This window comes from Rosa rugosa, chromosome 4 (genome assembly GCF_958449725.1).
Source record: "Rosa rugosa chromosome 4, drRosRugo1.1, whole genome shotgun sequence".
In the NCBI taxonomy this organism is placed as follows: domain Eukaryota; kingdom Viridiplantae; phylum Streptophyta; class Magnoliopsida; order Rosales; family Rosaceae; genus Rosa; species Rosa rugosa.
The window spans coordinates 49,385,473-49,446,420 of NC_084823.1; the positions used below are offsets into that span (position 1 = coordinate 49,385,473).

Below are 60,948 nucleotides of genomic sequence, written 5' to 3' on the forward strand. Positions count from 1 at the left end.
CTCAGACAACTGAACCACTAATAACGAAGCTATTAAAGGAGGCGGCTGAGGAAGGCATTATTAGTTCCAGTCAGATGGCAAAGGGCTTTTCTCGTTTGGCAGAGAGCCTCGATGACCTTTCTCTTGACATTCCATCAGCAAAAACCTTGTTCCAGTCGCTGGTCCCCAAGGCAATATCTGAAGGTTGGCTTGATGATTCGTTTGTGGAATCCTTAGGTGAAGACGGTGAGGTGCAAGATGGAGATGAAAAGGTGAGGCAGTACAAGAAAGAGATTGTGTCCATAATTCACGAATACTTTCTCTCGGATGATATTCCCGAGCTCATTCAAAGCCTTGAAGATCTTGCGGTACCTGAGTATAATCCCATATTCTTGAAGAAGCTGATCACACTTGCAATGGATAGAAAGAACCGGGAAAAGGAAATGGCATCTGTTCTGCTTTCTGCCCTTCATATTGAGATCTTCTCGACTGAGGACATAGTTAATGGATTTGTCTTGCTTCTGGAATCTGCAGAGGACACGGAATTGGACATCTTGGATGCTTCAAATGAGCTTGCTCTCTTTCTGGCCAGGGCTGTGATCGATGATGTGTTGGCTCCGCTGAATTTGGAAGAAATTGGCAGCAGGTTGCCACCGCAATGCAGCGCAACTGAGACTGTGCGAATGGCTCAGTCACTGGTTTCTGCTCGTCATGCTGGTGAGAGGCTCCTGAGATGTTGGGGAGGTGGGACTGGCTGGATTGTGGAGGATGCAAAGGACAAGATCACAAAGCTCTTAGAGGAGTATGAAAGTGGGGGTGTCGTGGCTGAAGCCTGCCAGTGCATTCGTGATATCGGAATGCCTTTCTTTAACCATGAGGTGGTGAAGAAGGCGCTGGTTATGGCAATGGAGAAGAAGAATGACAGTATGCTGGATCTGCTTCAGGAGTGCTTCAGCGAAGGACTGATCACAATCAACCAGCTGACCAAAGGCTTCACCCGGATCAAGGAAGGGCTAGATGACTTGGCTCTCGACATTCCAAATGCAAGGGAGAAGTTTAGCTTCTACGTGGAGCACGCACAAGAGAAGGGTTGGCTTTTGCCGACCTTTGGTTCATCTGCCGCGGATGGTTGTCACTGACCATAGGCTGCAAACTCTTGAGGAGAACATGTATTTTCAATTGCTTCTCTCATGTATGTTGTTGCCCATCTCTATATTTGTACTGTTTAAATGTTGCTCTTGCACACCCTTAAAAAGGTGGATCAATAGTTATTATGGGTATGGGATATTTAGATTGATTTTATTCTGATGCTTCCTTTTTCTTAGTGGTAGTTGTACAATCTGATCGATTTAGCATGATCCCCATCCCATGAAAATCTTGGTTGTTTTTGTTTTGCTTTTGTACTCTCTCTCTCGGGTAAAATACTGAAGCGTGTTGCTGTGGAGGTAGTGAATGCTGCTGTTTTTATTCTAAACTGCCACTCTTTTTTTTTTCTTTTTTTTTCTCTGGTTGAACAATCGTGAATGCTTATGTTTTCTCCATTCCCGCGCCCCCAACCTAGGGCCTCCATTCCCCATGGGGAGATTTTCAAATAACGAATGTCCTCTCCCCGCTCCCACGTGTAAACGAGCTCCCCGCTCTCGCCCCCGCTTGGGCTCTCTTGTTTTTCTATTTTTCTCTATTCACCTCCAAATTTATTGTCTCTTCTTTGTTTTAATTTTTTTTTTTATCATTGCATGTGTTTTTTAAGTTTTATTTTTGCAGTAATCTAGTTTTAGAGTAGAGTTACTCAATTCTTTGGGTACGATACTCTTACTTTTCCCTTTATTAAAACTTGACCTCTTATACTTGAGAGCATGCACATTTTTTTTTTTTTGTTATTTTTCACTTTGGTGATAAATAGTTAAGGGTGATTTGATATGTTCTTGTATTTTGCCCGAATAACATTTTTTTTTTGTAGCTCGTAATATAATTACAGAACCCCCTGTTCGTATTTTTTTTATTTTTTTTAAATCAATCATTCATAATTAGTTAGCACAAAATTAGTCGCATGCTAAGATAAGGCTCTTTGAAAGTTGGTGATCCAAAGAAAATAGAGAGTTATAAGAAACTACTTTACTTCGGGTCATATAAGATAGTTATAAATCCTACATAAATTTATCAATTATTCATCGAAATTCTACATTAATCAAGAATTGCCTCTTCTTCCGATGAATCATAAAGAGTGATGTTCTCCTTCATGGCCTCGGCCAAGTCAAAATCCTTATCAAATGTGCAATCTCCCCTGAGAACGGCTAGATTTATACTCTAATCAAACGAGATATGAGTCACTTAAGATGCTCATTTGAGTCGCTGTCCTAGCTCTTAACATGGTATAGTAAATGATTTGGCCATGAGGTGATTTGCCCTCAATCTACATGCCACAAATTTGAGTAACAGCGCAAGGACTAGGCGTAAAGCTGCATAAACTGTATATCCGAAAATAGAATGATCATTTGAGTTATCATTTCTTTCGTGCAGAACTTTCGTGCATATATTTCATATAATAAATAAATTTTCATCTGATACTGTAGTTAGGGTAAAGTGGTATAACTCTGCAAATGAAATATTACTCACAGATAAATATATGTCACAGCAACAGAGCTGAAGCCAAACCAGAAAAATCTAATTACAAGTCTTGAGATAGCCATGCCTCTGGCTGTGGTATAAGCCCCAAACATGACCAACACATCCAAACTACCTGCACATCATCCAATGCATTAAAGCAAAACCAGAATTGAGTTTTTGCGACTTCATTTCAAGTAACTTGCAACTAGCAGTCCAAAGACTATGGAACACAGAAAAAAAAAATGAAAATAATAAAAGAGTTTACAAAGTTCATGATAGCGAATGCTGGCCCAATCCTGAGTATACTTTTCAATGCAACCGAATTGATCTTCCCATCATTAAAGGCAATAACAAAAGAGATCTACATGTCAAAAAGATCAAGACGAATTGAGCCATCACAGTGAAAGTTTTAGATTTTTATCATCTAAAGAAGGATAAAGAATAAAGAATGGAGAGATCATAGAGAAGTAGGATTATAATATTTATTTTTTAGAAACAATAAGATTGAAATTCGTAGGTATGAGAGTCAAATTTATTTTATTTTCAAGAAGAAACAATGATTTTATTTATTAAAAGTTTAAAACCTAGGCTAAAAACCATAAGAGACAAAGGTAAGAAACTGTAGTGGACGAGGTCATCTATCCCTTTAAAGTTTCAAATGACTCTTAGTCCACTGCACTAGTTTCATACTCTATGCGAAAATACTCGCAAGACTTTTTTACGACAGAAAGGAAGATTGAACCCCTGACCTAGCTTGATCCTAACCCAATCCCCCACCCTCCCTCACCACTTGAGCAAACAAAAAATCTGAACTTTCAAATCCAAGAAACACTTTAGATGGATAAAAAAATACAATGTGTATTAATTCTGCGAGAAATAATCAAAACAACTAACCCTTTTCCTCTTTTAAGGCTTCAGCAAAAATGCTGAATCCCTCCTCATAGGTCAGCTCAACTAAACAAGCAGGTGACCTGCATATTCCACAGATGCTTCACACACCAAAAAGAAGGAATCACATTGTTCATCCATAATTGAATGACAAGCAAACAAAGCAACAGTATTCATTTAAGTCGTCATAATTCCACCATGCTGAATGCGCAGCTTTCCCGTTATTGTTTCTAGCAGCTTCCTACATGCAAGGTTAAAGCAAAGCAGAAGTTATTCTCAAGATCAAATGGAGTACACATCAGGTAGACTACACGACAAGATAGCTTTCTCAAAAATGAAAGAAGCATCAGAAAGAAGCCACCATATTAGTAATGCCCACAAAGCAACCACCTTAATTTACTCCCTTTCCCACATTGGAGTATATATCAGCCAGACTATGCGACTACTTAACAATAATAAGTGATACCATAATGCCGAAAATACCACCCATGCGTTCAACATTTCAGATCTATAGGTACCGCACAAATAGACACTCCTAATATTTCCAGCAATGTTCAACAGCAAAGGACCACAGAAGTTGAGATATTGAATTGTTACCTCAATGGCTTGAAGAGCAACCTAAAAAAGTAAGACTTACTTTCTTGTTTCTTCTTTCTCTTTTATTTATTTTGGGTGAAAATGAAAATCATGCTGATTTGATCAGGAAGCCATAAATTCATATAATCTCCAGAACCAGTCAACTTAAGATAACCAAGGTGTAGTAGAATCTTATGCAATGACACCACTATGATCTCCAGAATCGCACCCATAAAAAAAATATAAATAAATAAAGCAAGATCTAGTAAGCTTTTATCACACCTTTTCAGAGAAGTGTGATCTTGTTCAAGATATAAAAAAACAAGTAAGTAACAGACCAAACAATACCACTGAGAAGGCATCCAATAAAGTTGGCACACTTGAAAATTTAGTTTATACTTGGACAGAAAGTACAACTAGATGCATAAAATGTGCAAACACTAAAAATAAAATGGAGATACACTGACCGCTGCCAATGTTTCATATATAGGATAAACAATCTGCTTGAGGAAGGACACATAATCATTTTCTATTGTGCAGCTAGCAGCAGGAATAGCATCTAACTCCTTCGCCATCTGCAGAACCATAAGTGATGATGTTAAATCTCTTGAGTAATGATATGAAAAGTTTGAATAAATGTACTGCTAATATCTCTCAGAAAAGTCTCTGCACAATCACAAAAATACAAACAATTGACAGTAAAGAAGCAACGGTATCATGATGCGTATCCAGCAATTTCCCACTTGCCGTAAAAAATCTAAACAAATCATGTAGATATCATCCTCAACAGCGAAATGTTGTTAAATATTGACAAAATAGAGTTTTCTAAGAGTACCATCTTCAGTACAAAGATCATTCCACTATAACTTGCAAAATTACTTTGGATATAAACCAAAAATCCTATATTTAAATTTCTTCAATGTTGCAGACAAATGATTTTGTGATGAAGTTGGATTTATGATCCCAGGCATTTGTTAGTATAGTAGACAATCAAAAATTATAAGGAGCTAGTTTGCAGTTAGCTCAGTTCAGTCTCCATAACAGAAAATGTTAAGGAGGCTATTTAGCAGACAAATAAATAACCAGATATCTAAAGCTACTATGAAAGAACTGAACAGATCAAACTGCAAGCAAAGTTAACTAGAAATGTCGGAGCCTTACATGGTCAAACATGTAGCAAATGCATTCAGGAAGAAAGTGGACATTTGCAGCCTCACCCCATATCAGAAAGTACAATGCCACCAGAAAAAGTTTATGTCCCGATTAATTGCTTGTGCTGTGGAAATACATATCAATTAGCAGGGTGCAAAGGCATTTAGGCATCAATTAATTTAGGAAATCATTAGGTTACTGAAATGACATATTCCATACAAGCCAGATCCACAGGTATTTGCACCATTTGATCTAATTATCCAGGACTTTCAGAAATACCTCATTGATTGCCTTCTCGTCTATTTTCTGGGAATGCAAAAATATATAGCGTATCAGTGAGCTTCATAGCTAGAATTTCCTTGTCTATGCCAAGAAGGAGTGCATGATGAAACCATGCAAAGAAAGAATAATGAGCAACATCTTAAAATCACATACATGATGTTACAAGACAAAAGAGAGAATAACAAGCACAGCTCACACAGACAGCTGAATATGCATGGGAATCCAGCCATTGCAGAGCCTAGAGACTGTTGACCCCATCTGGGAGAGGCTATCTCCCCCTTCAAACCTGGGACCTTCAGGTTGCAATGGAGCAACCTACCAAAGTGCCAAGCTTACACTTCAGACCATTGTATGGTCTGCAAAGGATTAAGCATCTACAACACAAATAGTTGAACCACTTGTTAAATGATATTTTCCTTCATATGTGCTTTTATTTTGGTACCTATCAAAAATGCTTGATATTAAATTTTCAAATTTCTAGAAGCACAACAAGAAATCTAACAGGTTAATTTTTACTCAAAGACAACAAAGCAAGACAACTTGAATTTTATCAACATTAACTTCAATAAAAATAGCAAGGTAACATGCTTCAGAAACTCAACAAGTCAACAATGCTTCATGGTTTGAAATGACCTTTTTTTATAAGAAAGGAATACAAAGACCTTGAAAGAGCTACTCTGCTTTAGCTAAATAAAATTAAAAAAAGAAAAACAGCAAAGACAGCACTAGAACCAAACTAAAACATTGCTTTCTTTAGAAATAATTATGTCATAAGCAATATAGAACAAGTGGTAAACACCTTGTACGTAGGCGGAAAATTTTTCACTCAGCCTCTTGATTAATTTTGTTTTTTTCCTTTTCTTTTGCAGAAATATAACATTTTCAGACAATGAACAAATGCAACTTCATAATCGTGCTTCTATGGCAGAAAGGTCCATTGCAAAAATTTAGATATAAATCAAATAGGAAGATGAATCAGCATAAAAAATAGGAATAATAGTTTCCATTCACATGAACAGGAGGAGGACAACTAGTTAGGCCAATGAAGCACTCACTGGATCAGCCTGAGCAGGTATACCAAGGTGAGATTGTGCATTTGCAATTGTAAGGACAAAATTCTCTCTCTGGTTCCTTACATTGTCTTTCTGAAAAATTATATATTACAGATACATAAGAACAGAACTTGACATTGAAATTCTGTGCATAGAGTCATATTTATCAGACAAGATTTTAACACAGATATAACTAGGCTCGAGGAAAATGTAGGGAAACACAAAACTGAAAACTGAACACATAATCCAGAAGATCATACTTATCTGCATCCCATTGTCCAGATATCTCAAACTTAGCTGGCAGCCTAGGGAATTGTTCAGTATATCTAATTGCCAATATCGCACCTCTAACCTGGAAGGATCACCAAATAAGCATGTCTAAAAATATAGTAACAAACAATTTGCATATATTTAAAGTACACTAGTTATTTATACTATGAATGCTAATAAAAAGTACTTTTTGATCATTCATAACCAAAGACAAAAACAAAGTGCATGCAACAGAACTGTTGGAAGGCATGAAGAATGGATAGACCTCTAAAATTTAGGCTCTACTTACTTCCGGAAATACTCCAATTGCATTGGTTAGTAATGGTGCTTCCAGTGGGACGATATTGTAGGCTGTGAGCTCCCCAGATAATGTTGCATCAGTGCTTTTAATTCTGCGCAACTAGTAACCGAAGAAAAAAAAAAAAACAATTAATTAATATGTGGCAAGCTAACAAACTGAAGCTTAAAGGATAATGCTCAGAATATCTGGAAAAGGTATTCCATACAAAAAATAAATGGTGTAGTTATGTGATCAAACTTGGGACAACGTAAAGCCTAAAAAACATGCATTTGGGAATAACTGGATCCAGAAGACGCAAACGGGATTTTCATAGGAAATGTTGGCCTAATCTAAATGGCATGTACCTCTGTAATTTGCCTTCCAACTCCATAAGGATCTGCATCTTTGCTAAGCGACTCCAACTCCTCAACTAATGCCCTCAAGATAGCAATTGTCTTTTTCATCTCTATATAGCTGAGCTCCAAAGAAACAACAAATGAATGAAAAAACATAAGAGGCAAATTACAGCCACAGAAGAGTGAAGGGAAGGTCTTCCTCACAATCTATAAGTTGAAACAACCAGTTATTTTGGAGGAAACCCATAGGATCCGTTTTTTCCAACCTTTTACTATTCTTTGTTTTGTTAATTACTATTATGTAATCATCATTGAAAAAGATTCCAGACTTTACTGCTAAAAAAGGGAGAGAATTCACACAAGAAAAAGACAGACAGCTTAGGAGAAAGTAAAACCGTCGCCCAAAACAAGCTTAGATTACCAATTTAACCCTCAAACAGAGTAAAGACTGCAGGACATGAATTAGGCCGAAGATAAACACCGTTATAGCATACAATTAGTTCTGGTTTGCATTCCAGCATAGTCAAGTTAATCGTCAAGGCAATAGGTTATAAACAAGGAGGCTACAATTTACATAAAACAAAAATTCACTCCCCCCGGCCGGTAATTGTTTATTTCATTTCCAACCTATCAGACTTGTACAAAAAAATATGTTTTGACATCAAAAGAAAACATGATCTTTCAACCGGATCCAAGCACCACATTCTAAACTATGAAACATCCTCAATGCTTGCCCATCAAACAAAATATATGATACTTTACCAAAGTAATTAGTTCCAGCACTAGTCATCTCGATAAAAATCATTTCAACTCAATATTGGAGATCTTGCACTCATAGAAGCTAGAGAGAGTGGTGTGGGTGCTATTCAAAAAGCATCAGACACTAATCTGGGACCTTAATTAATTACAGACATCAAACCAGTCTTAAACTGAAGAAGTCCTCTTCCATCACTAGTAGGATCAAGATTCTGCTCACACACTGAAATCAAAACGATACAACTCGATCTTGTGAATACATCAGCGCAATAAAACTACTATCACCATCAACTTGAACTCAAAATTCAACTCAAAACTCAGAAGAATGAAGGAAGAGCCTTACGAATTCGTTTTGCATCCTCCGATCGGCAGCCTGCAAGATCAAATCGATTTGAGCGGGAGCCTTACCCGTCCGTATTTAAACGAGAAACTTGGGGCCTTTCATTTCTTTTTCTTGGCTCGCTTAATTAATTGTGAAACACCGCTTAAAGTGACAATAAAAAAATTTCAGTTCCAAGTTTATTTTGAAAATTTACCATTTAAATTTGGCGAAAATTGTCAATTTAAATTAAAATTAAAAATTATTATTATTTATACATTAAGATCAAAAATAATTTTTAAAAATTAAGATTTATGATCTTCCACCTACATATTAGCATACACAGAAATTTTTTTTTTTAAATAAATTACACTATTATCTCAATAAGGAAAAAAAAAATTAAGAATTAACAGCTTGATGTTTTCATTCACCAATGACCAATCCGGTTATGGTTTAATTTTTCTTCTTATCTGGAAAATATAATGTAATTCAATAAAAGTGCGGAATGTGTGGATTAATAGGTAGGAGCAAGGCCATATATTTCCACTCTGAAAGAAAGTAATAATAATACAATATAAAATGACTATACTTCCCCTCATGTGTCTTGCCTCACATTTGAAATGAAAAAATTACATATAACGAACAGAGTGTAAATTGCACTTTTTGTCAAGGTCAGGAAGCAAATTTCTAGTACTACTGCAAATTTAGAGTGCAAATTTTGCCAATTATGCATTTTTCTTTAGATCCATTATGTTGGTACTGTTTGGCCATCTCCAATCGTCAATGTCTATGATTAAATTTTTGAAGTCTTTGAAATATATTATTAATCTAAATAGTAAGGTCCATAATTTCTTCAACTCTAATAATTTTGATGTCTATAATTTATATACTCCAATAGTCTAATACAAATCATCCATGTAAGCCAACTGTTGGTCTTCATGTTCTAAACCAAGGTCCATAATTAGGACCAACTAATAGACTTTAGACCCCATATTTAATTTTTAAAATAGACCCACCTCTTATTGAAGATAAATTTTGGAAATCAAAAATTTATAATTTAGACTATAAACTCACCATTGGAGAAGACTTTAAGGTAGTGATTAGATATACAGCCTGAGAGATAGAGAAGAATACAAAAGCAAAACAATGAAGGTGGCATGGGAATAAAACAATGAAGGTGGCATGTGATCATGCAAACCTCAATCTCAGGTTTTACCACTAAGAAAAGAAAACATCAGAATAAAACAAATTTAAAGTTCCCTTGCCCAAAGAAACAAATTATCAGCCTTCTTAGAAGTGCATGAAAAACCATTTAAACATTAGGTAGGCAATAGCATACATGAGGGAAGCAATCAAACACCTTGCGTCAGCAGAGAAACATCAACAGCAAATGAAGAAAAGGTAGGCAAGAACCATCTAAAATTCTAAATATCCCATACCATAGTAATATAAATCCACCTTTTTTAACAGTGCAAACAACAATTTAAACAGTACAAAACATGGGCAACAACATATATGAGAGAAGCAATTGAAAATACATTTGCAGCCTATGGTCAGTGAGAACAATCCGCAGCAGATGAACCAAAAGTAGGCAAGACCCAACCCTCTCCACATAGAAGCTGAATTTCTCACTTGCAGTTGGAATGTCGAGAGCCAAGTCATCTAGCTTGTCCTTAATCCGGCTAAAGCCTTTTGTCATCTGGTTGACTGTTATCAGTCCTTCGCTGAAGCACTCCTGAAGCAGATCCAGCATAGTGCCATTCTTCTCCATGGCCAAAACCAGTGCCTTCTTCACCACCTCGTGATTGAATAAAGGCATTCCAATATCACGAATGCTCTGGCAGGCTTCAGCCACGACATCCCCACTTTCATACTGATCTAAGAGCTTTGTAATCTTGTCCTTCGTATCCTCCACAGCCCAGCCAGTCCCAACTCCCCAACAATTCAAAAGCCTGTCACCAGCATGACGCGCAGAAACCAGTGACTGAGCCATTCGCACAGTCACAGTTGCACTGCAATTCGGTGGCAACCTGCTGCCAATTTCTTCCAACTTCAGCGGAGAGCACACTCATTTGAAGCATCCAAGATGCCCAATTCTGAATCCTCAGGAGTCGACAAATCCATTAATGAAGGGGAGAAAGTAGCTAGAACGGAAGCCATTTCCTTTTCACGGTTCTTTCCATCCATTGCAAGTATGATCAGCTTCTTCACACAAATGGGATTACGCTCGGGTACTGCAAGATCTTTAAGGCTTTGAATGAGCACAGGAATATCATCCGAGAAAAAGTATTCCTGAATTATGGACTTGTACTGCCCCACATATTCACCAGCATGATGCACAGAAACCAGTGACTGAGCCATTTGCACCGTCTCAGTTGCGCTGCAATTTGGCGGTAACCTGCTGCCAATTTCTTCCAAATTCAGCGGAGCCAACACATCATCAATCACGGCCCTGGCCAGGAAGAAAGCAAGCTCATTTGAAGCATCCAAGATGTCCAATTCTGTATCCTCTGCAGATTCCCGAAGCAAGACAAATCTATTGGCGTGAGTCATACTTACCTTATTTATGTAGATATTCTGTAATATTATGTGATTTGTAATATTCTGTAATATATGTAGTATTATTAGATTTACTACTTGCCTTAGGAGTAGTACTTGTCTTATTAGGCACAATTGTAATTTGTATATAATTCCTTCTTGTAAGGTGAATGAGATATCAAAAAAGTAATTCAGCCAAAATTTTCTCTTGTTTCTTGTTATATTTTGACTTGGTATCAGAGCAGATATCCGATCCTGGACTCTGACTCATTGTCCTTTGATCCTTGACTCTTGTTCTTTGTGCTTGGATTTGTTCGTTGTCCTTTGATCCTTTCATCACCGTTGCCTTCTTATATTTCCAAGTAATTTGTTGTTTTTCCTTCCGCTGCATATTCACCATGGTGAAAGCTCCTTCTTCCCCCGTATTCTCCTCAAGTCTGACTTGTAACTACTGCAAGAATCCAGGCCACATCAAAGCAAACTGTTACAGGTTGGTTGGTTTTCCAGCAGGCTACTTTGATAGGCCACAACCTCAGGACAACAAACCTAAGGGAAAGGCTGCTGGTCGTCTTGTTCAAGACCAAGATTACTATGCGGTGACAAAATCAGATCACACCAACTTTGCTGGTAAGGATACCGCATCCGTAAGTTGCGGTGGTAATGGTAAGATTGGAGTTGCTTTAAAAATTTCTGGCTTTACTGGTGGCAATACTTGGATAATTGATTCTGGAGCATCTGACCATATGACCTATGATCGTAGTTTCTTTCTTTTTCTCAATCCACCCTCTATTTCCTTTGTTGTCAATGCCAATGGTGATTCTTTTCCTGTTTTAGGAATAGAGTCTGTTCGTCTCACCCCTTCTTTGACACTACATGATGTTCTTTATGTCCCTGATCTCTCTCATCATCTTATATCTATGCCTCAGCTTAATACTCAATCTCGGTGTTCTGTAACATTTTTTCCTTTGTATGTGATTTTTCAGGACCTCCTCACCAGGGAAATAATCGGCAGGGGTTATCTGAGGGGTTGACTATTCCATCTGGATTGCATGTTTGCCGGAATGAAGCCGGAGAAGGCAGTCCAAGCAGCTTTGATTTCGACTGGGGTTACTAATCAAGTTGAAGAATTATGGTTATGGCATCGGAGATTGGGACATCCTTCCTTTAGTGTCATGAAGAAATCTATGCAATCCTTGTTTCTGGGCATTGATGAGTCTAAGTTGCATTGTGAGTCATGTGTCTTAGCTAAAAGTCATCGTACTAGTTATCCTTTGAGTACTACTAGGAGTTCTTTTCCTTTTGAGCTTATTCATTCTGATGTCTGGGGACCTTCCCGTGAGTCAACCTTGTCTGGCAAACATTGGTTTGTTTTGTTTATTGATGATTATACCCGTCTTACTTGGGTTGCTTTGTTGAAACACAAATATGAAGTCTTCTCTGCTTTCCAAGAATTTTTTGCTCTTGTTCAAAATCAATTTGGAGCCAATATTAAAGTCTTTCGTTCTGATAATGGGGGGGAGTTTGTCAATTCTCAGTTTCACCAATTCTTTCATTCTCATGGGATTATTCATCAAACTACTTGCCCTCAAACCCCTGAACAAAATGGGGTGTCAGAAAGAAAGAATCGTCATGTTCTTGACATAGCTCGGTCTTTTCTATTTAGTGCTCATATGCCTAAGTATCTTTGGGGAGATGCAATTCTTACTGCTTGTCATCTCATCAATAGGCTACCTTCCTCTGTTCTCAATGGTCAAACCCCCTATGCTGCCCTTTCAAATCATGTGTCTGTCCCTTCGTTTTCTAATCTCTCTGCTCGTGTCTTTGGGTGTGTTGTGTTCGTCCATGTTCCTAAGAATCAACGGTCCAAACTCGATGTCAGGGCATTAAAGTGTGTATTTGTGGGCTATGGTGTTCATCAGAAGGGCTACAAGTGTTTTCATCCTCCTACACAGAAAGTTTTTGTTACCATGGATGTCACCTTTTATGAGGATGCATGTTATTTTTCTCCCATCAATCCTTCACTTCAGGGGGAGAAACACACTTTTTTGGAAGAGAAGTCTTGTGGGATTAAAATTCAGCCAATTGAAGCCAATGACACTCCTGCAGAAACAGAAAAGGCAATTACTGAATCGTCTACCCTTCATCATGCAACTGCCGAACAGAGCGTTGCAAGTTCCGAACCAAAAAATACAATTGTCGAATCGTCTACCCTTCAAGAAGAAGCTCTTAATCACTCAGTCTCTCCCTCTCCATCAGTGGTCTCCCCTGTTCAATCTTCATCTGAGAATGCCAGCGAACACGACGTCCAAAATTTAGCAGTTCAAGAAGGCCAAGCTCCTCCACCCCTCTTAGATACAGATAACCCTTGTCAACCAATCCCTGAGGAGCGTCCCAATCTTGAGGTTAGTGGTGTTTCTTCTAACTCTGATAATTGTGATAGTGTGTATGTTTTGCCTCCTAGGTCCACCCGTGGTAAATCACCTCGTCAATATGAGCCAAGTTTAGATGTTAAGTCTAAGTATGCCATAGCTAACTTTGTATCCACCCACCGGTTATCCAAATCCCATGCTTCTTTTGTGAATCAAATATCCTCTGTATGTGTTCCCAGTAAAGTGCAGGATGCTCTCAAGGATCCCAAATGGTCTCAAGCGATGAATGAAGAGATGGAGGCATTGGAGAAGAATAATACTTGGGAGTTGGTGCCACCTCCACAAGGAAAGAGAGTTGTTGGATGTAGATGGGTGTTTACTATCAAACACAATGCAGATGGTTCAGTGAACAGGTATAAGGCAAGACTTGTTGCAAAGGGATATACTCAAACATATGGCGTGGATTATGAGGAGACCATTGCTCCAGTAGCAAAGATTAATACTGTTCGAGTGTTGATGTCTCTAGCAGCTAATCTAGATTGGCCTTTGCAACAGTTTGATGTAAAGAATGCCTTTCTTCATGGAGAGCTATCTGAAGAAGTCTATATGGATCTACCACCAGGATATGAGGCAAGCACAAGAGGTAGATTTGTGTGTAAGTTAAATAAGTCCTTGTATGGACTCAAACAATCACCACGAGCTTGGTTTGGAAGATTCTCTCAAGCTATGTGTCGGTTTGGGTACAAGCAGAGCAACTCTGACCATACATTGTTTCTGAAATGCAGTGAAGGTAAATTAACTGCCTTGATTATTTATGTTGATGATATGATAATTACTGGTGATAATTCAGAGGAGGTTGAAAGATTAAAAGATCTGCTTGCATAAGAGTTTGAGATGAAAGATCTTGGTTCTCTTAAATATTTTTTGAGGATTGAGGTCGCCAGGGGGAGTTCAGGAATTTTCTTGTGCTAGAGAAAATATGTGCTTGATTTGTTGACAGAGACAGGAATGCTAGGGTGTAGACCTGCTGATACTCCTATTGAGCAGAATCATAAACTGGCTGAGTACCCTAATCAAACTCTTACAGAGAAAGCTCGCTATCAAAGATTAGTTGGCAGATTAATTTATCTCTCACATACTCGGCCAGACATTGCATATGCAGTTAGTGTTGTGAGTCATTTCATGCATAATCCAAGTGAAACTCATATGGAAGCTGTGATCCGTATTCTGAGGTATTTAAAGTCTGCGCCTGGAAAAGGCTTGATGTTTTCAAAGCATAATCATCTGGATGTTAGTGGTTATACAAATGTAGATTGGGCAGGTTGTGTTACAGATAGAAAATCCACTTCTGGTTACTTCACTTTTGTAGGTGGTAATCTTGTTACTTGGAGAAGTAAGAAACAAAAGGTTGTGGCAAGGTCAAGTGCTGAAGCAGAGTATAGAGGTATGGCTCATGGAGTTTGTGAATTACTTTGGTTGAGAAATTTACTTCGTGATTTGGGATTTAAACCCAAACGAGCCATGGATTTGTATTGTGATAATAAGGCAGCGGTGGATATTGCTCACAACCCAGTTCAACATGACAGAACTAAGCATGTTGAGGTTGACAGACATTTCATTAAAGAGAAGCTTGATGCTAAGCTTATCTCTTTTCCGTTTGTCCACTCAAAAGAACAGTTAGCTGATGTTCTCACGAAAGCAGTATCGAGCAAGGCATTTCATGACTCACTTGGCAAGTTGGGCATTCGTGATCTGTATGCGCCAACTTGAGGGGGAGTATTGGCGTGAGTCATACTTACCTTATTTATGTAGATATTCTGTAATATTATGTAATCTGTAATATATGTAGTATTATTAGATTTACTACTTGCCTTAGGAGTAGTACTTGTCTTATTAGGCACAATTGTAATTTGTATATAATTCCTTCTTGTAAGGTGAATGAGATATCAAAAAAGTAATTCAGCCAAAATTTTCTCTTGTTTCTTGTTATGTTTTGACTAAATCCATTAACAATGTCCTCAGTCGGGAAGATCTCAATATGAAGCGCAGAAAGCAGAACAGATGCCATTTCCTTTCCAAAGTTCTTTCCATCTACTGCAAGTGTGATAAGCTTCTTCAAAAATATGGGATTATACTCAGGTACCGCAAGATCTTCAAGGCTCTGAATAAGCTTGAATATCATCCAAGAGTAAGTATCTGTGTATAATGTGATAGAATTAATGCTTTCCTACTCCATCCGCGAATGCACTTTAGCGTGCGTGCGCGAGATAAAGTCACTGCGGAGAAAAGTTCGCAAAGTGAGTTCGCCGCGAATGTTCGTTAAGAGTGCGTTCGCGAGATAACGTCACTGCGGGGAAAAGTAAGTCGCGAGTTCGCGAATAATAGTTCGCGGAATAACTAAATCTGTTCGGGAAGGTTGAGCCTTTTCGCTGTCGCGAAACATGCTGCGGTGAAAGATATTTTACAGCCACTTGCATTACTGTTTGCTCCACTCAAATTAAGCTAGATATTTTGTATCTAAAGTATCTTTAATCTAGTTTAATATGCTTTCATCTTAGATATTTTGTAGGTTAATCTTGTACCGTACCCTATATAAGGGAAGTGTTAATTGATGTAAAAGTGTGAACAAGTTCAGAAACTCTAGTACAGAAGTTTGCTGGGTTAAGTTGATCTGTTCATGCTTCATTTGCTACTGCAAATTAATCAAATCAACAAGTTTTGGTTTCGATTATATTTTGTTCAAATACAAAGTAGAAGCAATCAAAATTTTGCATATATATTTAACATAATGGACACAATCTCATTCTGGTACTGCCTCAGCTTTTCATCTACATCTGATACCTTAACAGCTTCAAGTTGAACCTCACCACCATGTGCACCAGTAAGTAGGTATTTCTCCTTGTTAACGTTAGTGATCCGTAGGGATCTCTAGTTAGCTATAAATAAAGAGAGAGAGAGATTTGACACAAGATGTATAGTGGTTCGCCTCCGCATGAGCGGGAGACTACGTCCACTTGAAAGCTATACTAGTGTGTCGAGCCTTGCGGCCTAACAAGATTACAAGAGATGTAATGAATGTGTTGAGTTGTGGGAGGAGGCATTCCTTTTATAAGTGAAGGAATGCTTCTCATTTACATTGTTTTCGATGTGGGACAAGAAACCACACTATTCTAGTCTAGAAAGCCTAGTTGTGAGGGCATCTTGGCAAGGGCGGGAAGGTGGCTTCCCGGTGGCGGATTTGCGACTTCCGGATACCGCCGCGTAGCCTGAACATAGGGCTACACGATGTATGTCTCGGTTGGGCCTTGCCATGTCTTGTGGATGTCCCAAAGTGGGCGTTACTTATGCTTGGTGAGATAGCAAATACTCCATATTATTGGAGGTATGTACAAGTCCCCGAAGTCCCCGAGTAAGAGTAGCTTCTTGGTTGGGGAGTTCAAATCATGACGTTATCAAGCATAAGTAACTGGGCGGTACGGAGCCCCTACAAGTCCCCGAACTCCGTAAGCAAGAAGGGACTCGTGAACCTGCACAACAAAAACAAAAAGCAGGCATACGTAGAATGCTCGTTGCATTGAGCAACAAATGTGAATTGTATGGATATGCGTTGGCATATATAAACGTATGAGGTGCGTGATACATGTTGATGTATACACGCGAATGGCGCCGAGTACGATCGATTATGACGTACAAACTCGAGAGCGCGTATGGCCGTGTGAGCATATGGATTGCATATGATAAATGTAAGTTGTATGAGCGCTGCGAAGGTAAGCGTTTGTTTGGTTGTCGCTTGTATTAATGGAACGCGAAAAGAATTCAATTTGTCGGGAGCGACAAATGGTAGAAGAATTCCATGTTCCATTAACGTGTGGTGTGTTGAGTAGACATGAATGTGAAGATTGGGAATGCCGGGAAGGCGTGAGCGGGAAGCTCGAGGATTGCCGGGAAGGCATGAGCGGGAAGCTCAAGGGGGATGAGCGGAAGCTCAATGGGATGCCGGGAAGGCATGAGCGGGAAGCTCAATGGGGTGCCGGGAAGGCATGAGCGGAAGCTCAATGGGGTGCCGGGAAGGCGTGAGCGGGAAGCTCAATGGGGATGAGCGGAAGCTCAATGGGTGGGCCCCTGCTAGGCCCGCTAGAGAGTCCCCGACTCCCCAGCCATGTTTGTTGAGGGGGAGCTGCACGGAGCAGAGGGTGTTGGGAAGCGATCCCAATCTTTGGTACCCAAGCGTCGAGGTTAACTGCCGGATCAATGGCTGCCGTAGGCTGTGTTAACTAGTCCCTTGCTGCCGGATCAATGACTATTATGAGGCGTTGCCTGACCGCTTGGCGGTTTTGGTCGTAGACCGTGGACTTGTAAAGTTTGTATGTGCACGAAAAAATGACAAAACACACAGAGCAAGCATGTACGATGTAGTAAAGGTGTTAATAACACGCCGTAGGCATGCGTAAGGGTCATGGAAACATGTATAGACATGGCATCGGCGGTAGCTCAAAGTGCAGGAGCGTAAGAGATAAGATGTAGTTTACTTATCTTGTGCCAATGTAGAGGCTAGCAAAGTTTGGCCGGGCGTGACGCTCCATTGCATTGTGGCGGATAAAGTACTCCGATAATGTCCGTCAACTCGTAGTTGCGGTTGAATGCTCAATAGAAAAAGTTGAATTTCCTTGAATCAAAATAGATGATTAGTATGTGGATATGTAAAATCAACACTAATATTTTGTATATGTACTTTGATAAAATTGTAAGCAAAGTGTACTAGCAAATGTTGTTTCATTTGTGGGTTCGTACCATGAATTTCGAAGTTTGGAGTGAACAGCGCAATTGTATGGGAGAAATAAGCAAAAAACCCATTTGAATGTGTGGATAGTATTATGAGCATGGTAACATGTGTAGCAATTAAGCTATAATTGTGTGCAGGCGTATAGTAAACATGTAGCCAAGTGCAATTATATGTGCCCTTGTTCGATGAATAGACAAAGTGTTTTGTGTGAACAAGGCGTCCAAAGAAGAAGTTATGTATTTGTATGTGGTATACAAACATTGTAGGTGATACGTATAGTATAGACAAGAGCATATACGTGTGCATGATTTATGATGTTGTGTCATGCTATAAGATAGACATGGAAAGCTGCAGCAAGTCATTTATATGGGGAGCCACCTATAGCGTCAGAAGAACATGCAAGTATAGCGTGTTTGACGATATATGTATAGTTATATATGTAAAGGTGACACGTTTCTCAGCCCCTGCAACATGCATAATTGATAATTGAAAGGAGTTCCCATCTATAATTATGCATGTTGATAACTAGCCCAACACTAATTTGGTATGCAATCACTAGCATGTTTTGCGCATGCAATCACTAGCATAAACATATATGTGTGAAGTGTTTGTGTCGCCTAACTTATGCAGAAAGCGGAAGCACGTGGTGCTTGGTAATATGTGACAATAATGGCATGAATAAGAAAGCTTATCTTTGTACGCCCAGTGGCAGTAGGTGCTCAAATTTTTTTTCGAAGGTGCTGCACCAATTAAGAGTTGATTGTTAACCCAGCCTTTGGGTGGGTCGACGACCGTCGGATTATGCTCGGAGATCGGCAGGGCGGTGGTTATTGCTTTGTATACCGCCAGCCTGGGTGTCCGTAGTATATCTTTGGGTGGCTGAAAGCCTGAAATATTGAAGGGCCGCCCGGAAAATTGAAGCATTGAAGCTCTGCAAGGAGTCGAAGCTCCGGGAGGATTAAAGCTTCGCTGGGTACTGAAGCTTTGCTGATGGCTGGGATTGAAGGTCCGCCGCGTGCTGTGTCGCTGACCGCTGGGCCTCGTTGGCGGAAGTTGCTGGGTTACCGCTGGGTGGCCGCTGCACATACTGGAACTGCAGACATCGAGGTCGATGATGATGAGTGAACGAGAACGAGAACGAGAAGCCATCGAGCCTAGCGGGAGAGTTGCCGCTGACGGGGATTAGCGGAGGAAAGTGCCGCTGATGGTGCGTAGCCGTTGCGGAAGTTTGTCTAGCGGAGCGGAGCTATCCGGCGGTGAACTTGGAGCGGAGCTCGACGGTGAAGTTCCGGCGGTGAAGCCAAACATATTTGTAAGCTATGTACGTATGCATATCTAGGTGAGCTGCATGTTTAACTTTGGGCGGGAGATGCAACTGAGAGGACCACAAGCTCCATTTTGATCAAATGGAAGTGCAGCGGTCCCCGAAAAGTGGGCGGTGAGTGAGGTGAGAGCTCCGGGCAATGGAGTTCTCGTCAGCGGCTCTCCAGGCAGCGGAGGTTTGGTCGGCGGTGAAAAGTCTGGCGGAGCGGAGCATGGTGCCCGGCGGTGGGGGTGATGCCAGCAGTCCCCGACCTGTTGTGCAGCAGAGTGCAGCGAAGAAGAGAATGCAGCGTTGACGACCGCAGTTTGGCGGAACTTCGGAGTGTGCAGAGCAGGAGCGCTGCTTTGTGGCTGGCGGAGCTTGGTGGAGAGCTAGCTCAGCGGAGGAGCGAAGTGCAGCGGGGAGTCCGAGTTTCCTGGGTGGTTTCCCGGTCGGCGGAGTTCTTGGGCAACGTTGATGGAGGAAGTCGCCGCTGAAGAAGTGTGGCGGAGGACCATTGGGCGGAGGAGTTCCGGGGCTGCAGGTTGGGCGGAGTGATTGGGGGTCGGGCGGCGTGATACTGGGCGGAGGGATGTGCAGCGGCGTCGACCGGCGAAGTTTGTAGCTGGCGGATAAGATCTGGCGGAAGTGGCTGGGTGCCCAGAGCAAATCTCTGGGTGTCCAGAGAAGTTTGCCGCCAAATTTTTGTGTTTTTTTTTTTTTTTTTTGATGTCAGCGTTGACTTTGCTTACGGGCGTTGACCGACCCCGCCGGACGTTGACCGGCCCATATGTTGGTGTTTTGAGCAGTTTCTGCAAGTTTTGACCACTCCTTGGGCGTTGACCACGTGTTGACCAGCCCTCAAAGTGCAAATTTCTGCACATTCCTGCTATAGTTGTACCGCTGGAGTAATGTTGATCATGCCTTGGCAAAAGTTGCCGCCAAGAAACATCAATTCAAACATGCATTCACTGGGAGCCAATGATGACTCAAGAATGATGATTTAAACCAATGATTTTGAAGTAGCTCAAAGAAGGAGGGAAAACTTCTTTGAGTTCCGCTAAGCAGACTTAGCTCACGGTAGGTGACGAAGCCATTGTGTTGGCTTCCCACAGACGGCGCCAATGTTAACGTTAGTGATCCGTAGGGATCTCTAGTTAGCTATAAATAAAGAGAGAGAGAGATTTGACACAAGATGTATAGTGGTTCGCCTCCGCATGAGCGGGAGACTACGTCCACTTGAAAGCTATACTAGTGTGTCGAGCCTTGCGGCCTAACAAGATTACAAGAGATGTAATGAATGTGTTGAGTTGTGGGAGGAGGCATTCCTTTTATAAGTGAAGGAATGCTTCTCATTTACATTGTTTTCGATGTGGGACAAGAAACCACACTATTCTAGTCTAGAAAGCCTAGTTGTGAGGGCATCTTGGCAAGGGCGGGAAGGTGGCTTCCCGGTGGCGGATTTGCGACTTCCGGATACCGCCGCGTAGCCTGAACATAGGGCTACACGATGTATGTCTCGGTTGGGCCTTGCCATGTCTTGTGGATGTCCCAAAGTGGGCGTTACTTATGCTTGGTGAGATAGCAAATACTCCATATTATTGGAGGTATGTACACTCCTATTGAGACAACAGGATCCATATATTATTACAAAACGAGGAAGTCGTGTCAATCAAAACACATAAAAGTACCCCAAAAAAGTAATACAGAAAATGGTGTTTTAAAAAAAAAAAAAAAGTACCTCTCCACTGTCATGGTTAGGGTCATTACGATCAATATGGGATTCGCAATGAAAATAGCCCTGATTTGCCTGTGCGCCCTGATTTCCATGTTTGCCCTCATTACCCTGTGCGCCATGTTCACCCTCATTACCCTGTGCGCCCTCATTACCCAGTACACCTTGATTTCCCAGTACACCCTGAGCACCTAAAAAATAGAAGGCAGACAACATCAACCAGCAACAGGCACCATGCTACTTGTATCCAGTTAAAAGCTTCATAGTTTTATTCACAAATTCACGAGACTTACCATTGTTTAGTGCCACTGTAGGGGGCGGAGGCGGGGGGTGAGGTGTATCAGGAGCCACCACCCCAGGCGGCACCTCCGGAGCTGGCGGGGTGTAATGATATGCACTGTAAATGGTATAGAAGAACATACCCAAATCCACTAACAAAAGAAAATCAGACATTGACACCTCAAACTCAGGCAGTTTAGGCAGTTTAACTAGAAACTCCTGAAGTAACTCATGAAATAGCTTCTTCCTCGAATGTCGGTCAGGACGGATGATAAGAGACCTAGAAACAGATCTTCGTTTTGGTAAATCTGGAATCTGAATTTTGATAGATGGAGGAACAACTGAGGCCATCTCCAACCCAAAGGGCTAAAAATAGCCCTGGGGCTAAATTTTAGCCCTAAATTCTGTACTATTCATTGATCTGACATCAACCGTCTCCAACCCGTCAAGACTAAATTATAGCCCTAAAATATATTTTAACATTTTGGATATGTTATATATATATATATATATATATATATATATATATATATATATATATGTTCTTATTTTTTAAAGTCAATTGACTTATAGTAATTGAAATAATTTTTATGATAAAAAATATTTTTTCGGTTGTATTTTTTTTTTAAAGATAATTAAAAATATCTTTAGCTAATTTTGAAATGGAATAAAACTGGAATTATATTTTTAATATTTATTTTATTCATGAAAAAAGCATTTAAAAAGGAACACAACAAAGTAAGAAAATACAAACACTTGTCAGTGACAACCCTGACAATTATTAAAATCACAAATTGAAAGCTTTGAAAACTCAATCACATAGCAAAGATAAAATTCATGGTGCTTGACCTCGCAGACTCCAGAGGTGTTGGACAAGATCATCTTGTAAATGTCGGTTGCCAAAAGGAGAACGTATCATTCTGTATCGAGACATACATTCCGACATTGTAATTCTTCCGGATCTTGGATCCCTTTCCAAATTTTCTCTCGCTTCGTCTAAGATGCGAGCTCGAGTCCTTCTGGACCTATTTGGATCCGGTTCGTCATCATCAGACTCGCCATTATAGTAATCGGCACGTTCATCCTCAACAATCATATTATGAAGGATAATGCATGCCAGCATGATATTGGACAAATTTTCCAAACTCCACCCTCTTGCAGGTTGTCTAATGATTGCCCATCTTGCCTGGAGAACACCAAATGCCCTTTCAACATCTTTGCGGAAAGCTTCTTGTTTGGTGGTGAAATATGCTTCAGCTTCATTTTGAGGGCGTCTGATTGATTAGACAAGCGTTGCCCACTTAGGGTAGATGTCATCAGCGAGATAGTAACCCATGTTATAACAATGATTATTGATGTGGTAGTCTAATTTTTGGTTAATTTTGTGTTCTATTTTTTGTTTCAGCTTTGTATCGCTGTTAATTGATTTGAGGCTGCCAAAATGAACTCTCGATCTTCTTTTATTGTCAACACTTCTTTTACTCCATTGAGGCTGGTATCGGTAATGTTCATCCTCAGTTTACCTCTCTTCTACTGCGTTGTATATCTATGAAATTTTGTAAACCGATCTATGATTCCTGGAGGCTTGATTTTACTTTTTCTTTAACCAGAATGACAAACCTGCTGAGCCTGATCATAGAGTTGATGTAGTTGATACTGAGACTAATGATGTAGCTTTTCCCGCCTATATGAGCCGTGCATGGTTCAAGCTCTGCAGAGACCGTGTAAGTAATTAGGGCTTTACTCTGTTTTTATTACTTCAATGACAAATAATGACTTTTGTGCTAGGCATTGTTATTTCACCGATTTGATCAACTTTAGGGAGATTGTGTATTGTTCTGTATTTGAAGCAAACTGTTCTCCTTGTATGATGTGTGTGTGTGTGTGTGTGTGTGTGTGTTTTCTTTTGGAATATTGAAACTCTTCAGAATCTATTCTCTTCTGTATTGAGTAACGTGTAATGTCATTTTCTGATGCATTTCTTAGCTTTATCAGCTTATGTATCCTAAACCACTTTTAGAATATTTTTGTGGATCTTTAGTGCTGTAATTTTGATGAGTCTATAGCTTCAGGGAAAATTTATTTTACCAACTGTTCTATTTGACATTATTTTGGATTTCTTAATGTCCTGAGACATTCCCCCGAAGGATTTATTTAGTTTTCTTGTGTTAAGTAAATAACTTAGTTCTGACATTCCATCGTACAGGGTTTGTGTTCTACTGCTCATCCTTGCACAGAGGTTTTGTGTAGTGTGATGCATGTCTATAGTTTCATTAATGTCAAGTATGAGTAATATGACTGCAATTATAGCTACGATTTCAATATTACTGTTTTTCTATTTGCTTGTAATTTCAGCAACATGACCAGATCTGATGTTCGTCCGTGGATTACTGCACAACATGACAGAATTAATGCTTTCCTGTCCTGCTCCATCCGCGAATGTTCGCTAAAGTGCGTTAGCGAGATGAGGTTACTGCGGAGAAAAGTTCGCGAAGTAAGTTCGTTGCGAATGTTCGCTAAAAGTGCGTTCGCGAGATGACGTCACTGCGGGGAAAAGTAAGAAGCGAGTTCACTGAGAAGTAGTGTTTGCGAATAACAGTTCGCTGAATAACTAAGTCTGTTCGCGAAGGTTGAGTCCGTTCGCTGTCGCGAAACATGCTGCATTGAAAGTCTTAGATATGCGGTGAAAGATATTTTACAGTAACTTGCATTACAGTTTGCTCCACTCAAATTAAGCTAGATATTTTTGTATCTAAAGTACTTTTAATCTAGTTTAATATGCTTTCATCTTAGATATTTTGTAGGCTAATCTTGTACCCTATATAAGGGAAGAGATGGTTAATGTAAAAGGGTGAACAAGTTCAGAAACTCAAGTACACAAGTTTGCTGGGTTAAGTTGATCTGTTCATACTTCATTTGCTACTGCAAATTAATCAAATCAACAAGTTGTGGTTTCGATTATATTTTGTTCAAATACAAAGTAGAAGCAATCAAAAATATATATATATATTCAACACAGCAGATTCGTACGACTATTATTGAATCTATTCCACTTATTGCTCACCTTACTCCAGCTGTTCTCCTCTTAATTGAAATTGCAACAAATAAAATTTCACGACCGCCAATCACTATTCCACCTATTCCAGACCAGCTACCAGTGCAGCATCCGTATGAAGGGCCGCTTATTAGATCTCTCCCTCCCCCAGTTCATTATACTCCCCTAGCAGTGCTGCTTAAGAGATTTATTAAAGGCCTTGCACTAAAACTTCCAGTGATCAAGGATTTATCTCCGTCTTCTTTGTTTGTCCTGTATGTTGTTGATGCCTCCTTAGTTTTCTATACCCTTTGGAGGGCGTTTCACTATAAGCCACACAACTAGAGAAAACCTATTTGGAGACAAATCTTTTCGGGACGGACCAATTTTTCGTCCCCCAAACACATGATTAGAGACAAAAAAAATCATTTTGTCCCTAAAAGTTTTGTTTTTCAAAACTCTCCATTCGACGCTATTTAGAGACAAATAACCTTCAATTAGAGACAAAAAAATATTTGTTCCAAAATTTAATTGGGGACTAAATTTAATTTTGTCTCCTATGCGTTTTAGATTTTGCAAATAATTGGTAAAATTTAAACGGTTAGTTGCACCAAATTTCAAATTTTGGATGAAAAGAATTAGGAACGAAAAATTTCTTATCTAATTTTGTTAGAGGAATTTTTTTTTTTTTTTAAAACTTTTCATCTGGACGGGGTTTGGCAAAAGTAAATAGTGTATAGCAACTTATTGGAATTGAAACAATGTGGTTTTGATCTCACATATATTTAGCCACTCCATTTATCTTAGTTCTTTGAACTATTCGACGATCATTGTTTCCCCATACGAACCTCCAAACACCAATACCTTCCAGCAGTAGTGTCTCTGCATGTCATGCAACCCTTCTCATCTATGTCGCCTCTCTTAGTTTTTCTTCTCCTCATTTAGTACCCTAAATCTGAAATTAGGGTTTTCAATCTTGCAGAATTTCAATCTTTTTTTTAAATTTTAGTAATGCTAATCTTTGTTTGTTGATGTCGTAGTAAGATTAGAGGCTCGGCTAGAAGACAATTGCATTGCTGACTACTACTAAGAATCTAAGAGAACTTTTTTGAAAATCCGGATTCTAGATGATATGATTATTTTAGGGTATTATGATTATTTTATTTTAATTATTTTATCTATTAAAAACTAATGTGCTTGTTAGCCAAAACATATATTTTTACGTAAATACCCCTCATACATGTACTTTGAAAAGCACGTTAATGAAAAAGGATAAGCAAGTAAAATTACAAGTAATAAAAAATATAAAAATAAAGATATATTTTGAAGGTAATTTCTTTTTTATAAATTTTATTAAAGTTAATAAGGATAGAAGGATAAGGATGAAAACAAACAAATGGTACCACAAAGTACATGCAATAAACTACCTACCTAGCCAAGAAGAAAAACATAACAAAAAAAGCTCATCAGCTGAAGATGATGGGTTTGGCATTCATGAATAACATCATCATTTGAGTATGATGGGTTTGGCATCACTTGAATAACATCCACTTTTGGGTTTGTTTAGGACTGGAAATATAAAAGTAATAAGGAGTTTGATAAGAGGATCATCTCAGCTGAAGATTCAAGTCAGCTTGTTCCAAATTGTTAGGTTGCCTCATTGGCTCATCAGCTCAACCGCCCAACTTTACTACTTTTGACTCATAAACCCCACAGTTGGTGGCTTCAAATTGCCAAAGTTGCTTGACCTAAACATTATAGGGCTTGGTTTGATTCAGCAAAGCTCACTATCACAAGAAAAAATACATACGTTTTCAAGTATGTAGAAATCATTTCTTCAACAGGAGTCAGATTCTTCTCACAAGTTCCTGAAAGAAAAACAAGAGATTTTACTCGATCGCCGGCCACTTACTAGAATCTTTTGTAAATATGGTAATTCTCTTTTGTCAGACAAGAGATCTATACTATCTATCTATCAGATATTGACATATGCAAGGCTACATATATAGTTGCTCAGAGTTTAAATAACAATCAAGTTCCAAAAGCAGTTCATCACTGCCAGAAGACTAAATAGATAAATCATCAAGTAGCCGATCCTGAATCCTGATTCGTCACATGACTATTTTGGCAACCCGAAGCTGTTAAAGATGCTATTGATCGAGGCCATAATATGGAGAACAAAGGAGGTAATAATTACCTTCTGATGACTCTGGTTTGTATCTGGCTGTCTTATATTTCTGAAAATTAAGAAAAGAAAAGAGAGTCCAGCAAAGTTATATAGTACTACCACCATCTTGTTAGAGCTAATAGAAAACAAGTCAAGGATGGAACTATTAATATGGCCGTAATAGAAGCACTGTCAATACCCCCATTATATCTCAAACAAAAAAAACATAACCATAAGCTGAGTAAAAACCAAAATTCACCACTAATTACAATCATGCATCAGAATTCACTTACAAAACCCAGAATGACTCTGGTTTGATATATGGTGCCTGTTCTGTAAAATGATGATTCAACACTGTGAAATCCAGCACATATATATAGTAACAGCACATACATGTGATACTTGGACAAAAAAAAGACAAAGGTCCTCTCACACAATTTAATGTGTTTATCAAAGTGTAATCTGTAAAATGCAAATTCAATACCCATCTTAGTGAAATCAACAAAATACTTGAATCAACAAATTCAATACCCCAAGACTTACCCGGAGATATATATATTTCAGTATTTCACTTTCACCCGTGTCCATCTTTACCATGGCTGACGCACTTGACGCCGTCAACGCGTCAGCCAATATTTAATCAAAATGCTTGCTCCAGAGTCGTCGGACCCACTTCACTTCAAGCCGTTACTCTCCGTTTAGCTGCTAACCTACTCTCTCAAAAAAATTTCTCCCACTTTTTTGACTTGACCACAGAAAAATGTCGGGACAGGAACCCCAACTAGCTAACCACCACCCCAAGGCCGCCGCCAATCTCAACGTCGACCCACCGGAGACCGACGCCGCCGTCCCGTCCACGTGTCATCCCCCGAGGGACTCCGACACCGCCGAAGGCGAAGCTAAAAGATTGACCAAATTGGGAAAAAGCCGGTCCAGAAATTTCAAGGTGGAGTCCCCCATGGATTATGGACCTGACCCAGACGGCTACTTGCCTGGTCAACCCGTCTCTTCTTCTTCTTCCTCCCGTGAAGAAAAAGTCAGCAGCCTCAAAACTGTAAGACAGCTTCTTCAAACCAGTTAAAGCATTTAACACTGTGGTTTAACGCTGTTTTAGTGGCCATTGCTTGTAGGGTTTGGTTCATGTTGCGAGGAAGATGCCGAAAAATGCGCATGCCCATTTCATTCTGGGACTAATGTATCAGAGGCTGGGTCAGCCTTCAAAGGTAGCTTCTTGAATTATATTGGTTGTTTTTGTTTTTTTTTTGTCTAGTGTCATGCTTATGAGTATTGGGTTTTAGGCTGTTTTGGCATATGAGAAGGCCGAAGAGATTTTGCACCGGCCCGAGGTTGACATTGATAGAATAGAGTTGCTTTCACTGGTTCAAATTCATCATGCGCAGGTAGATTAGTCTTTTGTGGTACAACGTGGCTCTTTGGGATTGAAGTTTGACTTGTTTTTGCTCGAGGATGATGTGGTTTTTGTCAAATGTGTAGTGTATTATGCTAGAGAGTTCGGTGGATGGTAGTTCGGATAAAGAACTTGAACCTCAGGAGCTTGAGGAGATTCTCTCGAAACTAAAAGAATCGATGCAGTCAGATGTAAGACAGGCAGCGGTATGGAATACTCTCGGTTTGATACTGCTTAAAACTGGCCGTCTGCAGGTACATTGTCTATATTGAGTACTGACACTCTTGATAATAGTTGCTTTTTCTTTTTAACTTTCTGACAATTTCTGATATGGACTTCGTTATTTTCAGAGTGCCATTTTGGTATTGTCATCTTTGTTAGCATTTGCCCCTACCAGCTATGATTGCCTTGCAAACCTTGGGATTGCTTACCTTCAAAGGTAATAGTGATTCACCCTTCTGTTTTTCAAGTGTTTTGTTCCCTTGAATTTTTTGTTCCCGGCTACTAGAGTAACTAAGAAACAAGGGAAGCAACAATTGTGTGTAGGCACACTTATGTGTTTATTGTGTCTGAGCATGAATCTCATTGCCGGTATGAGCAATGGTTAACTCAAACATTGCTACCATTTCAAAATTATGTGGCGTGGTAGTATTTAATTTTATGTTCTGCAATGGAAGTGCAACAATCTTTCTGCCTGCATGCATGTCTGTATTGTGTGCTTATTATGTTACAGTAATATCTCGGGGTTATTCTCATGCTAAACATTGGATGAAATTACTACTTTTCAACAACATAGTGATTTCTTTTATATGTTTTGACCTCCTATAGTTCTCTAACCTGAAACTGTTGCATGTTCTAATTTCAGTGGAAATTTGGAACTGTCAGAAAAATGTTTCCAGGAATTGATCCTCAAAGATCAAAATCATCCCACCGCCTTGATCAATTATGCTGCCCTTCTTTTATGTAGATATGGTTCAGTTGTTGCAGGTATAGGTTTGATGAGTTTGGTTCCAAGTTTCATTAACTCTTCCATTGCTTTCTTACAGTATACTATTTAAGCTTTTAGGATAGTTACTGGTGGATACCAGTCAATTTTTGTAGGGTGCTGCTTTAATATATGCCCTGGTCAAAGAACCTGCATCATTATAACTTACCCTTGGTTAATTCTCAGGTGCTGGGGCAAATGCTGGTGGAGGTGCTTCTGCAGATCACATTTCTGCTATCAATGTTGCAAAGGAGTGTTTGTTAGCATCCTTGAATGAAGATCCTAAAGCAGGACATATCTGGGCTAATCTTGCAAATGCCTATTATATGACTGGTGATCATAGAAGTTCCAGCAAGTGCTTGGAGAAGGTGCTTATGGCTCATTGCTACATTTATTTATTGCTTATTTACTGAGGTTGTCCATTGGTGTCTATTCTTCATGGAAAGTTTATTATTTTTTAAATTTGGTTTATGGAAAACAGTGGTGCATAACTTCTCTGTGTCTAACTCAATTCATAATGGCAATATGGCATAGTCAATACTTTAGTACTCATGCTTGTGTTGCATGTTGATTTGTATTAGAAGGACTAGACTTTGATGCTACTTTTTTCCAAAATGACTGTTGAAAAGAAAAAAAAAAATTTGAAATTGACTCCAGCCTTTTCTTTTGCTATTGTATCTTCCTTAGGCGGCCAAATTAGAGCTCAATTGTATGTCTACACGATATGCTGTTGCAATACACCGAACCAAGGATGCAGAACGGCATCAAGATCCCCATGAACTTTACTGGGCAGGAAATGAAATGGCTTCAGTTATAAGAGATGGAGACTCTGTTTCCGTTGAACTTCCCATAGCATGGGCAGGGCTTGCCATGGTTCACAAAGCCCAACATGAGATTTCAGCAGCATTGGCCACTGAACAGGATGCCCTGACAGAGGTGGAAGAACACGCTGATTACAGTTTAAAACAGGTAATCACGAAAGAGCTATCATGATGTCATTTACTTCTATTGGCATATATGACAAAATGAGCTCCCCTGTGATAATGGACAACGTGACAGGGAAAATCCTTTTATATCCTAGCATGTAAACTTGTTCTAATATTCTATCATTTTGTACAACATATGTTTTCAAAGTTTTACATACATTCAGGTTAACTAATTAAAACAACAAGCTTTTCACCAAGGATATTGTGAGTACTGTATCTGCATTATAGTAGAGACTACAATTTACTTTTCAGGAGCCAGTTTCTTTTATGGCTTACTTTTGTGGAGCTAGTTTCTTTTATGTTCTTTCTTTTGTTGCGTATTGTGGTTTATGCGGGTTGTTGCATTGTTCATGTCCACTAAGGTATATCTCCATTTTTGTATTCTACTTCAAGTAGGCAATAGCTGAGGATCCAGATGATGCTGTGCAATGGCACCAGCTTGGTCTTCATAGCCTTTGTGCGCGACAATTCACAAAATCTCAAAAGTACCTCAAAGCTGCAGTTGCCCGTTTTAAAGAATGCAGTTATGCATGGTCAAATCTAGGTATTTCCAATCTCATAACAGTTTTCTACATCTGTTTTCTTCCTTTCTCAGTGAAGTTTAAACTAATTAATTTATACATACATCACTAGGTATCTCACTGCAGCTATCAGAGGAGCCTTTACAAGCGGAAGAAGTATACATGAGGGCCTTGTCATTGGCGACAACTGATCTTGCCCATGCTATATTCTCCAACCTCGGCAATCTGTACCGCCAGCAGAAGCATTATGAACGTGCCAAGGCAATGTTTACGAAATCTCTTGAACTCCAGCCTGGCTATGCTCCGGCATTTAATAATTTGGGTCTTGTATTTGTTGCTGAGGGTCAATGGGAAGAAGCAAAGTTCTGTTTCAATAAGGCTCTCCAGGCAGACCCAATGATGGATGCTGCCAAATCCAACTTGATTAAAGCTGTGTCTACATCAAGATAATAGACAGGCTTAAGCTCGTCTATCTGTACCCAAGATTAGAGTAGGTAGATTTCCTTAGTGATGATTAGGGCAGTAAAATTGTACTTATTCAGAAGAAAAGGAGAAGGTGCCTGCCTTAATCTATATGCTGCTTTTATTTTTATTTTTGTACAGAGATACTTATGAAGAGCTAGAGTTTGCATCATATCACATTCTAATACAGAAAATTCACCTCCCTAGTGATTTCTGAAAACAAAAATAAACAATGTGTGCAATAGTGAGCAATTTATAATCGGTTTTGCATGCTGATGTTTGTGAATGCCAAATGTGTCTCCAAATATCACAACCCGTGATTCACCAGTATTACTACTTTTATTTATTCTCTATGCTGTAAAATTCAAAAAATTATTTAATTAAGTGGATTTGTTTCCTTTAAACTATATGCTCATCTCATAAATTTCGAGTTCTCACTTTTGATTCATATCGTCAAAGACGTGACCCAATGCGTATAGTTTCAACTCGATGTATCTAGACACTTCCGTTTCATCGAGTTGATTGATTTTCCACCACTAGTTCTCATTGATTTTCCACCACTAGTTCTCATTGATGTAAAGCTCTCAGTTGTGACTCTAGAGACTACTATGCTTCCTTGCAAAGTTGGAATAACGGCCTTGGACGCCCATATATTTTCCTCGTTGAGTCCCTAATGACCAAGAAACCGTGTAGGAAATCCACTCAAGGTATAGTATAGGTACTAATGGCTTCAAGCTTAGGTACCATGGCTATCCTCAATGTTAGAAGCTTCACCATCAAATCATCCAAAAACAGAAGCCCCTGCAAACCGACTATAAAAACAGTATCCCTTCTCTCCCACAAAGACCTACCTATAAGCTTCACTGCCTTCAAATCCATGGTGTACGACGAAACTTCCGGTTCCCCAAGCAGGACTACGGCCATTACCGGTACCATCCTGTCCACCTTGATCTCTTCTGATCCTGCTTTGAGTGCACAACGAGTTGCAGATGTCGCAGAAGGTGATAATCGTGCCTTGGCACTCCTACTACCTATCATTCCAGCTATACTTTGGGTGCTTTACAACATCCTTGAGCCAGCTTTAAACCAAATCAACAGAATGCAAAGTGAAAAGGGAGTCACTAGCCGAAAAAGGAAGTGAGAAAGCCACAAAGGTTTCTTTTCACAAGCTGGTCACTCATGTAGCTAATAGAAGTAAGTCAGGGTAGGAAAAACATATGTTTGTATTATTTGACGTTGTATCTGATGTGTTGGTTGGGTGATTCAAAAAGCTTTACTATGGTTCTGTCAAAAAGTGATGGTAGGATGACGGGTTGAGCAAGGCAGCACATCAAAGCGAGGTATTTTCGTCCAAGCTAACAGAGCTTGATATATACTTTTGTCAAATTGCTACCCACGCCATAGCGGATGGGGGTTGTGCTTAGTGACTTCACCGCCAAAGGGTAGGTGGTGAAGAGATTCCCTCACCCACCCAACCCAACCCAACCTCAATCATACATCCATCACTCTAATAGTCTAATGCCCTACTTAGTTACAAACCTCCGTTACGAGACTCGCAATAATAAAAGCTGATATAAACCTTATAAATATTTATATCATTTATAATTTTGTGGATGTGAGACTCTAGATGAAAATGTTGCTCATCTAAATTGTGAAGGAGAAGTGAAACTGACACTTGGGATTGCACAATTTTAAGCCTAGTGCATAGAGGAGTACACTAGAACTACCCAAAACCTAAATCACAAATCTAAATTGTGAAGGATAAGTGAAACTGACACTTGGGATTAAATGCACAATTTTAAGCCTAGTGCATAGAGGAGTACACTAGAACTACCCAAAACCTAAATCACAAACCTAAGGAGGTATCTATCATCACTGTACTTAAACAACCTCTGCTTTTGAGGACCCGTAGTGGTAAATTAAGGACTCTAGGTTTACTTAATGAGACTTCAAATCCTCATCTAAGTGGTAGATACTAATGAAGAGACGAAGATTGCCTCACCTGATCTATTTGGTTACAGACCGGCCCCCACTACAAGGCTCGGCAATACTAGAGTTTAGAACAAGACATTATAAACAGTATTTAAAGTTCTTGATATGTGGGAATGGTTATATTAATAAAGTATGAATCTCCTTCTAATAGAGCTGCCTAAGAAAAAGGCAGTTTGTGCTTTATTTAGAATATCTACATCAGAACTACTACCCATCGAGTACATACTGGCTTTCTTATATATCGAAGCCGAATCACATCACAAGGAATTTAAGACAGAAGAGAGGCGTCATGTGAAAGTTAGCTCTTAGGAACAAATGATTACTGCGAACTATATCTATATGATCACAAGTACTGCTTGAGAAGGCTTCTGCAGAATGCCAAGTAGTCATCTTGGGGATGTCCTATGAAGTCAAATACAGCATCTGCATTCTGAAAGTCTTCATCGGCTGTGTATCTGGAACCAGAGTTTAAGAGGAGAAGAAAATGTTACACATTGGACGAGTGACGAGTTTGACTAGCTAACATAACTCAGCCGAGCCAAGTAGCATTCCAGCAAGTGTGAAATATGATCTGATATGATAATGCACATTGCTAATGTAACATCCTGATTCAGAAAGTGGTGAGTAGGAACCCACGTACTGCATTCTTATTCATAAGTAAACTGTAAAAGTGACTTACCCGCTCTTGGTTTCTATACAGTTCAGTCCAGTAGCTTTGGCAGTTGCAAGGCCTATGCCGCTGTCTTCTACCACAACACAACTGTTAGTAAAGGAAAAACATATTACTGTTCATGAACATGGCATCTGTTCTTTAAGTACGAAGTACAAAAAGTTAGAAGCTTGTTTATGGTATATCTCTAGCCTGTAGGGTATCCTAGCTAGGCAAAATGGGAAGAGCATATAGATCATATAGAAGGTATGTAGTTCAAAAAAAAATTTGTTGCATGTGTTGGCTGTTGTAGCACCAAAACTAGACAGGACTTCTTTTCCTGCAATATCTTGAAGGATCAACACTGCATGTGTTAGCCGCCAATATATAGATGGTCTGTCAAGAGGAATGGAAATAGTTTAGTGGTTAAATATGTAGATTGAGAGTGTTTGAGTGAACCAACAGTAGCTGGCAAGATATAGGGAACTAAAAGACAACAGTAGTGTATTTTTTTCTTGTAAAGTTGACTAAAATATTTATTCAAAAAAAAAAAAAAACAATAAGTCATTATGTTATACATAGATGGCCTGCCTAGAAGAATGAACTTTAGTTAAGTAGCTAATACTGCCCCTATCTATTTTGACAGTGAAATCAAAGTAATTAGCTAGCAACATGCATGGCACTATACAAGTACATCAGTGCTTTGTCATGTGAAGTTAAATAGAATTTTACATTAGATCAACAAATTCATCATGAGGGTTGAAAGATTACCGGATCAGGCTTCTTTCGGGGAACCACATCTCCTGCAAATATCTGGCCGGATTTTCTCAGGTCCCAGCAAGAAAGAAACTATTGAGGATATTTGCAGGAGATGTGTCACAGAAACCCAATTATGCAAGCATTAAGAGTGGAACCTGATTAAGTATACCGCCTTCTCATTGGAACTGCTGCACACAGCAACTTTAACTCCTTCTGCTAAAGCCTGATCTATCAACCTATACAAGTTTAATATTAGAGAAACTTACCAACCCAACATCTAAAAGTCGGAAATTTAATGAGAAAAACTTAGCCTAACAAAACCATTATCTTATTATTGTTCTCATAAGAATGAAGCACAAATGCTAAGTAATCTTAAATAGTTTGTTGTCTAAAAGCCGTTTTGCTAAAGTCTTAGCCATCAATGCCATTCACTTGTATGGCTAATTAGGAAAGAAGGAACTATACCCCTATGATTTCATAATGCATGATCAGAACTACGAAGAAAATAGGTGGAGTTGCTCTAACTTGTTCATCAAATCCAAATATTAGAACAAAATGTAACAGAAACATAACACACAAGACATTAAGAAGTAAATTTTGCATAAAGGATTTTGAAGATTAGATGATAATTAACCAACTTTGAAACGCCCGGAGAAAAGGCACAGCAACTTTTCAAAAAAAATTTACGTGGATTCGTTTCTTTTGGACTATATGCTTCTTCTCATAAATTTCGAGATCTCTCTTTTGATTCATATCATCAAAGACATGACACAATGCCTATAGATGTTTATAGGGTCATGTAAACAAATTGACCCCTTTAGTTTTGATATAGCTAGGAACTGAAGTATCCAGATACATCGACTTATGGAAAATACTAAAAGATGACACACTAGCTAGAGAGTACCATGCATGGGTATAGGCACAAGCTTAGGTACGCCAGGGTACTACGCTCAATGTTAAAAGCTGCACCATCAAGTCATCCAAAAACAGAAGACCCTGCCAACTATGGTTTCGTCCAAGCTAACAGAGCTTGATATACTTTTGTCAAATTGCTACCCACGCCATAGCGGATGGGGGTTGTGCTTAGTGACTTCACCCCAAAGGGTAGGTGGTGAAGAGACGAAGATTTGCCTCACCCACCCAACCAACCTCGATCATACATCTAATCACTTTAATGCCCTACTTAGTTACAAACCTCCGTTACGAGGCTCGACAATGCTAAAGGCTAGTACAAGCCCTTATAAATATTTGTATTTTTTATAGTTTTTTTGATGCGGGACTCTAGATGAAGTCCTGCTTTTCTAAAGAACAGATTTTGAAGGACCGTGAAGGATTCATACCTGGATTGCATATCTGGGAAATTCTACACTAGAACTACCACTATAGTGGCTTTTTCATGATCTAACCCGAAACCTAAATCACAAACCCAAGGAGGTATCCGTCATCATTGTACTTGAACAACCTCAACTTTTGAGGTCCGTAGTGGTAACTGAAGGACTCCGGGTGTGCTTAATGAGACTTCAAATCCTAATCAAAGTGGTAGATAGTAATGAAGAGACGAAGATTGCCTCACCCTGCTTGATTACAAACCCCCGCTACAACCTTGGCAATACTAGAGTTTAGTACAAAACATTAAAAATACTGTTTAAAGTTCTTGATATATTGATAAAGTATGAATCTCCTTATAATAGAGCTGCCTGAGAAAAAGGCAGTTTGTGCTTTATTCAGAATATCTACATCAGAACTACTACTGATCGAGTACATAATGGCTTTGTTATATATCTAAGCCGAATCACCATCACAAGGAATTTAAGAAGGAAGAGGGGCGTCACGTGAAATTTAGCCCATAGGAATGATTACTGTGAACGATATGGGCTAGCTCACATACTGCTTGAGAAGGCTTCTGCAGAATGCCAAGTCGAACCGCTCCTCTGGGGGATCTCCTATGAAGTCAAAGACAGCATCTGCATTCTGAAAGTCTTCATCGGCTGTGTATCTGGAACCAGAGTTTAAGAGGAGAAGAAAAATGTTACACATTGGAAGGCCCAGAAATTTGATGAGTTTGACTAGCTAACATAACTCAGCCAAGCGAAGTAGCAATCCAACAAGTGTGAATATTATCTGATATGACAATGCACATTGATAGTGTAACATCCTGATTAAGAAATTGGTGAGTAGAAACACACTGCATTCTTATTCATGAGTAAAAATGAGTTACCCGCTCTTGGTTACTATACACTTCATTCCAGCAGCTTTGGCAGCTGCAAGGCCTATGCCACTGTCCTCTACCACAACACAACTGTTAGAAAAGGAAAAACATATTACATTTCATGAAGATGGCATCTGTTCTTTAAGTAAGAAGTACAAAAAGTTGGAAGCTTGTTTATGGTATATATCTGGAGCCTGTAGGGTATCCTAAGCAAAATGGGGAGAGCACATAGATTATATAGAAAGTATATAGTTCAAAAAACAAAAATTCTCATAATGTTGGCTACTGTAGCACAAAAACTACTAAACTAGACAGGCCTTCTTTTCCTGCAGTACCTTGAAGGATCAACATTGAGCGTGTTAGCCGCCAATACATAGATGGCCTGTCAAGAGAAATTAATATAATTTAGTGATTAACAATGTAAATTGAAAGAATTTGAGTGAACCAAAAGTAGCTCGCAATTGCAATATATAGGTAACTAAAAGAACAACCGTAGTGTATTTTTGTCTTGTAAAGTTAACTAAAATATTTCTTCAAAACAACAATAATTCAATATGTTATACATAGATGGCCTGCTTAGAAGAATGAATATAGTTCAGTAGCTAATACTGCCCTTTATTTTTTTTTGAGTTTTAATAGTGAAATCAAAGTAATTAGCTAGAAACCTGGCACTATAGAACTACACCAGTGCTTTGTCATGTGGAGTTAAATATAATTTTACATTAGATCAACATGAGGTATGAAAGATTACTGGATCAGGCTTCTTTCGGGGAACCACATCTCCTGCAAATATCTGGATTTTCTCTGCCCGCTCTGGTCCCAGCAAGAAAGAAACTATTGCAGATACCTAGAAATTGAGAATATGATTCAAACAACAAAAACAAAGTGCAAAGCTGAATAAATGTGAATCTAAGAAGATATCTTAAGCTAAACAAACCATGAACAAGAAAATGATAAAGGCTTTAACTGTTTAACCTCATGGTCTAAATAAAGTGCAAGCTGATAAGAGAGACATATGAAGGACGAAACCAGATCTCATAGTTTCAATTCATGCTCTGATATGTTTTCAAACATGTGAAGAGTTATGTTATGAAACTGACCAACACAACAATTATTATTTCTTGCATATTGCATACTACATGTACAGAATATACACACCCAAGCGCAGGAAATTATCATCTGTCACAGAAACCCAATTATGCAAGCATTAAGTAGTGGAACCTGATTAAGCATACCGCCTTCTCATTGGAAGTGCTGCACACAGCAACTTTAACTCCTTCTGCTAAAGCCTGGTCTATCAACCTGTACAAGTTGATTAGAGAAACTTAACAACCCAACATCTGAAAGTCAGAAATGAACTCAGAAAAAATTAGCCTATCAGAACCATTATCTAATTATTGCCCTCATAAGAATGAAGTGCAAATGCTAAGTAGTCTTGTATAGTTGGTTGTCTAAAAGCAGTTTTGCTCGAGTCTTAACCATCAATGCCATTCACTTGTATGGCTGACTTAGGAAAGAAGGAACTATATATAACCCCTATGATTTCATAATGCATGATCAGAACTACGAAGAAAATAGGTGGAGTTGCTCTAACATATTCATCAAATCCAACTTTGAAGATTAGATGGTAACCAACTTTGCAACTCCCGGACGAAGAGGCAGCAACTTCTTCTCAATGAGGGCCATGAACAATTCAGTCTTTCGCTTGTGCAGTGAAGCTATGAATGCTTTTCTCTCTTCCTCGCTCTTTGGAGCTTTTTCCGGCCAACCCGTCTTGTTAAAATAGGCAGTCATCCTACATATACCAGAACCATTTGAATACAAGTCCAAATCATACTTCTTCCACAGATTAGATGTTGGCTGACATACAATCTAAACCTACTCACTCTATAGTATAAACAGAAATGTAACAAAATTAGGCAACTTACCTTTCTTTTCCACCTCCAATCTTGAGCAATTCGCCATACAAATCTACATCCCAAGTAACACCCAATTCTTTCTGTTCATCAATCAATTCGTCTAAGTCACTGAGGTGTACCAATAATTTCAATCAAAAGACTAAAGCTAGTTATCACAAGATCCTTTAAACAAAGAAAAACCCAGATTGAAAATTCCATCTACTCTTGAAATTTCACATCTTTATGAGCTTACCAAGCAAAACTAGGAAACCCAATTGTAGAATTGAATGAATTTCTCACAGCTCCAAATGTTACCTCTTTGAAAGTTTCATTGAAAGAAATGCGGTGCCCATCTTTCTCCGTGTCGACAAGAACGCCATCACAGTCAAATAGAAGAGCCGATGGGAGAGTCGAAGAAGAAGAAGCAACTGAACAAGTGACCTGAGAATGACATGTTCTTATTATTGGTCTCTGTGTTTTGCTAATGAGAACTTTTGTGCCCAATAGAGAAGATGGTAAGGTGCTTTGATGGGATTTGAGGTTGGAAATGGAGGTGGTCTTTTTGTGAGATTGTAAAAGGTTGGTAGAAGATAATGTAGCTAAGGAAAGACCAAAGGCCATTGACGCCATTAGAGATTAGAGACTCTTGTCTGGTCTCTTCAAAGTTCAAAGCTTTTTGAGTCTGTTATTTGCGGTGTTGTTCTCAACGGTCCTTTAAGGCTTTAACCAACTTATCCATCCCAATTCCACAAATATGTTCACTCTCTATCTTAATTCTCACCCCCAAAGAGTGGCATTATTCAACATACTCCCCAACAAAGAGTAGATATCAAACAAAGTAGACAACTAAACGATAATATTTGAATGGTCATGGAACCCTTCAATCAAGTTTGACAAGCTTAAATTTCCTTAATTTGATTTGGCAATAGGAAGTGTCGTGTACGGGGAGGATCAAACGCCTCGAAATCATTTCTCACCTCATTCCTGTCTTACCGCCCGATTTCTGAAATCATTGTGGATTAAGGCCATGTTTAGTTCATGAATTTGAGGAATCAGGAAAAGAAAGTCATTTATTTTCTTTGTTTGGTAGGCACAAACTTTAGAAGCATTTTCTTGACAGAGAGAAAAATTTGGGGGGGGGGGGGGGGGGGGACTACAATATTCGTGCTCAAATGTGCTATTTGCCAAAATTGATGTATTTTTGAAACATTGATATAGTTTTGTTTTCCTTTCCTGCACTAACCGAACACTGAAAGGGAAATCAACTGGTCTTTCCTAAATGCTTTCCTTGTTTTACCAAACATAAGAAATGAAACTTAACAGGAATTTTAATTTCTAATCCCCATAGGAAAGACAATGGAATTAATAAAGTTTTTTTTTCCTCAAAAAAAAAAAGGAATTGATTTCCCTTTCATGAGCCAAACGAGGCCTAAATCTCTACTTGAAGGTTTTTAAATATGATATACAAACTCAAATATCTTATGATATAAAGAATTTAACACACATCAATCCAAACACATTAGATGTTGTAACCAAAATAGTTCATACAAAAATTTATAGACTAATACGAATGCAGAATACGGCCGATTATTTTGTTGCAAGAAAGCAAATGACCATAAGACAATTGCTCCAAAAACAAATCATACAATACACGCCTAAAGTTAATTAGCTTCATAAAGCCCTTTCAAAAAAAAAAGTTAATTTGCTTATTTGATAAAAAAATAAATTTACATTTCGGTTCGGGTTGGGGTGGTCCAATACTCCAATTCCATACCCAAGTTGCAACTAGGAGCGTTCGTACACAAAAACGTCTAGCGGGGACTTGGTTTTGTTTCAGTGGGAAACAAACACTGTTAGAAGAGCTCAGAGCCTTGGGGGGACGATGAAACGTTTCTTTCAACCAGTAGAGAAAGATGGGTTTGCCAAAAAACCCAACCTTTCATCTCCCAAAAATGGAGAAACTTCAACGGAGGACAAACCCAAGAAAGAGCCAACCAAGTTCTTAACTTGGAATGCCAACAGCTTTCTTCTTCGAGTCAAGAACAACTGGCCTGAGTTTACTAAGTTCATAACCACCTTCGATCCCGATGTCATTGCGATACAGGTCTGGCATTCTCTCTGTTTTTAGGTACCCACTTCGATTTTTGGCGTTTTCCCGGTTTGCTTGGGGTTTAAGCGGCATTGATGAATGTTTGTGATCTATTTTGACTGTGCTGGTGTAATGGGATTTGGGTACATGATGTTTGGTCTGTGAAATGTGATGAATGTGGACTTTTTATGGTTTGAGCTGTAGGTAAAGAGAATTTGGTAGCAGTGGTTTTGGACTGTGATAAAAATATGGTTCATTTTTAGTTTTGTAGTTTTAAAGGTGAATTCTTTTGGCCAAAACATGTCATGCCAGGTTAATTCATTTCATTTGATGGAGGCACAATGCACAATGTGGAAAGCTAGACATAAGCAAAATTTCCATTCAATATTGGATTTAATGCTTTTTCGTGATTTGGTTTCTGAATCGAATTCAAAACTACTACTTGATTGTTTGTTGGTTTATTTTGTTAGTCTGTCTTTTTGTTCATATGCGTCGCGGTTGCTAAGTACTGATTCTTAAAGAATTGATTAAGTGTATGCGGAACAACTTTCTAACTGCATATAGATATCAGGAAGTTAGGATGCCTGCTGCTGGTTCAAAGGGTGCACCTAAACGCCCAGGAGAGTTGAAAGATGACACTAGCTCATCACGTGAAGAAAAGCAGGTATGCCACTCTTCAACATTTCTTTCACAAAACTTTAGAATTTTTGGTGGAGGGCATGTATGTTGAACTTTTACATTTGTATTGACCATTGTCGTGTTCAAAGAAATATTCTCGTATCAACTAGTAACACTGTACCAAATTTTAACTATATAGATAGGCTTAAAGTTGCTAATTAGTCAGTATTTTTATATTGTTTCTAAGCAAAGGAATCTTTTCTCTTGAAAATTGTTAGCTTTCATAGGTATGATAATACTAAAAGATTCTCATAGCATTCTAGGGGTTTATGCTTCAACTGAGTTGAATTTACCATTCCTATATTCAAGTTCTTCAAACATTTTGGTTTTCCACTTATACATATGATCATGTTTTGCAAAATAGCCTCAAGATTATCACTAATGTAGACGTTGCTTCTCTTTCTTTCCTTCCCAAATTATGCAGATAATAATGCGTGCCCTGTCAAATCCACCCTTTGGAGATTATCGTGTTTGGTGGTCTCTTTCAGATTCAAAGTATGCAGGGACTGCATTGATTGTAAAGAAGTGTTTCCAACCCCAAAAAGTATTTTTCAATCTTGACAGAAAAGGTTTGGTGGTTAATTATTTGTCTTTGTTAATGACATCCATTGAAATTCATATACTGAAATAAATCTGTTTTCAACTTGCAAACATCTTCCTACCTAAATTGGTGCGAGATCAATTTGTTATACTTGATTTCCTTTGCATTTATGTATGTAATATACAAATGATTCTGTAAAGAGCGGTAAACTCTATGCTTGTGAAAATTCAGTTAATTTTGTTTCAACTTTCAACTATCTATTCTATGCAAAAGAATGCCCTTTTTTTTTTTTTTTTTAATGAGGGATATAGAGTCCCTGTTCTGGAAAATGATTTTGAACCTTTGTGCTTAGATATCTATCCCAAATATTCTTTTGTTTCACTGGCACATCAGTTGGTTAATACAATTGTCTATTGTTAGCTTCGAAGCATGAACCAGATGGTCGGGTTATCTTAGCTGAATTTGAGACATTTCAATTGTTGAATACGTATGCACCAAACAATGGCTGGAAGGAGGAAGAAAACTCATTCCCAAGGAGAAGAAAATGGGATAAAAGGATTTTAGAGTTTGTCTTGCAATGTTCAGATAAGCCTCTCATATGGTGTGGTGATCTGAATGTCAGGTGAGTGTATTTTTCTTTGTCCCACTATCCAAGCTATTCACAACTGGTAAACTTGAGCTATTCACAAGTACCATGTCTTACCATAAATTTATGGTAAGTTCACACATTGGATGTTTTTGAGCTACTTGGATGTTAAGTGTGTAGCTTTATGTTCAAATATGAAACTTTGGCTACATAAATTTCTGAGAGAGTTTTTTCTAACCGTCACATCTAAAATAATCCATTAATACCTTGTTACAGATCCAATTATATACTAACCTGTTGAAAATTGTTCTGGACTTAGCATGACAAAGTTCCTGTAATATAATCTTGTTTATGTTCTTATGCACCTCATTAGATATATTGGTTTTCTTAAGGAGGAACTTATATTTTTTCTGTCTTATTCTAATATTTGTATGCAGCCATGAAGAGATCGATGTGAGTCATCCAGATTTTTTCAGTGCAGCAAAGGTTAATGGTTATGTTCCTCCAAATAAAGAGGTTATATTTCAAACTGAAGCTTTTTAGGACATTATTGTGGTTGTCGTAAATTCTGTTGATTAGTACTTGGCCTTTGTCAACTAGTCATAAGTTAACTTAAATAGCTAAAATTGTGAAGAGTGAGGTTGAGCTGGTGGAATGAAATGGGACCAATACCTCTTTTGGATGCTTATGCATATCTTCTGTTAGGATACATTTTGAAGTTCCCATGGATTTGAACTGCTGCATTCCTTTTTACATAAAATTTTGAGTTTCCTGTCCATCATCTGGCATCTCATCTTTTAGGAAAGAAGTAACTTTGTAGAATGTGGAGGTTCTTGTCAATGATGGACTTGTAATACTTCTGTTTGGAGAATTGCCACCGTTTTGATACCATAATCAACGCTGTCCCTGTTTCATTTCAGGAATTTTGCGTACCAAGGTTTAATATTAGACCTTTAGTATGGTCAAATGATATAGGACTGCGGGCAGTTAATTAAGTGAACTGTAAATGTACCCTAAATTTGTTATATTAAACCCTAAGATGGTTTGTTTTCTTTCAGGATTGTGGACAGCCTGGATTTACCTTGTCTGAGAGAAAGCGTTTTGGAAACATATTGAAAGAGTATGTTACCCATAACTTATTAACTTGTTCCTTTTGCATTCTTACATTGTGTGCCTGCATGGCCTCATTTATATCTATTTCACATAGAGGGAGGAAGGGAGGGGATTGGATAAGGAATATCACAGCAATAGTTGAATTTATATTATTTATTAAAAGGAGCTTTTCATTTATTTACTTAGTGCAGTTGTATTGTTACTTTCATAAAGAATAACTTTATCTGTCTGATGATATGTCTTTCAGGGGAAAGCTAATAGATGCATACCGATTCCTACACAAAGAGAAGGACATGGAGGGTGGCTTCTCCTGGTCAGGAAATCCCATTGGAAAGTAAGACCATATGGATCATGCACACAGGAACTTGCCGTTGAAAATAAATTGGATTACTGTTGTGTTAGTCGAGTTGATGTGTTTGTAAAATCATCGTGATTCCATCTGAATGTGCAATCATTAGATGTACATAGTAACTGGAAAGTAACTGCATAATCATATATTGTTATTATACAGTTTACACCACATAATAAACATACTGGGTGGCTTTCTGGCAGGTATAGAGGCAAAAGGATGAGGATAGACTACTTCGTAGTTGCAGAGCAACTCAAAGATAGGATTGTTTCATGTGAGATAAAGGGGCAAGGGATTGAATTACAAGGTATGACTTTTTCCATTTCAAATATTACCTCTGCTGGCTGTGCATTTTCTTGCAGTAGTCGGAACTGGCATAATATATACGAATTACAGAATACAGTATAAGTTTAAAATAGGAACAGATTCTCATTTCCAACTTAATAGGCCAGTATTACTCATCCATAAGCTCCGGTTGGTGGAGATCATAGCATGTTTAAAGGCATAGTCTTCTTCTGATGGCTGACCAAATCATGTAATTGTGGTTTGCTGATCCTTATTAGCACATGGATTACATCCTTAAACTAAAATATAGTATTCGTTCAAACAAGCTAAAGAATCAGAACACCAAAGAAAAGAAAGAGATCTCCTCTCATGTGGCTTTTGTCTTTTGTGGTGAAATGTTATGGCAATTCCATTTCAAACTGTGTAGTAGGCTAAAACGAAATCTCATTATCTTCATAATGTCAGTCGATTCCATCTCACTTTTTTTCTCCGTAGTATACTAATGTGCACGGCTAACCAGCACTGATTCAAAACTCTTTGCAGGATTCTATGGAAGTGATCATTGTCCCGTTACCCTCGTGCTTTCAGAAGCACAACCGAATTCTAAGGAGAGTGACTTATCTGCATAAACTGTAACAATTTTATGACAATCCGAATGTTTTAGAATGAAGCAGTATCCATTTGTACTATATGTATACATCTAAGTTTGTCGATGCTTCTCTGACATTTTAGCGACGCTTACATTGTTTGATTATCCTAGTTAAGTTGAACGTTGATCTGCATTCTATAACAACCCAAAAGCTGAAAAGGGTACAGTCAAAATACATGAGGTAAAAGGGGGAATTTACTCCTTTTAGGCTTTTACTAATAAAACAATAAAAGTGGTCCACCTCAATTTTCTGTGCTCCTCCTGCCATTCTGGGCAAGCATCCTCAACCAAGACTCGAGCAAATCACAATAAATTGCATTGAATGAATTCGAATGATTAGGTCTTTATCATGAAATGGGAACTAGATATTGTTGTCCATGTACAAATGGCTGTCTGTCAATAACCTTCTTCCGTGATCCAGATGAATATTACCATCAACCGTGTCTATCAGATCGGAATTTACCTTGTTTGCGATTGGTGAAGTCAACATATATTCACTGTAAACGCTTTCAAACCATTACCATTTTTCTTCCAAGGAATTGTCGTCTCACCTTCTGCCATGACGCATTTGTGTTGAGTAACTCGGAGAATGTGTTCGATAGGTAAGATAGACTCTGTGTCCATCTTACCTTTCATTAGCCGGCCGCCGCATTAAGTGTGAGGTCTAATATTCGTTAATAACCTCATATTAACGCAGCGGGGACGTCGAGTTTGTCTTCCCCAACCCTAGCCTCAGATGTTCTCAAAAGACTGAAAGAGAGGGCATATTACTATCATCAGTAGAGGATGGCCGTAAGGAATCTAATGATTACAGAATCTGATTGGTTAAGATTCTCTAATAGGGAGAACTCAGTTATTATAAACTAAGCTAACAAAGCATGCTGAGTGACAAGCTTTGACCTAATTCTGATTACAAATAGATAGTTTCGTGCATCTAATGACCAAACAAATCTACCTTGTGGCAGACGAGGGTTTTTTCTTCTCTTAATCCGAAAAGGACCTCACCAAGTATGGAGAGGACAACCATGGTGGAAATGGGGAGTAATATAACGAAATTGACCATGACCATAAAACATTCCTTCATGCACAGAAGGATCAGAGATTCTATAATTTTTTTTTGAGTTTTTCAATTTGTTAGATCTAACTTTGATGATTAGAAAATTAAACATATCATGTACTCTGCTCTGTAGATATATGATTACAATTGTTGATATCTGTAGATATATGATTACAATTGTTGATATGACTAATAATTTTAAACATTAGACAAGCATTGAAGTAATAAAAATGAAAAGCAGGTAAAAATTTTCTTAAAAAACGTGTAACAAATATTTTATCGTCATTTCTTAGGTATTAAATCTCATACTTCTTAATATACATAAATTTCATCGGTTGAAAAATACGAATTATAAATCATAAATGTATGATTGGGATCTACGTAATAATACTATGATAAAAAAATATTAATAATTATATTCTCGTAGACTCGATACGCTATAAATATATATATATGATTCAAAATTCAATCTTTCGATAACCCAAAGTATCTCTAACAGAATAGTTATTTAAAAAATTTTTTTTTAATTTAACTCATTTTAATCTAAGTTTGATCTCCAACAGATTAGCTAAACAAGAGCTAAATTTAACTTTAACTAAAAACTCTAGCTATATTTAGCTAGAGAGGAGAGATAATTTAACTAAAACTTAAACTTTACTTTAGATTTAGATGCTTTTAGCTGCTAGTTTACTAATATTTCTCTTTGCAATAGTGGTTTTGATTTACCTTTTTACTGAAATACAAAAATAAAAAATAAAAAGGGACAGCCTGAGCCTCACAGGTTAGTCGAGGCTGTCAAGACGTGACATGTCGTCCTCGGGTTGGTTGCTGATTGACCTGTATAAAAAGTGTCGAAGACCCCGAGTCAAGTGAAAGTACACTCCCCATTCACCCTCTTGTGGCATGTACAACTAATACAAGTACACTTGTCGACCAACAAAGAGAGTAGATCTCAATTCTCAAGGGCGTAACTGCAAAGATAAATTTCACAAACTACTAATAAACCACTAAATTATTAAAATTGCAAAAAATGTCATCGTCTCCCCATATAGTGCAATTTCGTTGATACTAGATATTTAAGTTCAATCATTATAAATGTCTTTGTTTTTCGGTTCTTTTGATTCAAATCTTGTATACAACCTCTAACTAAATAAGCAGTACGTATTCTTAACATAATTATTACTAAGATAACTACTAATTTAAACCCACTATGTTATGCTGTTTCATGAACCATGGGACTATTATGGTTAAAAATTAGATACATTGGAATTCGTCTCATTAAAATGGAAGTCAAATAAGTAAATCAAAATTTTGCCAAGTTAGACCATTAAATTGAGCTCGTCTAGACGATTTTGGATAAAAAAAAGACTTTATGTTTTATTTGTAGCATGCCTAGATCATCGGTTAGGGTCAAATTAGCTTACTTTCTATGGATGACTTTCAAATTGTATCCAAAAGAAAAGAATTTCTAAAATTCAAACTACTTGGACTTGAAACATCAAAGTTTACTTAATACACATGATTTGTATATAATTATACCTAACAGAAGTTTATTTTCAAATCTTATCCATATATACAAAAATGTTGTAGAAATTGGTATGACTGATAAAAATAATAAAATCTTACATTTGGAGGGCATAATTGAAGTTAATACACACTAAATATTGTTTGTTGCTAAAACAATATATATATATATATATATATATACTGGGGGAGTACAAAAAAGAAAATGAAAGTGGCAGAATGGTAAAAAATAGAAAAAACAGTGTGATTTTCAAGAGTGGGCGCAAACCCAGAATAAAACCCCACTCACATGTCAACCTCACTCCTCTGCCTCTCTCTCTCTCTCTCTCTCACTATTGCTCTCCTTCCCCTGCCCCCAAATTTTTTTCCTCCTCTGCTTTCTCTCCTCTCCTCTCCTCTGTAGTTTATTAAACAAAAAACAGAGGACCTCACCCAGAAAACCCCCAAATCGAAAAATGAAGCGCACCACAACCTAAAGCTACTTCTTCAATTTCCCTCCAATGGGTTTTGCATGACCAATCATCCCAAACCCATAAAAGATCTCCGCCCAATTTCGCAAAAAATTTGTTTTTGTAAGAAATGGCAGCTTCGGAGCAGCCCCAGGAAGTTGTCTCATGGCTCAGAGCCCTACCCGTAGCTCCGGAGTACCACCCTACTTGGGCCGAGTTCCAAGATCCGATTGCCTACATTTTCAAGATCGAGAAGGAGGCTTCCAAGTATGGAATCTGCAAAATCGTGCCGCCGGTGCCGCCCGCTCCGAAGAAAACAGCAATTGCTAATCTCAACAAGTCTCTGGTGGCGCGTGGTGGGCCTTCGGTTGGAAAAGGCCCCAAGGCCCTGCCCACATTCACTACCCGGCAGCAGCAGATCGGGTTCTGCCCCCGGAAGGCCCGCCCCGTGCAGAGACCCGTCTGGCAGAGCGGCGAGCACTACACATTCAACCAATTCGAGGCCAAGGCCAAGAGCTTTGAGAAGAGCTACTTGAAGAAGCGGAGGAAGAAGGGAGGCCTGAACCCTCTGGATATCGAGACCCTTTACTGGAAAGCCACTGTGGACAAGCCCTTTTCCGTTGAGTACGCCAATGACATGCCCGGCTCGGCTTTCGTGCCGCTGAGCAGCAAGAAGAGTGGCGCCAGCACTAGCAGGGAGGCAGGGGATGGCGTCACGCTGGGAGAGACGGCCTGGAATATGAGGGGGGTTTCGAGGTCGAGAGGGTCTCTGTTGAGGTTTATGAAGGAGGAGATTCCCGGGGTTACGTGTCCAATGGTGTATGTGGCCATGATGTTCAGCTGGTTTGCTTGGCACGTGGAGGATCATGACTTGCATAGCTTGAATTATCTGCATTTGGGGGCAGGGAAGACTTGGTATGGCGTGCCCAGGGAGGCTGCCGTCGCGTTCGAGGAGGTGGTCAGAGTTCAGGGGTATGGAGGAGAGATCAATCCTCTTGGTGAGTGAGTTCAGGGACATTTATAGGACTGACGCTGAGATTTGTGCGTCCCCTGTTTTTTTAGCTCTACTCTGTTTTGTTTGAGCTTGGTTGGAAAAGTCAATTGAACTGTTTGTTTGATGTTGTTACTACGTGAAGAAGTAGTGCTTAGTGTTCAAACTGTCTATGTCAAATGTTTGTTCTTTAGGATAGTGTGGACTTGTCTTGGGTTAGGGAAGTAGGAGTGGGAAGAACTACTTATTTAGGATGAATGAATGAAACAACCCGGATTTTAGGGTGATGTCAGAAAGTGGATTCTTGGTACGCCTGAGCAGTCTCAGTTAAGGGTTGTTAGAGAGGTGAATTTATTGGATTTCTTTTGAGGTTTGGTATATAGTTTCCAAAGTTAATGTTACTCCATTTTCTGTTCTAAGTTAGGACTTAACAGAAGCTTTAACTTATGAGTCGATTTGTGGTACTTGTTTTGCTTTTCGCTTAATGTTAAAAGATGTTACACGTTGGTCTGACTTATGGGTTTGATATATGAAGTTCCTTTCTCTTCACTATCTAAACCTTTAATGGCATTTGTTTTCATTCAGTTACATTTGCGACGCTTGGTGAGAAGACCACCGTGATGTCACCTGAAGTCTTTATTAGTTCAGGGATTCCATGCTGCAGGTAGTTCCTTAATCTTTGCTTTGTCTACTTTTAAAGTTGCTTTTGAATTTCCTCATGTTGCCTTCTAAGTTCTTCATTTTATATGATGAATTTGTCATTCTTCATGACCTACTAAATTAGTAATGCTATTATCTAAGTTTCAATCTGATTCTGAAAAGAAGCATCACTATCGACATGTTTGATCCATACCTAGCCACATTAACATTACCTTTGTTCCACAAAGAGGAGTTTTTGGTCCCTCGAAGACTATTTATACAAGATTGCCAAGTCTTTCCTAGAGTATCCTGAGTTGTGGTGTCTAATGCATTCATGATATTCTTACATCTCTGATTGCTTTAAATCAGGTTAGTGCAAAATGCTGGGGAATTTGTTGTCACTTTTCCAAGAGCCTATCACACTGGATTCAGTCACGGTGAGAGAGCATTAGTGTTTATTTATTTAAAGTTACTGTCGTTGTTGTCTTTGTGTTTTTAGAAATCAAAATGACTATTTATTGAATTGTATGTAGGATTTAATTGTGGGGAGGCAGCCAACATTGCAACTCCTGAGTGGTTGAGGGTTGCCAATGATGCTGCTGTCCGACGAGCTTCAATCAATTATCCTCCTATGGTGTCTCATTTTCAGTTACTTTATGATCTTGCTCTAGCATTATGTTCAAGGTTTGTTTGTGACCTTTTGCAAGTTCTATTTGCCTAATTGCGTAATTACAAATTTCCACAAATAAACGCATTAGGGTTGATTACTTGTTGAGTTTGAAGACACCGATTCAAACAATTTCTGGAAAAAATGATCAGTTGCTAAACTGCTTATTCTGCAGAACGCCTGTGCGCAATAGTGCTGAACCTCGAAGTTCTCGACTAAAAGATAAGAAAAAGGGTGAAGGAGAAACAGTAGTTAAAGGTTTATTTGTGAAGAATGTCATTCAGAACAATGAGCTGCTTCATGTTCTTGGAAAAGGGTCGTCAATTGTACTTCTACCACAGAGTTCTTCAGACATTTCTGTTTGTTCAAAATTACGTGTTGGTTCACAGTTAAGAGTAAACCCTGATGATCTCATGATAGACGGGAAGCAGGGAATCCAGCAGGTAAAAGGGTTGTATTCAGTGAAAGGAAAACTTGCATCTTTATGTGACAGTAGCCACCATCCCTCATTAAATGCAAATGGCAATGCAAGTACTCCTTCTAAGATGTTGAACATGAGCGCTAAAAGAGAAAGTAATGTTGAAGGCGAAGGGTTGTCAGATCAGAGACTATTTTCTTGTGTTACATGTGGAATTTTGAGCTTTTCATGTGTTGCTATAATTCAACCAAGAGAAGCAGCAGCCAGATATCTCATGTCAGCAGATCGTAGTTTTTTCAACGATTGGGCTGTTGATTGTGAGCCTATCCAGGTTGCAAATGGAGATCCAAATAGTTCAAAGAAAGGTCCCTGTACAGGTTGGTTTATTTTGAAAATTCCTTCTCCTGATCGTCAGTCTTATTATTCAAACTGATGTTGTAGCCCAAGATTTTTCTCGTGGGTAGTCTTAGATAAGGAACCACTATTACTGTGATTACTGTTCCACTGAAGCATTGATACATGCATCATGTGGACTGAGGGAAACACAGCAGTAAATTGCACTTTTACATACATTTCTGTTCATGAACTATGCACCTTGTTTTATGCAAGCTCAGGGATGAAACCTCCAACTCGAGTTATTTATATTAGACCTATACCCCTTTTCATTCTTCCATGTGCTCATAATACATTAGTAAATATGCACTTAGATCAATCTGATTACTTACCCAACCCCTAAATTTGTCATTTCGTATGCATATCTAGATACATTTTGCCTGTTTATCATTCTTGCACTTATCTGGTAAATGATTTTTCTATGTAGTGTTTCTAGTTCACCGTAATTTCTAAATTTGAATGTTTATATGTTTATTCCTTCAGAAACAGGATTGATGCAAAAGAGTACCCATGATGGTTTATATGATGTGCCCGTTCAGTCTGCTGATTATAGAAATCAGATCACAGATCCAATCAATGAAGTTGATTCAAATACTGAAATGCACAGAGATACTAATGCGCTTGGGCTATTAGCTTTGACCTATGGAGATTCATCTGACTCGGAGGAAGATCAGGCTGAACCAGATGTTCCTGTTTGTCGTGACGAAACAAACTTGTCAGACTGTTCTTTGGAAGGTAGATATGAGTATAAAAGTGCTAGTCCTCCTTTGAGAGACTCTTATGGAGGTACAGCTGGGGTTCACAGTCCAACTTCACCAGGATTTGATTGTGGTAATGAACTCCCGACTGTTGATGGCAATGGGGAAAATAGACGTGAAGCAACTAATTTCAAGGATAATGGTCATCAATATATTGACTGTTCTGTTGATCTTGACACAAATAATCTTGCTTTGACAAAGACAAATGGTTTGGCGGGTACATCTATAGATCCAGTAAAGGTTTCATATTCTGGCTCCCCAGATGCATTTGACGTTCAACCAACACGATTTGGTCAGGCCACTTTACCGAAAGAGAGTACAGGCACATCATTTTTTCCAGGATGTGACCAGGATTCTTCTAGAATGCATGTGTTCTGCCTTGAGCATGCTGTAGAGGTTGAGCAGCAGCTCCGTTCATTTGGAGGTGCCCATATATTACTCCTTTGTCATCCAGGTATGTGTCTCTGTCCTATTTACACTTTCTGATTCTGTTCGTTCTCTTTTTCTAACTGAGTTATTTACTTACTTGAAAGCACATTCTGTGGTAAGAATCATCGAGTATAAATATAACTGGTAACAAGAAAGGGGTATAGATGAAACGGGTAGACTGTTCATGTTCAAATGGGACTGACATCAGGGTGGGGTGGGGTGAGGATGAAAAGAAGAATAAAAGATTATCAACATATGTATCAGCTTATCCAATTGGAATGTCATGGTTGTTTTGTATGTGATACCGTAGGGTAGCAGGAATATGGGACGTTCTGCTGTTTATGTTTTAGTTTTAGCTTCTTGGGTGAAAATTATATATTTTCTGAACTTTATGGCTATATGGAACGGTGGAGGCACCATTCCTTAGGTGGGATTTGTGCCTTGTTGCAGCAAACAAAGGATGAATAAGTTTTGCCGGATAGTAAATGGTCAATGTCGTAAGATGATACAGCTTCTGTCAGCCATTTTCTGTCCATATTATTTATTTAGCGTAGTGGAGTTAGTTTTATAAAATAGAAGTGGCGTGATGAGGAAAATCTCATTCCTTTGACCAAGTTCTTAAAATGGTTTACTGTATTTGCAGTCTTTAATAATTTAAGTAAGCATCCCATTTATTGATAACCAGACCATCTTTTATATTTATATTCTAATTAGCTCTGATTTTCAATAAATACATTTGCAGACTATCCGCGGATAGTGGATGAAGCAAAAGAAATAGCAGAAGAACTGGGAGTAAATTATCCCTGGAATGATATGGTATTCAGGGATGCCACCAGGGAGGATGAGGAGAGGATTCAGTCAGCTCTGGATAGTGAGGAAGCCATTGCTGGGAATGGAGACTGGGCTGTAAAGATGGGGATCAATCTCTTCTACAGTGCCAGCCTTAGCCGCTCTCATCTTTATAGTAAGCAGATGCCATACAATTCTGTTATATACAATGCATTTGGTCGTAGTTCTCCAGCTAGCTCGCCTGCAGGACCTGAGGTCTGTGGGAGGAGGCCTGCCAAACAGAAAAAGATAGTGGTAGGGAAATGGTGCGGTAAAGTTTGGATGTCAAATCAAGTTCATCCCTTCTTAATAAAAAGGGATCATGAAGAGAAAAAAGTAGAGCTAGAACAGAGGAGGTTCCATGATTCAGCAATGCCAGATGAGAAGCTTGATGAAAAATCAGAAAGCACACGCAAAACTGAGAAAAGTATGGTGACTAAACAGTATTCTAGGAAGAGGAAAATGACTGTAGAGGGTGGGACAACCAAGAAAGCAAAATGTCCTGATGCAGTTTCTGCTCATTCAGTAGATGATAATTCCCATCAGCAGCAGAAGAGGTTTCTCAAGAACAAGCAAGCCAAATATATAGAGAGTGGTCCAACCAAGAAAGCAAAGTTTACTGAGACGGAAGATGCAGTGTCAGGTGATTCAATGGAAGATGATTTCCGTCAGCAAAATAGGAGGACTCTTCGAAGCGAGCAAGCCAAGTATATTGAGGGAGATGATGATGTTTCAGATGATTCAATGGGAGTTGATTCTCATCAGCAGCAGAGGCGGATTGCTAAAAGTAAGCAAGCAAAGTATATTGCCAGAGATTTCTCTATGTTGTCAGATGACTCAGTTGGAGTGAATTCTGATCATCAGCAGAGGCGGGTTGCTGAAAGTAATGCCAGGGAGTTCTCTGCGGTTTCAGATGATTCGCTTGAGGAAAATATCCATCAGCTGCATAGGAGGTCACTTAGACGCAACAAAGGTAAATGCATTGGGAGAGGAAATTTGACTTCACAAAATCGTCACGGGGTTAGTTCTCGTCAGCAACAAAGGAGGACTTCTAAAAGCAAGCAGGCCAAAATTGTGGAGAGAGAAGATGCAGCTCTGGATGACACACCGGACGATAATGCTGCACTGCAGCTTAAGAGTTTCCGAGGCAGGCAAATAAAACCAGAGACCGTTCAGCAAAAGAAACAGGAAACTCCTCGCCGTGTGAAGCAAGGCTCCCGCCGTCTTCAAGAAACCCAGCAAAAGACTCCCAGGATCCAAAATAATCAATCTGAACAAAACACCGTTGATGTAAATGCTGAGGAACCAGAAGGTGGGCCTAGCACGCGACTTAGAAAAAGACCTCCAAAAGAGCAGCCAGAAACCGGTAGGAAAAAGGCAAAAGAGCAGCCAGAAACCGGAAGGAAAAAGGCAAGAGAGCAGCAACAAACTGGTAGGATAAAGGTAAACACTGCTTTAGCTGTGAAGACAAAGAATGCTTCAGCTCGGAAGGGAAAGAATGCTCCAGCAGTGAGGGAAGAGGAAGCAGAATACTTGTGTGACGTTGAGGGGTGCACCATGAGTTTTGGCACGAAACAAGAGCTAAATCTCCACAAGAAAAACGTGTGTCCAGTCAAGGGGTGTGGAAAGAAATTCTTCTCGCACAAGTATCTGGTGCAACATCGTCGAGTTCATGAGGATGACCGCCCCCTTCGGTGCCCTTGGAAGGGATGCAAGATGACATTCAAGTGGGCATGGGCTCGGACTGAGCACATTAGGGTACACACAGGTGCCCGTCCCTACGTGTGTGCAGAGCCAGGGTGTGGGCAGACCTTCCGGTTTGTGTCAGATTTCAGCCGTCATAAGCGGAAGACTGGGCATTCGGTAAAGAAAGGTAAGGGGCGATCGCGATGAGTGGATGGTGGAAAGTTGATGTAATCATGTAACATGACTAATGAATCTGTTCGATTGACAAATTAGTGCTAGGTGAGGAATACTCCCCTGTAATTGCTATTCGGAATGACAATAATTTTCTGATTTTCCTCGGGCCTTCATTAGGCCCCTTTAATTTAATGCAGCAACAGCAATTGCTTCGATCTTAAGCTGCTTAATTTTCTCTACAGATTGCCGAATGCTAATCCTATATTCTCTCTGACTGCCTGTTAAAGTTTTGACTCAAATTCTATTCAGATGCAGCTATTCTAATTTGCTTGGTTGATTAAAAACATTGAATGCTAGTGGCAAACAGCACTCTTACATTTGTGATTAGCCCTTTGAATTTTACAACCCCCCCCCCAACACTATAGTTTCATTTAATTTGAAATCAAGGAGGAAGTTCCATCAATCAAAACATCATCTTTATGAAGTACATTAATGATTTCATCAATCATGAAGTACATTAACGTAAAAACTTCTTGGAGATATATTTTTTCATTTATTATTATTATATCTAATTGGAGAGTAAAACCAAACTATAGGTTGAGAGGGGGGGGGGGGGGGGCTAATTCTTTTCTTGTGGAAATGAAATGAGGATGCTGATGCCCCGTGAAACAGTCAAGACTCAAGAGAGAAGCCCTGAAAAAAGAAAAGAAAAGAAAAACGACATGTCAATTGACCGGGGTAGGAAGAAAAGAAAACTACGTGTTTATGACTCTAGTTTTACTAGAGTCCACATTTTAAGTGCCGTTCGTTTCACTTTCACACTAGGTAGCTGAGAGAGGCGTTTTTAGGTCTCATCATCATCTCTTATTGAATTAGGGTTTTGAAATGTGGAGGGAGAATGGAGCTCTCTGAATCGTCCTCCTCCTCCTCCTGTGTCTCCCCAAATCTGGATTTGCATATCGGCAACAGCAACGAAATCGATCAGGTTCAGCTCAACCATTCCGACATAGGGTCTCAACAGTCCACCACCACCGCCGCCTACCAGCAGCTGGACAATCACTCCGACTCCGGTGGTGACGCGGCGGTGGTTAGTCATTCCGGTCCCGATCCCGATGTTGCTGCTGATGTCGTGGATCACGCTGTCGTCGTTGATGAGATTGAGAGATTGGATTTGAGAGGAGACGACGACGCTGATGTAGATGTAGCGGTGGAGGCGGCGGCGGCGGAGGTAGAGGTTGAGGCGGAGGAGAAGAGTTCTAATGGTGGTGGTGGTGGAGAAATCGAAAACGGAAATGAAAGTGAGAGACAGAGCGAGGAAGAAGAGAGCAATGAAGGAGAAAACAGGAGTGAGAATGGAGACAAGAAGGGGGGAGAATATAACAGAAGGTATCAGTATCCAGTGAGGCCTGAAGCTGAAGACTGTTCCTTTTACCTCAAGACTGGGAATTGCAAGTTTGGATCCAACTGCAAGTTTAATCACCCTGTTAGAAGGAAAAACAACCAGGCAATCCACCCTTTACATATACCTATTCGATTATGTTAATGCAAATGTGCTTGCTTTGTGTGTCATAATTGAAAGATGGGAACTTTTTTATGCTTGGCCTCATTTCTCATAGATTTCAGCTCCAATGCTGAACCAAAGCTAAGGACCGTAGTGTATGTGTTTGTCTGTATGTGTGCATGTGGAATACTGAGGAATTATGGGGTGGTTGGTATGTTATGCTGGAATAATGAATATTGCCAGCGTAAGTAACTCGAGGGAAATGCACTTCCACATTTGTTGAATATGATATTTTGCCCATTGAGGAGATTATTTGCGATAATTAGTGATTTTTTTGCCTGTTAGTAGTTGCTGCTTTTCGTTGTAGCTGAAACTGGGTTTTTTTATTTTTCCTTCCTTTTGGATACTGTTTTACGGTGAAATTATTGTGCCAAGCTAATTAGCCAGTGTTGACATATTAATGTGCCCTTTATTATCATGAATATTTCTGCTAGCTGCTACTTTCTGTTTGTTGATGTTTTGAATTTTAGCATTTCCAGGGTTTTAAAGACAAGGTGAAGGAAAAGGACGAGTTTTCAGAGAAGCCAAGCCAGACAGAATGCAAGGTTATTATTGTCCTGATTTTCAGAACCTTTCTATTTGAAGTTGTCGTTGATTTAGTCATGAGATTTTGTTTTAGTTCGTGTATTCGGTATGTAGCATCTTAGTTAATCCTGTCTTTGTGATGGGTTTCTACTTATGGTTATCTGGAAGTTGGAGATTAGCGTGCATATTTGTAAATAAGGTAAAATCAAATCTGTTAGCTCATTTTATAGAATCATGAGGTTTTGAATATATCTGTCTGAATAGTAAAATATTAAGTCATCTAAATGTCTTTCTATGACTTTTATGGTTTCTCTTGACTATCGTTTATTCCATTGTATACAGCAAGTACAGTTACCATCTTAAATGTCAATGCCATATTTCCCTCAAATGCATATGGTAAACTGGTAACAGTTCATGAGATTGTAGTACTTTGTTGCAGTATTACTTAAGGCCAGGGGGATGTAAGTATGGGAAAGCTTGCAGATACAACCATGGAAAAGGGAAACCTTTGGTTGCTCCAGTTGTGGAACTTAACTTTCTGGGACTGCCAATTCGACAGGTACAAATTCCAACTATAACCTGCAGATTTTGAAAATGAACGTAAAATTCAGTCTTTGAGATTTAAGCTATTATATTTACTTATTTTCTTCGTCAGTGAGGTCTTTTAGCATGTTTCAACAGCACCTCTTAATATTTTATTGATTACAGGGGGAGAGAGAGTGTCCCTACTATATGCGAAATGGCTCCTGCAAGTATGGATCAAACTGCAGGTTTAATCACCCTGATCCTACTGCTGCAGGAGGATCTGACCCTCCGTCTGGATTTGATAATGGTGGACCTGCATCATTACAAGGTGGATCGCAATTATCATCTTGGTCTGCACCAAGATCATTAAATGAGACTCCGCTTTATATGCCAATGATGATGCCACCATCTCAAGGGGTTCCTTCCCAAAATACAGAATGGAATGGCTATCAGGTATTCTATTCATCACTCCAATGATACAGAGTTGAGGGTTTTAATGTGTCATCCATTTGATAATAATAACGTGATGGTGTGCTTCCTCCCTCCTTCTCTCTATCTATCTCTCCCCTCTCCCCTTTTCCTCCCTCTCCCTGTCCCTCCCTCCCCCCCCCCCCCCCCCCCTCTCTCTCTCTCTCTCTCTCTCTCTCACACACACACACACACCCACACCCCAGGGATAGAATGAGGTTTGTAAGTTAATGAAATTTCTACATGGGAAATATGATCACGATCATGCCGTGCAATTTGCTATATTTTCATGGTTCTAGAACATATAAAAATACATCTGTTCTCGTTTACATTTTTCCATGCATGGGTTTCTCTTTAATTATTTTTTTCTTGTGGCATGTTTAGGCACCAGTTTATCTAGAAAGAAGCATGCCTGCACCTCCACCATATGTTATCAACAACTCAGGGACCGAAACCAATGTTTATAAACAATATCCACCGTCAAATCAAGTTGATGAATTCCCAGAACGACCTGGACAACCTTTGTGCAGTTTCTTTTTAAGAACAGGGGACTGTAAGTTTAGATCTAACTGCAAATATCATCATCCAAAAAGTCAGACTGCAGTATCCCCCTCATTTGCACTGAGCGACAAGGGCCTGCCTTTGAGACCAGTAAGTTCACATTCTTTGGATTTATTCCTTTTTTCCTTTTTTCTTCTTTTGATAAAACAATAAATCTATAATTTTTTGGAATACCATCTTAGAAGTGTTTTCACTTTATGTTGCATGGAGCAAAAACTAGATGATTTTTTTTTCCGGGATGATAAAAAGTATGTTTTTGTTTGGATTTTAAATTGTCTTTCGCCTGCTGTTGTGATGGACTCGTTTCCTCTTTAAGGAAATGGTTCAACTGCGGATTCAATGGCCTGCCCATGTTGCTCAATTGGACTTATCATCTTGACAACATGGGTAACTAAAAATTACATTTGTAGAAGGTACCTGTTGTATATAATTTTATTAATGAGTGATGGATAATTTGGGAAATGCAGTTTTTTATTCCCTTTTTCCATGACTTTGGGAGTTTTTGGTACAGTTTAGCTTAGCTTCATAAATGTCCCACAAAGATTGAACTTTATCTCTTGAAAATTGTAGTGAAATATTGCTTGCATATTTGCTTTCAACATACAGATTCTTCACTACATCTGTGGGATTTTGTTCACATATTACGGCTTCATGTTTGCATGTCATTGACCCCACAAAGATTGATTCAAAATTTGTTTAAATCCAGGATCAGAATATTTGCACCCATTACAGTCGCTATGGCATTTGCAAATTTGGGCCAGCTTGTAAATTTGATCATCCGTTACATTTAACATCTTCAACTACATCTGGTCTTGATCATCAACTTCCTTTCAGTGACTTAGCGAATACAAAAGAGGCGGGAATAGCTAGGAGCAGAAGTGGAACTGATGATACAATTCAGCTGCAACAAGCTGTGTAATAAGTTTTGCATGAAATACCTGCTAGAGCACAGCATTTGCATGACCAAGGATATGTAACTCTTATTTATTTTGGATCTTAAAAAACATGTGGAACTTTTCCATCCAGCTGCTAGAAGTAACTTTTATTTGCGAAGGATCCGGATCACCGGGATTGTAAATTATGTCTTATTTATGTCATTTGAGCAGCAAATACAGAAGTAATTTGGAACAACCTCTATTTCATGAATATTCGAGTCAGTATAGTTCTGTTCCCAAGATGAATTTTAGATTGCGTGGTTTTTGCATTTCACTTGTGCATGTGTGAAAGTGCTTTGCAACATGATTTTGATGGTAAATGTCAGTTGTGAATTTTGCAGAGAATAAATTTTTAAGGGGCGGGCATTATATAAATGTTTAAGATGAGTCTTAGAATTGTTTTGGTGCGGTAAACATGAGAAATGCATATGAACCGTGCATGTGTAATTTTTCATAAAGAGAGCAAGAAATGAACTTCACATTGAGAAATGCACTTCACATTGAATAAACTTCAGTGGATTCAAAAATTAAAAATTATAATCTCATATTGAATTGCATATGGTTCAACCCTATTCCATGATCTTGTTCAGCAAAGCAAAGCTCAAAAACCAGAGGGATGCTACCAGGCCAAAAATGGGGGTGTAGAGATCACAAATCATTGTAATCAAAGCCTTCATCATCATCCTCAACGTCAAACCCATCTGATTGATCCATGAGAGTGACAAAAAGTACGACCGAAACCAGTTGTGCTATACAAACATATCTGGCCCTTCTTTTAAGATCTTCCTCCTTTGTTTTTTCCCTTTTGGTTTTGGTCTTCGGCTTAGAACCTGATAAATAAAATAAGCATAACAGAACATGCAAATTAAGTTACGAACAAGGTGGCCCTGATCTAAGATAACCTAACTCCAATAATCAAATAAATTTTTAGTCACATAATATTTAAGCGTTCAAGTTCAGACGAATCAGACCCAAAACACATGCTAAGTTCTAATGATTGATGACTTGCCTTTCATTACCTATGTATCTTTCTAAAGGATTTCATGTCCTTATTACTTGTGTCTTTCATTAATGTGCAAGAAAGCTGGTATCTCACATGATTAAAAAAAAAAAAAAAACTACAAAAATACAAACGCACTGAAAGAATGGCCTAATGCGGCCTGCTCAGATTAATAGCTTTTATCACTCAGAAATAACATCCTATGTTTTCTAAAGAAAAATAAGATGGTGAACTGCTAGTTTTCAGACCAACTCTACTCTCAAATCCCACTGTATAAACAAAAATAGAGGGCAATGACCTGCTTTGATAAAGGTGATAAATAAATCAAATATACTATTAAAGATTTATTGATCCCACTATTATACTATCCGAGATAACTTAAAAGATATACAAGACTTGAATATTAAGTATATGAAAGTGTCTCACGCAAGTTTGAAGGATCTCTTCTCAGAGCTGATGATGAAGGGTTTGCATGG

General features: G+C 38.8%; 6 protein-coding genes, 1 long non-coding RNA gene and 1 pseudogene across 24 annotated transcripts in view; 5 read left to right on the forward strand and 3 right to left on the reverse strand.

Annotated features, from left to right (window-relative positions):
• Positions 1–1,281, forward strand: part of LOC133742489 (MA3 DOMAIN-CONTAINING TRANSLATION REGULATORY FACTOR 1) — a 3,650-nt gene extending 2,369 nt beyond the window's left edge. For both annotated transcript variants that reach the window (XM_062170167.1, XM_062170166.1), the window contains exon 4: positions 1–1,281. This exon is cut by the window's left edge and continues 682 nt beyond it. In XM_062170167.1, the coding sequence (XP_062026151.1) occupies positions 1–1,118 (1,118 nt within the window). In that variant the 3' untranslated portion in view covers positions 1,119–1,281.
• An 822-nt stretch (positions 1,282–2,103) lies between these two features.
• LOC133741775 (uncharacterized) lies at positions 2,104–8,676 on the reverse strand. Of its 13 annotated transcripts, none has more exons than XR_009862130.1 (11): positions 8,542–8,670; positions 8,338–8,421; positions 7,452–7,560; positions 7,096–7,206; positions 6,797–6,888; positions 6,540–6,629; positions 5,482–5,858; positions 5,212–5,326; positions 4,518–4,625; positions 3,481–3,715; positions 2,104–2,947 (listed from the first exon to the last, which is right to left on the reverse strand). It is a non-coding gene; the product is annotated as an uncharacterized LOC133741775 (long non-coding RNA). The 13 variants fall into 13 exon arrangements; XR_009862127.1 differs by having other exon boundaries at positions 8,205–8,421; XR_009862135.1 differs by having other exon boundaries at positions 5,482–5,565; positions 5,687–5,858; positions 7,452–8,421.
• Positions 8,677–27,443: 18,767 nt separating this feature from the next.
• On the forward strand, positions 27,444–32,371 carry LOC133745291 (probable UDP-N-acetylglucosamine--peptide N-acetylglucosaminyltransferase SEC). Of its 3 annotated transcripts, none has more exons than XM_062173349.1 (10): positions 27,444–27,761; positions 27,856–27,948; positions 28,024–28,125; positions 28,220–28,387; positions 28,484–28,572; positions 28,999–29,120; positions 29,305–29,486; positions 29,806–30,087; positions 30,501–30,648; positions 30,738–32,371. In XM_062173349.1, exons 1-10 carry the CDS (start codon positions 27,486–27,488, stop codon positions 31,073–31,075), a joined length of 1,800 nt encoding a protein of 599 aa, XP_062029333.1. In that variant the 5' UTR covers positions 27,444–27,485; the 3' UTR covers positions 31,076–32,371. The 3 variants fall into 3 exon arrangements, with proteins under 3 accessions (XP_062029333.1, XP_062029332.1, XP_062029334.1); XM_062173348.1 differs by having other exon boundaries at positions 27,445–27,779; XM_062173350.1 differs by having other exon boundaries at positions 27,639–27,779; positions 27,840–27,948.
• LOC133744955 (CBBY-like protein) lies at positions 31,895–35,552 on the reverse strand (annotated as a pseudogene).
• Positions 35,553–36,126: 574 nt separating this feature from the next.
• LOC133743691 (CBBY-like protein) lies at positions 36,127–39,349 on the reverse strand. 2 transcript variants are annotated; one of them, XM_062171716.1, is made up of 8 exons: positions 38,848–39,349; positions 38,625–38,723; positions 38,333–38,491; positions 37,932–37,998; positions 37,448–37,543; positions 37,032–37,078; positions 36,706–36,786; positions 36,127–36,483 (listed from the first exon to the last, which is right to left on the reverse strand). In XM_062171716.1, exons 1-8 carry the CDS (start codon positions 39,222–39,224, stop codon positions 36,363–36,365), a joined length of 1,047 nt encoding a protein of 348 aa, XP_062027700.1. In that variant the 5' UTR covers positions 39,225–39,349; the 3' UTR covers positions 36,127–36,362. The 2 variants fall into 2 exon arrangements, with proteins under 2 accessions (XP_062027700.1, XP_062027701.1); XM_062171717.1 differs by having other exon boundaries at positions 38,625–38,695; positions 38,910–39,341.
• A 1,027-nt stretch (positions 39,350–40,376) lies between these two features.
• On the forward strand, positions 40,377–45,007 carry LOC133745378 (DNA-(apurinic or apyrimidinic site) endonuclease). Its single transcript, XM_062173438.1, has 9 exons — positions 40,377–40,698; positions 41,255–41,347; positions 41,786–41,930; positions 42,323–42,524; positions 42,926–43,004; positions 43,547–43,608; positions 43,849–43,935; positions 44,154–44,257; positions 44,779–45,007. The coding sequence occupies exons 1-9, from the start codon at positions 40,477–40,479 to the stop codon at positions 44,862–44,864; spliced, it is 1,080 nt and encodes a 359-aa protein (XP_062029422.1). The 5' UTR covers positions 40,377–40,476; the 3' UTR covers positions 44,865–45,007.
• A 2,768-nt stretch (positions 45,008–47,775) lies between these two features.
• LOC133741904 (lysine-specific demethylase REF6) lies at positions 47,776–55,118 on the forward strand. The gene is made up of 7 exons (XM_062169618.1): positions 47,776–48,912; positions 49,491–49,569; positions 49,914–49,981; positions 50,078–50,228; positions 50,387–51,006; positions 51,506–52,234; positions 52,952–55,118. Exons 1-7 carry the CDS (start codon positions 48,045–48,047, stop codon positions 54,928–54,930), a joined length of 4,494 nt encoding a protein of 1,497 aa, XP_062025602.1. The 5' UTR covers positions 47,776–48,044; the 3' UTR covers positions 54,931–55,118.
• Positions 55,119–55,683: 565 nt separating this feature from the next.
• LOC133743974 (zinc finger CCCH domain-containing protein 67) lies at positions 55,684–59,746 on the forward strand. Of its 2 annotated transcripts, none has more exons than XM_062172064.1 (6): positions 55,684–56,401; positions 56,938–57,003; positions 57,423–57,542; positions 57,692–57,961; positions 58,361–58,627; positions 59,244–59,746. In XM_062172064.1, exons 1-6 carry the CDS (start codon positions 55,796–55,798, stop codon positions 59,454–59,456), a joined length of 1,542 nt encoding a protein of 513 aa, XP_062028048.1. In that variant the 5' UTR covers positions 55,684–55,795; the 3' UTR covers positions 59,457–59,746. The 2 variants fall into 2 exon arrangements, with proteins under 2 accessions (XP_062028048.1, XP_062028049.1); XM_062172065.1 differs by having other exon boundaries at positions 59,372–59,746.
• Positions 59,747–60,948: the final 1,202 nt, after the last annotated feature.

Excerpts from the sequence above, each read along its gene's own strand:
- LOC133745291 (XM_062173348.1), top strand. The coding sequence starts at position 27,486 with ATGTCGGGACAGGAACCCCAACTAGCTAACCACCACCCCAAGGCCGCC. Across the intron at positions 27,780-27,855 it reads AAGTCAGCAGCCTCAAAACT|GGTTTGGTTCATGTTGCGAG; the intron begins GTAAGACAGCTT and ends CATTGCTTGTAG. Across the intron at positions 28,388-28,483 it reads TTAAAACTGGCCGTCTGCAG|AGTGCCATTTTGGTATTGTC; the intron begins GTACATTGTCTA and ends CGTTATTTTCAG.
- LOC133743691 (XM_062171716.1), bottom strand. The coding sequence starts at position 39,224 with ATGGCGTCAATGGCCTTTGGTCTTTCCTTAGCTACATTATCTTCTACC. Across the intron at positions 37,544-37,931 it reads GCACTTCCAATGAGAAGGCG|GTATCTGCAATAGTTTCTTT; the intron begins GTATGCTTAATC and ends CTCAATTTCTAG. Across the intron at positions 36,787-37,031 it reads CTCAATGTTGATCCTTCAAG|TTGTGTTGTGGTAGAGGACA; the intron begins GTACTGCAGGAA and ends CTTTTCTAACAG.
- LOC133745378 (XM_062173438.1), top strand. The coding sequence starts at position 40,477 with ATGAAACGTTTCTTTCAACCAGTAGAGAAAGATGGGTTTGCCAAAAAA. Across the intron at positions 43,936-44,153 it reads TCAGGAAATCCCATTGGAAA|GTATAGAGGCAAAAGGATGA; the intron begins GTAAGACCATAT and ends GCTTTCTGGCAG. Across the intron at positions 44,258-44,778 it reads GCAAGGGATTGAATTACAAG|GATTCTATGGAAGTGATCAT; the intron begins GTATGACTTTTT and ends AACTCTTTGCAG.
- LOC133741904 (XM_062169618.1), top strand. The coding sequence starts at position 48,045 with ATGGCAGCTTCGGAGCAGCCCCAGGAAGTTGTCTCATGGCTCAGAGCC. Across the intron at positions 49,982-50,077 it reads TCACACTGGATTCAGTCACG|GATTTAATTGTGGGGAGGCA; the intron begins GTGAGAGAGCAT and ends AATTGTATGTAG. Across the intron at positions 52,235-52,951 it reads ATTACTCCTTTGTCATCCAG|ACTATCCGCGGATAGTGGAT; the intron begins GTATGTGTCTCT and ends ATACATTTGCAG.
- LOC133743974 (XM_062172064.1), top strand. The coding sequence starts at position 55,796 with ATGGAGCTCTCTGAATCGTCCTCCTCCTCCTCCTGTGTCTCCCCAAAT. Across the intron at positions 56,402-56,937 it reads TTAGAAGGAAAAACAACCAG|GGTTTTAAAGACAAGGTGAA; the intron begins GCAATCCACCCT and ends TAGCATTTCCAG. Across the intron at positions 57,543-57,691 it reads TGGGACTGCCAATTCGACAG|GGGGAGAGAGAGTGTCCCTA; the intron begins GTACAAATTCCA and ends TATTGATTACAG.